This window comes from Hyalella azteca, unplaced genomic scaffold (genome assembly GCF_000764305.2).
Source record: "Hyalella azteca isolate HAZT.00-mixed unplaced genomic scaffold, Hazt_2.0.2 contig385, whole genome shotgun sequence".
Lineage (NCBI taxonomy): Eukaryota > Metazoa > Arthropoda > Malacostraca > Amphipoda > Hyalellidae > Hyalella > Hyalella azteca.
The window spans coordinates 471,403-542,399 of NW_025930738.1; the positions used below are offsets into that span (position 1 = coordinate 471,403).

The 70,997-nt window shown below is 37.9% G+C and overlaps 2 protein-coding genes across 2 annotated transcripts; one reads left to right on the plus strand and one right to left on the minus strand.

Moving 5' to 3' along the window:
• Positions 1–26,136: 26,136 nt before the first annotated feature.
• On the plus strand, positions 26,137–29,245 carry LOC108673699. Its single transcript, XM_018161564.2, has 6 exons — positions 26,137–26,335; positions 26,571–26,686; positions 26,871–27,020; positions 27,607–27,714; positions 28,535–28,657; positions 28,788–29,245. Exons 2-6 carry the CDS (start codon positions 26,573–26,575, stop codon positions 29,034–29,036), a joined length of 744 nt encoding a protein of 247 aa, XP_018017053.1. The 5' UTR covers positions 26,137–26,335; positions 26,571–26,572; the 3' UTR covers positions 29,037–29,245.
• A 4,351-nt stretch (positions 29,246–33,596) lies between these two features.
• On the minus strand, positions 33,597–58,524 carry LOC108673704 (cadherin-86C). Its single transcript, XM_018161569.2, is given in 20 exon segments — positions 33,597–34,458; positions 34,461–35,853; positions 36,028–36,167; positions 36,523–36,640; positions 37,176–37,285; positions 38,049–38,161; positions 38,782–38,908; positions 39,562–39,872; positions 40,314–40,467; positions 40,715–40,873; positions 41,102–41,254; positions 44,014–44,104; positions 44,459–44,651; positions 45,153–45,276; positions 46,254–46,394; positions 49,613–49,651; positions 54,941–55,072; positions 56,566–56,646; positions 57,094–57,341; positions 58,246–58,524. Coding segments are annotated over 20 exon segments (4,443 nt in total). The 5' UTR covers positions 58,427–58,524; the 3' UTR covers positions 33,597–34,023.
• Between the last annotated feature and the right edge of the window lie 12,473 nt (positions 58,525–70,997).

Sequence of the window (70,997 nt, forward strand, 5' to 3'; positions counted from 1 at the left end):
GAGTGCCAACTCCTGCACTGTAATCATCAGAGAAGTGTTTCAGTGGCAGCTGGACGGTGTGTCTCAGTTTTACAGGCAGCTTCTTAATTACAGTCTTCCATTCAGTTAGGCCACACGTTAGGTGGTTGATTTACAGAGAAATTTGCGGTAAATTAAATTAAGTTTAGTCACCGTTTTCTTGGAAAAGGAAACTTTTGTAGTAAAAAGCCCCATTTCAATGTGAAAGACCCCAAAAAGTTCAAGCGTTTGATTCCAGCTTAATTCTATGATTTTAACCAATGAATTTTTTAATTTTGACATAAATTTAGGGTAATATTGGCAACATTATTTTCTATTTTTCCAAGATCTTCTAATTATCGAACAATGTGCAAGGAAGGTTCAAGAAAGAATAATTTCTGTTTTTTCCCTCTTGGTTCATGGAATTTCCTCTTATTTATATTAAATGCTGCTACTGATACCTAGGTACTCAAAATATTAACCTCTGTGAGGACGAGTGAACTTTTTCCTGACAACTAACCTTCTCCTAGTAACCGGTCTCCACCGATATTACGGCACAAGATGCATGAATCCGGCTTTTCACGGCAATAAGTCTTCACTACTCGTGAAGCCATGCACTCTGAATTTGAATTGTTGCGCAATATCTTTTCACAAAATGGCTTTCCATCACACCTGGTGCTCACCCAAATTAAAAAGTTTATGTCAAAGCAATATACTGCAGTCGTTCCTAGGTGTGACAATAGGAAAGTTGTTTACTGTTCTTTTCCCTACTTTGGACCTGCATCTGAGACTATGTCAAAGGAATTAAAAGTTTTATTTGCCAAATATCTTCCGGATGTAAATCTTCATGTGTTGCTGGTTAACAATTTTAGAATCGGCTCTTTTTTCAGGTATAAGGATACCCTACCTGTTCCTATGCGATCGTCACTAGTTTACAGATATAGTTGTGCGCAGTGCGCATCAGCGTACGTCGGTATGACGGCACGCAATTTCTATACTAGGCTGGATTTTCTGAACAGAATTTTGTGGTTTGAACTGACGATGGAGCTGGACTCCGAAACGTTTTCTCTTATAAAGATATGGTGAATTTTTGTGGTATTTTCTTTGCTTTTAAATTCCTGGTTAACTTGCGATTCAAGCAAACAAGTGATTTTAATATTCACTACTCGTATTATAGTAGACTTTTAACAATGAATGGTTCGCCAATTTAGGTTGATCGACACTAACATAAAATGATGCGCCACTAACATAAAGCACTATTTTGTGCCCTGTTATACTCGCGAGTATTTCCTTATATGCGGATAGTCTGCTTCAGTGAGCCTCCAATCACGCAACATCTACCAACAGCTTTGAAAAGACCACGCAGAAAATCTAAGGTAAGACTGGCTATGGCCTATGGGCCTCTTTACCTTGGGATGTCAACGCGGATATATGTATATATATATATATATGTTCGAACGTAACTCGTAATTATATTTTTAAAACAACACAGTAAGTGAAACGACTTCCTAAACAACTGCATTGGCCGTGGAAGTTTTTGTTGCCAAATGACGACCCAGCTGAAGCTCTATAACATCTTTAAGTTTCACTTTATTGTTTGGAATTACGAGTATCTTGTCCCTGCATAAAAATATTGTTTAGTTCCGAAACTTACGTTGAGGTTGAGGGAGAAAAATCTCCACCAGTTTTCTCTCGCCATGTACCACTCAGAAATAGGCAAAATAAGTAAATATTAATAAATAAGTATTAAATATTTAATAATAAAGTAAATATTAATAAGTAATATTAATAAGTAAATAGTAAATAATAATATTATATATAAGTAAATATTAATAATAAAATAGGCAAGAAAAAATGGATATTTGAATCGAATACATATTATTCAGTGAAAATGTCAATATATCTCCCTACTGTTTTTATAAATTATAAATAATCGGCAGGTTTAATGGGATATAAATGCATGATTTGATCCCCACATAAGACTGTTTCATTAATTTCGCCCTACCTTCATTTTAAATCTCCAATTTTCAGTGATATTCATTTAATTTCTATCCATTTCAAGGCTAGTTATATAGTTTCTTCTAACACCGTTGAAATATTGCCTGGAGAAGTGCTAGCATTCTTCCAGACTCTTATTCATAAAAACTTTTTGACAAATTACAACTTTTGAAATGATAATCTGATTTGATGCGAGTTTAAGCACGATCTCGACTTCATGGATACCAGAGCGAGTTCGTTTCTAGCTTAGTACCCTAACGCTCAGGCTCAAGGCTTACATCATTAAGCGCTGGCTCGCATGGCCACATAATTACTATTATTTGTCAACATGCCAAGGCGGCAAGACTGAAATTTGGCACGTTTTTTGGCAAGTTTTTGCAAGTCCAACGTCTGCAAAGGTGCGGTGTGTACCTTAAATTTAAAATATACGCGTCTTTAATGGCGTCCTTCATTTATGTGTGTCTTGATTGACATAAAGAGAAGAATAAAATAAGTACGAACTATAAATCATTCAATTATTGAGGGAATATCATACTGGAGGACGTCGAATTTTCAGCTCAGGGTTACGCATATATGAAATTAAGCAGAGTTGTACTCGCATATTTCAGATGATTGAGCATCATTTTCATTTGCTTTGGAGTGTCCAAACGATTTGATTTGTAGGCATTAGACCTACAAGCGTACGATGAAATGACTGTTGTATCGTGGCATTCCAAGCGCTAAACCGTTAGAGTCCAGCCATTTTCGTGTCATCAAAAGGACTAGTTGCATTGCATCTCTTGTATGAAGACTAGATCACAGAAAACTTATTTGAATCCGCGCATGAACATCGGTCGATTGCTTCAAGCCCAGCATCGTCAGGACAAATCTCGCTGGCTCTGAGCAACCGGGTAGAACTTTTTTGTTATTCTCGCAGCGGTAGAACAGGTTGCAGCCCAGCGCTGGGTAGAGCCGCAACTCTACCATGCCGTCATCGATGTTTTTGGTCACGACAGCGCCACAGTTGCACAGTGCCTCACAGAGTCAAACTTCCACACAGTTCTTCTGGTCGTGTCAATTTATGTATTAGAGACACAATTAAACTAACTTTATTTTCACGCATTTTGTTTACAAATGGTTATAGCATTACCGATTAATATTTCTCGAAGTCGGCATTACCACCATATTGTTCAATTTAAGCCCATTAAGTACATTATATGTGCTCTGTTCTTTGTTTTTCCTCCCAGAGTGAATAAGTGGAATTTTTATTTATTGATCTTGTGGTATTTCCCGCCACATAATTCTATACTAATTTTGAGGGGTATGATTGGATGGCGGCACTTATGGAGCTGATTCCTTCAAATTATTCACACGAACTTCTATGAGTTTATTCATATTAACCCTCAAGTTATTGTGAGAGCCTTTCTAATATGAAAGGCTGGTTTAAAAAGAGGCAAGAATATTTCCGATTCACACTATAAAAAAGTTGTTTTTCGTTAGGTGAGGCAGAATAAATACGCATAAAATGCAATGCCTGTAGAAGTGCATTACGGTAAGCTGTTTGGCATCGTCGAAGTCACCGCGACATTGGAATTTGATTTTATTTCCAATTAAATGACACGTAAGTGTTTGAGAATATCTTCTATATTTCTACTCTATTCAATAGTTTTATTTTAGTCACCAGCCATCGCATCTTTGTTTCCCATTTTATCCTCGAAAATAAAATTTAACTTCAAGTGATAACCTTGTAATAAAACTTGATACTTCACTAATGCGCACCCAATTTTAGCTACTTATTTTTTTTATGAATGTGTCAGTGTCCTGCCCAATTTTTAATTAACTATTTTGAAGGTTTGTTGCTCTCTGCCAATGATTGTCACGAATTTCAAGTTTTATGAACCTGAGCTTATAAAGTCTCAAAAATCCAGACCAAAAATTAACAAAAAATCCCATTCTGTCTTTCGCCCTTTATTTTGCAACGTTTCGAACGCGCAGAGCAACATATTTTCCTGGACAAGTTATCTTTTCGTCCTGCTGTCGGATCGCTCGTTCTGGTTTGGTTCATTAACGTTACACTGGGACAGTCGAAAAGTCTTTATTCATTTTCAAATTGAGTTAAACGTTCAATAAGAGACGAGGTGACAGGAGCAACACGACGGGACACTACACATGCTTCCCAGCTCCGCATGGGTGTAACTCCCACATATTAACTCAAAAATCTTTCGGCAGCTGACAGAGTGAAACTCTGTCAGCTGCAACAGAGCGGCTGACCTGGCTAGTACAACTCTGTCAGCCAGGGAGAAATCCGCTTGAATGAAAAATTGTACATCTAACATTAGAGAAAATTTGGCAAGACTGAATTATTTACATCATAGATTAGCGTTAAAAATCCTATCCTAGCTACACACAAGGCTAGCGTGGAACAGGCGGAAAACGCACGAAAATAATACATAAAATGTTATTAGCAGTGTAGTACAGTGCAGTACAAATGCATAAATAATTATTAGTGCAATCCATGGAGACCGGTTGCAGACAACAAAAGTAGGAGCACAATGAACCTGCGATGAAGAGCTTGAAGTGCCCTTGGAAACGGCGGCCCCTTCATCAAGGTCATCATGTGCTGAGCTGGTCTGTTTCAAATTGATACAACACGAAATTATTAACTTGGAACCTGAATTCTCAGTATTCTAACGTTAACAGCGAAACTACATTCGAATTTGATGAGATCATCATAATCTAAGTTTGATGTCGGTTAGCAGTCGAATGACCTCTAGTGACCTCTGAGTAGACCAACAATGCAACGGTTGGCAGTGGTCAACGGTCAAGGACAGAGTAAGGTACTTTTTCAATGTATTTCACGGTTAAAAGTTTTCGATAGCATGCGGTAAGTAAATTTTTGATGCAATTAAATATCAAGTGCACGAGCGACATCTAAAAAACTCATGGGGCGCAGTGTTTAAGAATGCTTATTCGAGGACTTCGTGCTAACGCAGTAAAGTATGGAAGTAGTGCTGGTTTGAAGCTGCTCATAAGCGACACTGGATAGTACACAACCACAGCACTGCACTGAATTATAGTGCGATTTCATGAACTGAGAATTTGAACGGAGGGCACCTTCCAATGGCAAGAAACGATTACAAACATTAACATTAATTCACATAAAGTGAAATTCGATTATGCCGGTCCGATCATACGGATTCTTTGAATGGATCGTTTATTAGAGGTCACAATAATGGAATCAGAATCAGGTCCACAACTCTTCGTGAGTCTTTACATGATGGTTCCTACTTGGAGTCGAGGACCCTGTCCATACCTCCATACATTTACATAAACGTTAGCCAGTTCTCCGCAACCTCCTTGGAGAGAGAGATTCAAAGCGACACGTGTGCTCCAAGGTATCGCTTGTCCTCAAAGAAGTCAATAAACTGAATGGCGTCGTTAAACTCCGCAGCCCCTCACTGAAAATTCTCGATTATCGAGTTTAATGACGGAAGGCCACACCACGTGTGTTGTGCGAAGTAAAAAAAATTGTTAAAGTGTCTAATTTGATACCAACTGATGAACATTTTTGTTGTACGCGCATCACATATTGCATGACTGGGGTAATTTTTGAAGTCGATGTATGAAAGGAAGACGAAAAACAAACAACCTTTCAATTTTTTAACGAAATTGAGAAAACTAAGGTAGAAATACTTAACTATAGAGGGTGAAATTTGTAAGCAAATAATGGCAATGGGTAACAAGGCCAAGCATAGACGCGAAAAATGTCTAAGCAGAACTTGAAAACAACTAGTACAATAAATCCAGCACACAGTCGACGGAATAACTCCAAGCTGCCCTATTCGGCTTCTCTCGAGATCGCTTCAGACGCACACGGACTGGAGACACGCATGCGTGCTCACTCAACTCGAGCAAGGAGGACGAGCTCAATGGAGTGAGTGACCATTGAGAGTAACGTTGTGATGAAGCAGCCAGCAGTAGACACGTCGATCATGCTCCTCCACGCTAGTTAGGGTAGCTAGGGAATCATGGATGGCTCCAGAGATGACGAGGTCAGTTGCACCAAGCAGACGCACCGGCGTGCCTTAATCAACAGGAGAAAGTCAGCATCAGGTCACAGGTACTGCCCGCTAGGGCGTAACAGGGAGAAGGCTGTTATGGACGACAGAGCAGACCTGAGGTAAGGCATAAGCATACCTCGTCATCAAGAAAGCATTGGATACCTGGCTGAGCTGGATCTGTTCAAGTGGAAACGTTTGCAGTACAGTTAGGCAAGCGAATCCTTTTAATTCTATTTCACACCAATAATTTTGAACCACGCAAAACCAAATTAACATGAGAGCTTGAATTGACCGGACATCACGAGACAAATACTAGCAAAAAGGACAATGACAAGTTCAAAATTATAGCAGTAGTTTACCAGTGCCAAGATATTATAGTAGTTTACCTGTGCCAAGATTTTATAGTAGTTTACCGGTGCCAAGATATTACAGTAGTTTACCTGTGCCAATATTTTATAGTAGTTTATCGGTGCCAAGATTTTATAGTAGTTTACCAGTGTCAAGATATTATAGTAGTTTACCTGTGCCAATATTTTATAGTAGTTTACCGGTGCCAAGAATTACAGTGGTTTAACTGTGCCAAGATTTTATAGTAGTTTATTGGTGCCAAGATTTTATAGTAGTTTACCGGTGCCAAGATTTTATAGTAGTTTACCGGTGCCAAGGTTTTATATTAGTTAACCGGTGTCAAGATTTTATAGTAGTTTACCGGTGTCAAAATTTTATAGTAGTTTACCGGTTATAATATTTTATAGTAGTTTACCGGTGTCAAGATTTTAGAGCAATGCTTACTGGTTTGAGAAGGAGAATATTTTTAAATTTGTTTTCATATTGTAGAGTGATCTTTATGCATTTTTTGGACTAATTTAAAAAATTATATAGCTTTTTTCCTATCATGAAAGACTTGCCTTTAAAAAATTTTGATATACTATGGATTCATTTTTATTGCGTTAACGTGTAGTAAATACATAACATACAACGCTATTCGGGTATAATATGGATAGTATTATAAATTTGTGTTGCACAATTAGCCGAAGTCTCTGTAGAAACACTTTCTTTTCCCCTTGCTACTTTTTGGTGTTTTCTGTGTGATATTTTCTTATATTCTCCCTTTGCAACATCCAATAATATTCTGCATCATCTTTGCATTCCATTAATCTTAATATATGCGCTTAATTTCTAAATTATTTTAATGGAAATGTTTTCCTTATTCCTCACTTAAACCACCAAGATTTTCTGCATGCAAATGTGTCCACAAGCTATAGTTGGGTTAAGGAAATGGTCACTTACACTTATGTTACAGCCAAAGATTTTGTTGTATTGTAACCATTCAGCAACCAGAATTTGGTAGATCATGGCTTTTCGGTTTTCAAGGAAGCCTGTTACAACTCGTTTAAATGAATTCCAGGCATTCTTATCTTTCATTTTCATTTTTGTGACAAAGGTTTCATCTTCTAAAAGTTTTCTAATGTCAGGCCCAAGATAGACTACACTTCCTCTTTCAGCTTAGCATCGGAAAGACCAGGAAACTCGGAAAGACCAGCCCAATTTGATTTGAAGTGGCAGAAGTAAGATATTTTTGGGATCGGCTAAGTTTTGTTTCTGAACATTTCAACTCTGGGATTAAGATCGTTTCTGATTGGCTACGTCTGCCTGACACAGTGTACGTTGTTTATTGTCACGGTCATTCCATTCACCGAGGAGACAAGGAAACTTTGGTACCCACTTTGTTGACCTAGTAATATGGAAATAATCTTGAAATTCCCACAAGTCTTCCATTTATGGCCATTGTAGCTGAGCTTATTATATAAGAATAAAGTAAAAATATAATAGAAAATATAAGAGAACGCTAAGAATTAACTAGAAGAAAATATAATCAAAACACGTTCATAAATAATAATGTCACTAGATTGCTTGAATCGCAGATTCACTATAAATTAAAAAGCGAAGAAAACTCCACAAAAATTCAGCATATCGCTATTGAAAACGTTTAGGAGACCAGCTCCAGCGTCAGTTCGACAAATCTAGAACACAAATACAGTCAGAAAATTAATAAAGTTAGTTTGGAGTCAAAAGAAAAAACACAGAAGTTAAAAAACTATATTTACAGGCAAATGGCAGACTAATAAATTAAATGCCTATCTATTCACATAGGCTGCATTTAAACTAGGCTTCTCTTTAAAAATATACAATGATTCCAAAATACGCAGATCGGAAGCACCAGAACTATAAGCTAAAACCTTAAAGTCAGTGGCGGACACTGGAACGTTGCTCTGTTCGGCGTGAGTGCGCACAGCCGAATGAAGATTTCTCCGCTTTTAAATTTCTAACGTTCATAAATATCGTATTTACAAACACTGTTTAGTAACCTGTTCACAATAAAAAATCCATGATTTAAACTAATTCAACCACTTATAAAGGCTATAATCACGGAAAATTTTACGCATCCTGAAGCTGGAAATACATGAAAATAGGCTATTTTAAAGTGGAATTTGTAATTTATCTGAGTGTGATTTTTTTCACTATTTACACCGTAATCGGCGCAAAAATACTAGTAAAGACATTAGTTAAAAATTAAACATTTTTTCACCGCAGACCTGTGTAATCTGAAAAGCTGATTCGCTTGTCTTCGGGACTCGGTAAGTAGTGAGGATTGAATTAAAGGGGTATTGAAGCTTGGCGAAGCGGGAGAATGAGTTGGCGGGACTATGGCGAGAAATCAGTTCTAAGTCCTTACACACGAAGTTGCTACTCTCCAGCGTAAAGTCTTCGTAAGGTGATAACGGATCCGGCATGAATTTTGAACAACGGGCGGTTTTCAGATGGATGGAGAAGTTGCCAGCGGTCGGCTAGAGCTAATTGGCTTGGGCCGGCGGCTGGCCAATTTGGGTACACTCTTCTCGTTCAGCTATTGCCCCTCGGACGTCAGTGACTCCAAGGACCCTCGTGCGATGACAGCTGAGTAATTTACGGCGTGCTGTCCCTCATTCCTTCCACCACACCTTCATCGAGCTGTTATTACGTAATCCGGATTTTCAGTCCACGTGTGAGCATGATCGTTTTTAAGAAGTCAAAGGTGACAAATATCTGCAACAAGGAGGCAGATAAGTAAATATCGGGTTTACTTACCAGTGGACAGTAAATAGTGAAAACAATAGACATCTCATAAATGTAAATATATTTTACAATTAGTGAACATTATTGTGAAAAATTCTATTTGATGATAACCGTTTTATTATAAAGTTTAATTCTTTTTATTGCTACACATAGATTGTAAATAAATAACTGGATAGACACTAAAATTAAAATTGTTATCTCATTTGCGAGTTGAGTTAAGGTGAACCTAATAAGTGAAGGAATCCCACAGCAACCAACCAAGCCTGTCCGAGGTGTCGCAGCTCTTAATATCCCTATTGGTACGCGCCAAGTGTGGCATGCCGTTTAGCGAGACATCCTTACTGTTAGTGTGTAAAATCAAAAGGTATCATCCAACCATCATGATTTAATTTAATAGCTTAAAGGTTCCTTTGAGAATTTCCGACGGGACTTCAAATTTGAATTTTAAATAAATTCTATTAATTGAATATTGCCTAAATTCATTCCTAAATTTTCGAGCACACGCAGCCGTTTCGTATGTTTACTCTCTGTCTTTCTTGCTTAATAACTATTAAAAAAAAAGGAATTTCGTTTGTACACGTCCATCGTCCTCGCAAGGGTCCAAAGCTAGCAATGTCACAGCAGCTGGCCGTTAATTCTAAAACCTTATCGGCAACATCTTTACTCCTTCACTCGCCTAAATGTCTCGCAAGTGTCCATTGCTAACGTTCTCTAAGCTAGGACGCGGCGACAGTCATCTCATCCACCTTGTCAGAGACAACTTTACTCCGTCTTGCGGATGCCTCCCAGCAACTTCATATTGTTTCTTTTCGTGGATTCTAAGTGGGAGTGGAGGCGTCTACCATTTGAGCACGGAACCCAGCAGGCATCTGACGTTGAAACAACGTTGATTATTGGTTGATTTCAGGTTGAAATGTTGAACAACCAAAATTAAACGTCATATCAACGTCGAAATCTGACCAACACTAGAAGGAACGTAAAACAACCTTATTCCAACGTTGAAATAACGTCGATATTGATACGTTGAATTTATACAAATTTTTAAACGTTGAATCAATGTTGATATCAGGTTGAGATGCTGAACAACCCAAATTATACGTCCAATCAACGTCGAAATCTGATCAAAACTAGAACGGATGTAAAACAATCTTATTTCAACGTGGAAATAACGTCGATACTGGTACGTTGAATGTTTACTAATTTTTAAACGTTGAATCAATGTTTATTTCAGGTTGAAATGCTGAACAACCAAAATTAAACGTCTGATCAACGTCGAAATCTGATCAAACTAGAACGGACGTAAAACAACCTTATTTCAACATTGAAACAACGTCGATATTGATACGTTGAATTCTTACTAATTTTTAAACGTTGAATCAATGTTGATTTCAGGTTGAAATGCTGAACAACCAAAATTAAACGTCCGATCAACGTCGAAATCTGATCAAAACTGAAACGGAAAACATTGATTCAACGTTGCATTGAAACGTCAGTACGACGTTTCATGAGAGACGTTGCTTCAATTTTCATTCTAAACCTATTTTCACCCCGATCTCAATGTCGTAATGCGTAGTTGTTTCAACGTCGATTCAACCATAGAATTCAACGTTGCAGCAACGTCGTAGTAGCAACATCGATTCAACGATGCATTGTAACGTCAGTACGACGTTGCACGAAAGATGTTGCTTCAATTTTCATTTTAAACCTCCTTTCACCCCGATATCAATGTCGTAATGTGTAGTTGATTCAACGTCGATTCAACCATAAAATTCAACGTTGCAGCAACGTCGTAGTAGCAACATTGATTCAACGTTGAATTGTAACGTCAGTACGACGTTTCATGAAAGATGTTGCTTCAATTTTCATTCTAAACCTCCTTTCACCCCGATCTCAATGTCGTAATGCGTAGTTGATTCAACGTTGATTCAACCACCGAATGCCTGCTGGGAAGGAGCCACTGCAGACCATGATGGTGCTACCGCAAATGTATTGGACTAACTCGTTTGGAGAACTTTGGACCCCGCACGAAGAGCAGTATGAAGTCAATATGGAGTAGCAGTACGAAGCTGCCCAGGGATCGGGGGACCAGCTATCAAGGTCACTGAACTAACCGGTTCTGCATTTATGGATGGAAGCTACTAGAACTAAAGCGCAGTGTTCGTGTGCTCGAGTACGCTTGTTTAAAATGCTCTGTCCCTCCACTGAAAGTTAGGAACACCAGTTGTACCTAAAAATTACCTGGTAAACTGGAAGTCTTGTCTCTATATTGTGCTTCTATATAATGCTATATACTTGATGTCTTGTCTCCAGCAGTTCCTAGCCTGGCTGTCTCACCCAAATCTAGTAGTCCCTTTTTTTACGATAGCTAAGATGGCTTGCCTCGGATTTAAATAATTGTTTTCCATGTTAAAACGACCGTTTATTCATTTTGTGCAGTTGGAGCTCTGAGTTCCTGTTGGAAACTGGCGAATTATCCGAAGTTCCGGAGATTCGTCCATTCATAGCTACTGTTATCCTTGGCTCACAGGACGCAACTCAGGGTACTATCGGTTAATGAATAAATTACATTCAATTATTCTCTGTCCAATTGTCCAGTCACATTGAGCAGCAGGGATGTTCTCGAAGAAGATCGCACGACCACGCTCCTCATCCCTAAGGAAATTGGATGGCGAGTGAGCTATCTTTGGGTGAGCTAGCTTTGGCGTTATAGAAAATCAATTATTCTCTATGAAGATGCCAACCTTAAAGTTAATGTTTCGCCTAGTCTCGTGCACTAGGAAATAATTCATGGTATTATCATGCTACGTAGTGGTCGTAAGTGGTGCAAACACCATAGTAAATACTGACCACAATAAGTCTGATTTCATTCTAATCAGACAAAATCACAAGAACCAAACTGACAAAATACAACAATCGAAGAAGTACGTTTAACTGGCGAGCGATAGCAGTGTTCAAGAGACAACTTCTAGGAAAGTGAACAGTCGCGCAGCGGCAGCGCTGACGTAGCTCACACAGTGAGCGCCTATAGCAAGTTGCACCGTTGTATCGGCGTTTTCTTCTTGCCGATGTACACGTAAGGAGTTAGCTTTACGAAGAAGAATATTTCAATAACAATAATTAGAAAAGGTACAAGTTGAAGCAAGCTTATAGGACCGATTATTCTTTTATTACATCTTTTAAATTTAATTGATTAGTAAGGATATGACATGGTTCGCCTTGAGACAAACCATACACTCGACGAGCCCCTTATATATACTTAGAGATTGATAAACTCTTTCCGAGCATCTGACGCTGAAAATTTTCATAAAGACCGTAATGAAGTTGCTATTACTAAAATTGAAAAAAAAACTTCTCCGGGAACCAAATACTCAAAAATAGTTCAACCCCCAATAGATATGATCGATAAAAAATAGTTTTCTTGTTTTTTCATTGAGGATTGTTTCGAATCTTGACAGATCAGTGAATATATATAATATAATTTGCTATATGTCGCTATTGCGCAGTCTCTGGTCCCACTCAGGACACCAGGGAGATCAAGTCGTCGGACGACGTCAGCGCTCGACGGTCCCTTGATTGTACTTTATAGCTCGACCAAAACCATCGAATATTCTAGAGCTCTCTTGCTGCAACACGCGTCACTATATAATGCAATTAAGGCTTGTAATCTCCAAATCCCATTTTTCTGCTTATTGCCTCGTGCCTTCGACCAGGCTGTCTCTAACTGGAGTCATTTTAATTGCTACTTTATTGTGGTATTTCGAAATTCTCCTTTTAAGTCAACTAAAGATGCAAAATTGCTCGAATATAAGCTTTTAACTTGAAACATTAGGTACAACGAAATGAACTTATTTCAATTGCAATTCATTAACACACTTTTTCAAAGGACAAAATTGAATGTTTTTAAATAGTTTTTGAGTTTACTTGGCTTCCAGGAAAAAGAAATCAAAATTTACATTTGGCGGAGAAAAGCATTCTAGCTTGAATTACGAGTTGTAGTTTCTAGTATGCGAACTTACATTTCTAGGTGGAGGATATCCAAATTTACATTTCAAAATAGAGGGCATCCGAGTTTACGTTTCTTGGTTGAGTGATTGAGTTTAATTATACATGAGGAGCAGATTGGGTATTTTCTGGACGGTCACAGAAAGATTAACTTCCGACTTATGCGCCACTACCTTCAAAGAAATGTTTCAATGACTGCTGTTTGGTGTGTATAAGTGTCCCTGACTGTTTCTTTATTACGGTCTAGCATTGAGTAATGACATATATTTGATTATTGAGATACAGAGATACTTCACAAAAATTAAATTTAGCAAACATTTTTGCATGAAAGAGAATTTTAACTCATTTGATGTGTGAAGATGATATTTTAAAGTAAATTTTACTTCTAAATTTCCCACTAATTTTAAATTTTTCATTCCAAATTCTATGATTTTAACCAAAAAATTTTCCATTTTGACAAGCATATATTATTGATGAAATCATTTACTCGAATCCACACTCGAAATATCCACCCCGTTAGTGCGAGTGAACTTTTTACCGACGACTGACATTATCAGATTAAACCGGTCTACCACTATCACAACATTAGATGTGCAAAACTAGCTAGTTTTGACGCCTTTACTGCTTCGGCTCTCGTCTTGGGAGACTTTTTAACACTGGAATGTTAGTGCTATCTGCAGATTGCGCATTTGCCATCCCAACAATTGAAAATTTAAATATTTCCTGATTTTAAATGGAGCAGTACAAGTTTAAAGCCACCAATTTATGCCCTATAACACGCGCACATTTCCTTTTGTGGCCCGTCTGCTTCAGCCAGACACATTATGCGGCTACCTACGAACACCTATGAAAAGACCATATAGTAAATATTGCCGCAAAACAGGCTCTTAGCTGGGCCTCTTCACCTTGGGATGTCATGATGGGTATATATAAACATATTTTTCTCGAATAGTACAGTTGACTGCATTGCTATAGTCGTTTTATAATACGGCTGACTGACTTCCCGATCAAATGCTACGGTCGGGATATTATTCGAAAAGAATGAAACCACCGCAGAAACTCTAACATCTTACGGGTTTACTTCATTGTTGGTAACAAACTTTTCCTTGAATATAAATGTAGTTTGTATCAGTAAGTTATATTGAGGTTGAATGTAAATTTGAAAATACACTGTTAGAAAAAAACGGTGAAAAAACGGTCCCACTGGCGTTCTATAGGTGGCCGATCGCCCCGTGAAAATAAACAGTTTCGCCGTTTTTATCAGATGCTTTACGGATTTCTAGTGTTAAATTAGAATAAAAACGGCGACGCGGTGTTTCTTTTCACGTGCCGACCGGCCACTGAAACGCCGGTAATACCGTTAACGGTAATTTTTCTAACAGTGTACGGTTAGTTCTTTAACTGAAGCCCTCGATCATAAAATCTTAATCTTTTTATTTTCGCCGGATGCACGCCTGTGAATAGGCTATGTTGCAGAAAAACTTTTGGCAACCTTATTATTTGTTATTTGTTATTGAGTATAAATGACAGGAGATCTATATCATGCTGTATAATGTTGGAATCACCGAGACACAAAAAACTCGACCTGCATGATCTTCTGATATTCTTCAATTAAAATTAATGTATTGCTATATTATTAATAATATTATTAATACTTTAATTAATATTAATATTATAAACAATCCACGTGCTGTTATAACTGATATTCCTCGTAGCACAGTTAAAGTAGGAGACTGAGTCTTGAATCTTCCCCAAGAGAGCAAAATGAACTTTGAACTTCCGCTATGTTAATTAGAAAAATAAATATATTATTTAAATAATACATTTCTACAAATTATTTACCTCAATTCGTAACAATTAACATATCCTCATTTAATGACGCACATCAGGACCTACCACAATATGCGTCCGCTTGGGCTTAACACCTCACAATACTCAATCAACGCACACCTTCCGCATTCCAACTTCCATAAATTCTAACCGAAATTATCAACGGACAAATTCACACCAATATATTAATTCCAAGTGAAATTACTCATGTCCCGCAAGATAATGTTAAAAAGATATACATGCTTGGTAAAACAACTTGCCCCCAACAAGTGTAACTGGCACAGTGCGCTTTAAAAATCGAGCTATCTTTATTTAAGAACAATATTTACAACATATCATACATATTTTTTACGTTAACACCACTGCTTACTTAACTCATTTAGTGTTGTTCATTAAAATGAAACATACGCGAGACTGTAGTATTGCATTTCTAACTCTGATCTTACCTATTCACATCGAAACTCTAAGTTTGTGCACGCGAATATAAACTCGGTGCAATGGACAAAATTGTAATATGCAGCGTAAGCTTTATTTAACAGCCTAACCGATTGCAAATTTGGATATTCTCTGACCGGCCCCTGCAATTTCGTCACTATACTATACATACTGTATTTGAGCTACTAATGGGTATAAGACTTCGATCCTATCCGAAGCTTCTTCGATCATTACCATCTATTTCATAACTCGTCATCAATAATCTGCCCCAGTCCTGCCTGCAGTTTGCCAATAATATGTGAACATGGTGAAAGTTTCTACATATACCGTACGTGTAGATACAAATCTGTTCGGTCGTCTCTGTCATTAACATCTGCTCACGAAACAATATCCGTGACATCTTCAAACACATGCTTCTGCTGTTCTCAGCGTAAACAAATTAGCGATCTGCTCTTCTTGAACGAGCATTGACAGATAGCCACAACAGAAAGCCACCCAAAGAAGTGTCACTTTCGTCATTAGTGTTATTCTCTGTAACTAGAGACAGGTGTTCGACACATTCATTAATAGCTTTATTCTCATCCTCCAATTCTTTACTTGAATATCAACGCTCTATACTCTCCAGCAATATCTCATCGTTGACAAAACTCAACACTTCTTTCAGCATCATTTGCTTCTTATATGACTTCACTAGCAACATGACCCTTACTCGCAAACGTTAAGTAGCTAACACGTAAATTATAAGAAAAAACTCAACAAAAAAATTATCAAACAGAGAAACATGATGCCGACTAACTTCAGTAATACTCTGTGAAATAAATGCACGCTACTTCTCGTATCCTGTTCAACGTGGTTCCTATCATCGCTTAAATAGCATCACAATGTCGGTAGTACTTACAAACTCATTATCAGACACGCAATTGGCATCCGCACAATCAAAATCCAGTTCGGGGTTGGCAGACTTTTCTCTACGCCCCTACGCCAGCAAATAATCGGGTGAACCAAACTGGCCTCTCATTTTTTATGACGAGCCTCAATGACAGTTGCATCACCAGATATTTCATATAACTCACCCCATTACTCTAAAATTTAGTAACCTTATAGGGCGCATAAAATTTTCTCCCTAGTTTATAATGCAATTTATTCCCAATTTGTTTATTTTTCACTGTGCTTCCTTTTAGTTATTTCGAATAATAAGAAATTATTATGAGCATCCTAGCTTCTATGATTCCACACAGTTGATGACGCCAAATGGAAGCGTGTCAAATGGAAGCGTGAATATCAATGGAAGCGTGTCAAGAACCATTATACAATAACTGCACGAGGTAAGATGACATCACAAGATTCAGGATTACCTTGAACAACATTCTTAACAAACTCACTAAATATTATTGTCTGTTTCGAGCGTTCTCTGCGCCCTTCCCGGAGCTCTGGATCTTGTGGAGAAAACGTGGCAATCAAATATTCTAGGCTGGGCTATTTTCAACTGAATATTCGGAAAGATTCTCACTGTCTGCAAATAAATATCACTTCGTTACAGTTTTATACATGCGAGACTACATCGTAGCCCCTAAAATTTCAAAACTTCTCACTAAAAATTATTAACAATTCTAAATATTTATTTTTTTCACAAGGTTTTGCCATATTTCGGAGTGAGCACTTCAACATATTTTTAGAAGTGAGTTCTCCGCTACGATGTTCGTCATCTAGCATGCGTTGATTTTAATGTATAATGACCGGTCGTATGCAAAAAACTGAACAATAAACCTGTGATGAAGCGCTAGTTCAACCGTGCGCGCTCTCCAGCCCAAGCCTGAAATGCCCTTGGAAACGGTGGCCCCTTCAAGGCCATCTGGACGGAGTTGTTATGGGTTTGCAAGTCTGTTTAAAACCAAAAAAAACTTTCCATTGGTAACGTTCAACCTGAATTTTCAGTATTCCAACGTTACCATAGAAACTACATTCAAACTTGATGAGATTATCATAATCTAAGCGTGATGTCGGTTAGTTGTCGAACAACCTCTGCTAACCTATGAAAAGACAAACAAAGCAAGGGTGGGCAATGACCAACGGTTATCGTCAAGGGCAGTATAAATTGCATTGTTTACAGTCTTTAATACTCTGCTTAAGACTGCTCTTTAATACTCTTACAGTATTCAATTTTACAGTACGTTGTTTACAGTCATAGAGTCAGAAAACCTCTCGATACATTCACCAAAACGTTTGCCGGCTCTCCGCAGTCACCTTGGTAGGAGAGATTTAAAGCGACACATGTTCTCAGAGCCCTAGCGTGTCCTCTAAGGAGACATTAGACCAGGCAGACCCACACTGAATATTCTCGAAGGTCGAGTTAAGTTATGGAGTGACACGCCATATCTGCATTGCGGTGATGCGAAGTCAAAAAACTGTTAACGTTTCTAATTTGAGGCTAATTTAAAGCGTGCATTGGTGGCGAATCATGTTGATACACTCGTACCGAGTGTTGGTAGCCACTGTACTCGTCAACAGTAACAACTGCGCTGGTTAGTGTGGCTGGCGACCATTGTACATAATATACAGGTTAAACGGTTTGTAACAACTGTACTGGTTAGCATGGTCGGTAGTCACTGTCAGGGTTGCCAGAAGGTCTTTTTTTCTGGACAAATTCCGGGATTTAGATTTTCTCAATTGCATTGGCCGGCTAAAATTTACGACAGGGGTACTTCCTAATTGAATTTTAAAAACTGAAAAAAAAATTTGAATTTATACAGCGGAACCTACAACATACTAGTATATATTGCGTTATAGGCCTTTTTGGCCTTTTTGTGGGCGGACTTGGCGGTTTATAAGGCCATCTAGCAACCTTGTTCAGTTGTTCTGTACTGGAATGTCCATCACATTGAGCAGTGCAGATGTTCGCGGAGAAGATCGCAACAGTACGCGCCTCGTCCCTGATGAAACGGATTGCAGTCTATGGATGAAAGATTTTATCAGGACGGAATTCATTCTTAACGCCATCATTTAAGAATAATAAGAGTGGACAAGATTCGGCAGAAATGTAAAACAGTGATTGTTGTGTAACCAACATTGAAATTAATTATTGCCTAGAGTCGCGTCCAATAGGAAACAAATAATTCATTTCGTTATGATGCTTTGAAGGATTGATCGCAGGTTCAGCATCGTAATATTGTAGAGGAGAGAAATATCATGTTTATAGATGTACTTTATGTTGCTGCATTTTAGCCACACAAATCAGAAGTCCGCCCAAAGTTGCCGGATTGAGCTGAAATACGAAATAGCATTCAGTCCTGATTTCATACGGTCTGCGCCACCACAATGATTAGAATTGGTGTGTATGTATGTGGTACTGTGTACTCAGTCATTTGATATCTTAAAAGTACCAGCAATACAGTTCTTTATTACATAGCAGGTATGTGACTTGAAATTTATCCGTGTGAAGTTTAACTTGTATAGAATAAATGTTGCGTGTTTGTTAGGTTTAGTGAGCATTTTTAATCATGAACCACTTGTAAAATATCAGTATTTTTTTCATCTCTCATCCAGTGAGATCTACGAAGTCTGAACTTACGGTTTTAACTCTTGCACATGCACTGTTGATTATCCTCGTTGTCATAATGTGAGGGAAATTTACTTTCTCCTTCGGATTTCAGTTATGTTAAATCCCTTTTTCGTCGTATATTATATTGCTGTCGGTAGGGTTGGCAAACATGTCATAGTCTGTTGTGACGTTACCGGGCAGAAGCTCTTATTAATAGCTGCCATTTGGCTGGAGCGAGCCTATTGTCACTGTTGACGGGTGTATCCGTAGCGTTATATTAGGTGGGTATCAGTGCATTTACATTTTACTTATTCGTTCAGGTGTTTGAATTATATAATTTGGCAGTGTGTTCATGTTGATGTTATACGAAGTTGCTCCCTAGTATTATTGTTAGTGATAGTCTTGCTGACGATCAGTGTTCGGCAGGACCGACTTCTTGCCCCGCCAGCAAATACAGCTCCTATTTATGCCGTCCCTACGGTACTTCGCAACTTCAGTACCTAGCGCTGCACCAGTCGAGTCTCAACCCGCGTTCAATATACCGTCCGTCATTGCTGTGCACCATCATTCCAGTGCCCCATCGTGCTGTGCACCATCATCACAATGCCACATCGTGCTGTGCACCATCATCACAATGCCACATCGTGCTGTGCACCATCATCACAATGCCACATAGTGCTGTGCACCATCATCACCATGCCACATCGTGCTGTGCACCATCATAACAATGATGGTGCACAGCACGATGTGCTGTGCTGTGCTGTGCTGTGCTGTGCTGTGCTGTGCACCATCATAACAATGATGCACCACCACCATCATAACAATGCCACATCGTGCTGTGCACCATTATCACAATGCCACATCGTGTTGTGCACCACCATTGCAGTGCCCCATTGCTGCTGCGCACCACCATTGCCGTGCACTCCACCCTTCCATTACAGCGCACCATCATTGCCGTACACCTATATTGCTCATTGCTGTCTATCATCTACCCATGCTTATTGCCGTAGTTGTCCTGACCTAGCTTTACTAGAACTTGTTCACCACTTTATCATGTCAGTATTTGATTAGTGCGTTTTGTTCAATAAATACTAGTTTATTTTGCTTTTATTTCTCCCCGGTTGAGGATAGGTGGCAGCATTGGGTTAAGTTTTCAAATCTAATTGGACTTGTCCTCGCTTGAACCTTACACATAATGACAGCTTGATGTACGAGGTATGTTTTTAGCGCATTTTCTCATTTATGGAAAAAATGTACTATTGTGCTCGCCATGTCCGTCTGTCTGTCTGTCTGTCTGTCTGTCTGTCCGTTTGTCTGTCCGTCTGTCCGTCCGTCCGTGACCTCAAGTTTTCGTCGACGAGAAAATGTGCTCTCTGTCACTAACTGTAGTGAGTACTGAGTTATATTTTTTTATATATCAATATCGTTTTGGAATTAAAAAAATACGTGCAATGATATCGCAATAATTTTACTTTTACATGAAAGCTTGTGCCTTAATCTACTTTTCTACATAATTTCCGTGAATATTGAAGCACTTGTCATAACGTAGCACCAGTTTTTGAATATCCTCCTGATAAAATTCGGCCGCCTGACTTGTTAACCACTGCATCACAATTTTTTTTATTTCGTTGTCGTCTTGAAGACGCCGACCCCCCAGATGTTTCTTCAAGTGCATTGTTATGCATCACACTACACTCTTCATTTGTGATGCGGTGGTTAACAAGGCAGGCGGCAGAATTTTATCAGGAGGGTATTCAAAAACAGGTGCCACGTTATGACATGTGTCTCAATATTCACGGAAATTATGTAGAAAAGTAGATTAAGGTAGGTACAGGCTTTCATGTAAAAATAAAATTATTGCAATATCTTTGCAGGTCTTTTTGTAATTTCAAACGGTACTGACATAAAAACATGCCTCGTACATACCAGCACCACCAGAGTAAATATTGACCACAATGCGTCTGATTTCAATCCAATCCGACGAGGTTAAAAATTCAAACTGGCAAGTTACAACACTCTAAGAGCGATAGCTCTTACTGGCAAGTTACAACACTGTTCAGCGATAGCAGGGTTTAAGAGGCAAGGTAACCTGAACAGTCGCGCTGCGGTGGCGTCGCGCATCCCTAGATATGCTAGAGCCTCGTAAGTTGCATCGATTTGTGGGCGATATCTTCCTGCCGATGTTCACGGGAAGTCAGCTTGCACGAGCAATACATTTTTCATCATATAAATTGAGAAATAGCAATCAGCATTCAAGTTAAAGCAGGCTTATTGGGGACATTGATTTTTTATTACAACATTTAAATAAAATGAGGAAAGGATATGCCCTGATTCGCTTTGAGATAACCCATGCAAACCATGAACTACTTGCATAGTTAAAGCTTGGTATACATATAAGTATTTGACGCTGAAATTTCTCACACAAATTGTTTACAAATTAATACATATAATATCAAACCCTCCAGTAGCAGACACAAAAATAATTTAACTCTAGATAAGTACGGTTGAAAAAATATTTTTCTCGTTGTTTAATTATTGAGAGTTGTTTCGCATCTTGACAGATCAGAGAATAAATTGACATGCGCAGTCTCTGGTCCCACGACGTCAGCGCTCGACGGTCCCTTGATTGTACATTATAGCTCGACCAGAACCATCGAATATTCTATAGCTCGCTTACTGCAACACGCGTCACTATATAATGCAATTTGAGCCCGCAATCGCGATTCCTGTGTTACGTAAAGCATGATTCATTTCCAGACAAACATTGGACTTGTAATGCGCTGTAAACATTTTAAATATTTTTTACGCAAATTATCTTAGTAAACAAGTTATCTACGTCAGAGAAAATCTTTTGAGTACGACTATTTTTAGCTTGTATTTTTAAATTAGTTTAAAAGTCTTGCTTTGAGTTGGAATGTTTAATCTTGGTTAGTTCGAGTGATAATCAGACCGATATCAAGTAGGCTCTTTTTTGTCTGAAAAGAAAAAAGAATGATGAAACTGACTGATGGATAGTGCTAAATTTCTGTAATTTTGTTGTGCAGAAGGAGAATTATTTCATATTTGAAGAGATGTGATCAGAATTTGAGAGATCGCTCTTGAATGACGACGATCAAGTTGCCTATCACTTTCTCTGTGCAAACTGCATTAAAAAATCCTAATGTAATTTTAGTGTCTCAGATTTCAAATATCAAGTAATTTTGAAGAAAAAAATTCGAGTTTGTCGATTTTCCTACTCGTATAGCCTTCGTATTGGAATTATCATATTTTTATGTTAACTCGTGCGTAGAGTATATGCATAAATTAGCCTGTTCATGAGCCAAAAAATGCTCACAAAGGGCAAAACTTTGAGTACTGAATTACTATTATTTCGAAACTACTTCGAGTCACTTTGCAGAACCATTCATTTTGCTGCGAAATGTTTTTATGTTTTCATGTTCATGACCGAATTCGGATTGGCAATTTTTATTCAATGAAAAATGTGATATATGAAGTAACACTTTTATTTTAGCGAATGAATCTAAATTCAATATTTTCAGGGGATACTTTCCCAGCAAATTTTTCTTCTATATCAGAAATGAATATTTTCCCATAGTGCACGACGATAACTAAAACAATTTTAAGTTCGCCTATATTATAATGCGCACCACTGGTGATTAACGTATAGCACCAGTGATACGAGTACCTCAGTGTTGAACAACTGCTCTAAAAAACGTATTTGAAGTGAGAGAAAAATTATTATATTCACTTTTCCTGACCCTCAGGAATATATAAGCAAGGTTTCTCATCGTTAGGTGAAACCAGTCTATCATTCATCGGATGGCTTCCCAATTCAAGAATTAATGATAATTTGTGTTCTGGAAAAAAAAGGCTGAACAAGTAGTATCTCCTTTATGCGATCGTTGACGTTATAAGTAGGTATCGTACAAGTATGAGTTTATAAGTAGTATCGTTCCACCGTGACTCGGTTAATGGAGATTTGAGTCGAGAATTATAGGCGCAGTCTTCTCGCCGCGCCTGTCGGCAGCTTCGTTTGTTGCATCGGATTTTTTATTTTTGTCCTCACTTTTATTCCTCGTTGTTTTAGGTAAACCATAGCAACAGGCATCAGTAACGAGTTTCAAATGTTGGAAAATTTCCGTTTCTTGTCTCCCAGTTAAGGAAGGGCATAGGAATTCTTTCGACTTCAAACAGATCCTGCTTAATTTAGCCGCCGTGGAAACTGAATCGAAACAAAGGCATGCCTCCTGATAGCCGGCGGAGTACGTACGAGAATCTCGTATCATCTGACTTTGAATCGTAAAGAAGAACCTCTATAGGCTTTGTCTAGTAAATTACGACGCTGCTGTCAGCAAATTTGGAAAAAAAAAATAATTATATCGCATTCTGCCGGACCAGTACGAGGGGGAGGGGGCGATAGCTCGCTAAAACGTGGAGTGCCCCGGCAAATTGTTCTTAAATTTAGCCACCATCTCGCACCGCAAACCGGTTGCCCATGTGGACTTTCCAGCACCAGGCGCCTCTCTGGCGACGAGCTATGATTCAATTAAACTTGAAGAGCAAAAGAGTTAAATTAGGCCAACATACACGTGTCTAAAAACATGATTGAGTGAAGAAACGTTTTCAACTCGCCCTCCACCCCCCCCCCATTTTACCCTCTTATCCATCAACCCTCGAGAGAGGTCTCGCAATTATTGACCGAGGCAGTTTGCTGACTCGTGGACTGAGGCCTTTTGCTGACTACGCTACTGAGGCATTTAGTTGACTCCTGGACTGAGGAATTTTACTGACTACTAGACTGAGGCATTTAGCTTACTCCTGGACTGCGCAGTTTGCTGACTACTGGGCTGATGAGGCAGTTTGCTGACTCCTGGACTGAGGCAGTTTGCTGACTTTTGGACTGAGGCAGTTTTATGACTCCTGGACTGAGGCAGTTTTCTGACTCTTAGACTGAGGCCGTTTGCTGACTCGTGGACTGATTGAGGCAATTTGCTGACTACTGGACCGAGGCAGTTTGCTGACACCTGGATTGCGGCAGTTTGCTGTCAACTGCACTGAATAAGTTTGCAGAATTGTGAAGTACATGCAGGATTTTACATACTATTATACTGCCGTGTACTGTAAACTTCTGGTATGCTGAAGCTTGCTGATTCGAGGAATGCAGCAGTTTGCAGACCAATAGATTACAGCGGCCCTGCAGACTTCTGCACTATACGGAAGCATGCAGACTCACGGACTGCAGCAGTTAACAGACTTATGAGCTCCAGAAATTCACAGACATATGAATGACAATAGTTTACAGCTAAAGCAACCTATTTTTTTCTGCCTTTTGTTTTCAAGAGTATGCGACAGATGCAATTTAAGGGGAGCGTCTACCCTAAAATTTATCTCGGCTATTTACGAACGGATCACTCTGAAACTTGGTACACATATGTAAAACAGAATTCTAAGACATTTTTGTTCGTGTGAATTTTTCGAAAAAAATGAAAGAAAACGTGAAATTCTTAGAAAACGGCCAAAAAAGGGGGTACCGTAGAAATCTATCTCCTCCTAGGATTTTCAAGCTACCACATCGAGACACATATCATTCGATGCGTAAAGACCAAATCTAAAACTGATGGCAGCGGTTTTTTGGATTTCTAATTTTTGTGGGTGTGGGAGCATTTTTCGTGAATTTTTCGAAAAATTTTCGATTTTCCCCCCCGCCACCCCCCTTTTTGCGGAATAAAATCCAAACTATAACGAAATTAGAAAAAAGCCTGCCATCCGTTCTAGATAATTTTGTTGCGCATCGAATGGTATATGTCTCATTGTTGTAGCTTTAAAACTCTAGGAGGAGATAGGTTTTCCGTGACAATAAGTGTGAATGTTGAGGAGAGCCCGACAAAGTCCCGAGCGCACTGCAATAGGCGCTCAATGTAGCATAGATACCAAACTAAACGTTTCTGGATCTTGATTCCACTCAAGGATGATGGGAGCAACTACATGCACATCTCTCCGTACAACGCCCGGAGGCACACTGAGTCAGACCTCATAAAAACACTGTATTTGTAGAGCTGGGGCAGCGAATTATCTCCTATCTATTACTGAAAGAACTCCCCCACCCGCCCCCCTTTCATGAAGTGTCGTGTACGTAAAAATCAACGTACAGAGATGGTAGTGGTACCGTTGGATAGGCCAGAATGTCAGCTTTAAGATGAGACTAAACATGTAACTGCAGCACAACTCAAGTAGACACTATATTTAAAGAGCTCAGCAGCTAATTAGTTCCTATCTAATTACTTAATGAACTCCCCCACCCGCCCCCCTTTCATGAAATGCCGTGAAATCATAAATCAACGTAGAGAGATGGCAGTGGTACCGTTGGATAGGGCAGAATGTCAGCTTTAAAATGAGTATAAAAACCGAAAAAGTGGAAATTTTTAATTTTAGAGTAGACGCTCCCCTTAATATCATTATTTCAATTTGTAAACATATAATGAAACTTGAATAACCTATCGATAACTCCATTTCTAGACCTAAAATAAAACATGCTTTTAAAAATTACTTTTTAATGACAACAATTCTAATGAATCCAGTGTCTCTGATGTTACACATGTACAATAAATTTCCAATTTTAATTTCAAATATTTCAAATAAAGAAATTTTTGTCATTTTTTTATTATTTAAAAAAATTCCTTATGAATATATATATTTTTAATTTTAAAAATTATTTATTCTGCCGATTGATTCATACATTGTCCTCGACTTTAAGTAAGTGTGCAAAATTTCAGATCGATTGGACATGTAGAAGTGTGGTAAATATCAATTATAAGATTGGTAGCAGACAAACAAACAAGCAACAAGAAGTGAAGGTAAAGAGAACTGTTGTAAATAGTGAGGTTTCAGATGTCTGAATTGCAAAGAAAGTGTTACTTCAAATTGAGTTATCACCTATAGTTAGATTACAAGTTGCTCATAAAGCTGTATCTCTAGAAATCGAGATATTAGAAGGTATTTTAACTCAAATAAATAAAAATAATATAATACACGTTTTAGGTACTATGCAACGAGGCTTATGCTTAAGTAATCCTTGGATGTAACTTTTCTTTAAACCAGTTTCATGTTTATTACTTCAAACAAGTTTGTTCATAACTTCTATATGCATGACTTAATTTGGATGGGTATCCTTCATTTAGGCAGCAAAAAAACTATGCATTTTTTATTTTTCATCTCTCAACAAGAGAAGGTCAAGTAGGCAGGTCTGCAATAATAGGAGGAGCAGGAAACCTCCTCCCTGGGATCCGGGCAGCCAATGAGCTTCAAGGCCAGACTCCCCTCGAGTATAAAAGCGACGTCGCACCTGCAGTGCCATCTGACTGCAGGAGCGTCTCATCAGGTGAGGTTCATGTCTTTTGTCGGGGCCTTGCTGCGCTAGGACACCAGAGAGCCTGCAACAAATTCCAGTCTTTAATGTTTTTTGCTGTACGATATATTAACAAATCTTAACGAAATTTTATAGAACTGATTTCAAATGCAGTATGTATTGCTCACCTGCGACCAATGCGCAAATTTTAACTGTAAATTATAAAACTTTGGCAGCAATTTGCTTATTCAAGGGTTTATTTTTTCAGCCATGGCAGGAAAGCTCGTTTTCTCGTTCGCACTCGTGCTGCTGGCCGCCTCAGCAGCCACGGCTCGTCGTGCACATGCCAACGATTTCGTCAACTCATACTACTCGAGGCAGAAGGTGAGTGCCTCTACCTAGTGAGTACTCCAGGCAGAAGTTGAGTGTCATATTTTCCCCTATAGCAATTTTCCGTTCGACCGCCAATGAATATTATAATGACAAGCGTCAATACAATTTCTTTCTATATGCATAATTATAATCTCCTTATTGAATAACACTCCACATAACCCTACGTATGTGCCAGGTGATGGAATCATGCCTGGGTCGTCAGTATGTCCGCGACGAGAACACTAAGATCAGCGCTGCTCGCGAGGCCTGCCGCGCGCTGCCTCCCCGCGCCCTCATCGGTACGCCTAATGTCCCTGGCGACTTCAACTACGAACACACCGATGACGTAAGTCTTCATTGAATTTATTTGACTGTCATTTTTAAATATGTATTATAATTTATCTCTTAATACTCTGTCCTTGATTGCCTGTTAATTTATAAGCTCAATTTAACGTTTAATTTCCCGCATTTAATATTGTCAGGCATTCTACAACAATGCGGTTGGACTTTTAATATTTTTGATGAGGTTTTCATTGAACTTCGTCTCAATAAGGCTAGAAATCTTTACATCTTAACAATATTAATATATAAACTTATCTATATTTTAATGGCAAGATGTTTCGTATAGAAATTTTGAAACGATGTGCATGCTTGTTTCCATACATGATGGTAAATTAAATGTTCAACTCAATAAAATCAACTAAAATTTTTTGGAAACATTTGTGAGAAACATCGTTAATTAAATAGTCGTATAAACTCACAATAAAAAGGGTTAAATTTGAATGTTAGTGAAATATTTATCAATTAACATTAATAAACAAAGAGAGGTCAAATGATATTTTTAAAAATATTAATTTATATGGTATTTATACTTATAAATATGGAGGCAACAAATAGAAATAAGGTTTAATAAGAGCTTGTTTTGTTCTCAGCACCTGCTGGAGAAGCCGTACTTCACCCAGGAGATGGTGCGCTACCTCAGTGAGAGGATGATGGCTAAGACCTCGAACGCCACTTGCGTCCTCAGACAACTGGGATACGTGAGTGAGACAGACACTGACATGGCGATATACATCGCGTTATAAATGATATTGATGAATGTACGCGATTTACTCTATGAACTTTTTTCGAGAGGATACGTGAGCGCGAAATGCTTGATACAGTAATTACTACCGAACATACGCGGCCCTTATAGATCTCAAAATTTAATCATCTGACATTAACAATGGACGTTGGTTAGATAGACCTTATCTCACGACTGCAGTACGTAAGTAGATGGTTAACCTAAATTAACATATTTTTTTGTATTCTCGAAAAATATTGAAAATTTGAGTATATATCTTCATCCTAAAAGTGGATTATGAAACGAAGGAGTGCTTTCTTCAAATTGCAGAAAATCATACGCATACTTCATATATAGCTACTTTGTTCTTGAATCAGACTGAAATCGGCAGCAGCCTTCAACTTAACGTGTGGAAGTTGCTTCACAATCTTTTCAAATTAAAATTAAATTTAATAATCGCTCAAATAAGTCATGAATTTCATAATATCTACATAAAGAAATAAGTATAATGTTGTGTTTGACTATTAATTGGTTTCTTTTATTATTATAGAATTTCATAATATTAATGCTTCACAATGGGTTGCATTTAGTACAGTACAGCACATATATTTTGAAATGGGGCGTTTGATACTCTACATTAGTGGAGTAATAGATATGAATTTCCATTTTTTCTGCCATTGATCACATTTTAAAAAATGGTCTAATAAATAAAATGATTTGTGCACAACATATATGCGAAAGTCTTCATAGACTTTGTTACCAAATCTCACAACTTATTGTTAATTTCAAAAATGCAGATGGATGAGAACGATCATATTCTCTATGAGAATATCGTCTCCAATATCAACGCCCTGTCCGTTAATGATGCCGAGTTGAAGGCAGACCTCATCGCTGGCGTCAACGACTGCAAAGCCATGGCTGTAAGTATCAAACCATGGTCCTGTTGATGCATCCAAATCCAGCCGAATCACTTGTTTACAAAATGTATGTATTTCATGTAATAAGATATTGATTGATATTTGAATACTTCATATTTGTCCCTTTTCATAGGAATGCCTGCCGCTGACCAAGATCGCGTACCCCCTGACTGCTGCTCTGATGCGCTGGTCCACTTGGTCCAAGTGCAAGGTCAGCATGGTCTACCAGTCGTGTATCAAGAAGGACCTTAGGGCCAACGCTCAGGAATTCGAGCTCCAGGGGCTCGGAAACTTCCTCTCCGACTACTCTGACTCCGCTAAGATGTACGCAGTTGTCTGGGCCAGGACTGTGCTCGACCAGGGATCTGATTTCCTGTGGTAAAAATCCCCCTCGAAAAAATCAACTGCCTTCTATATCCCCATTCGATTGATGAGTAATGATAAAATTGAAAAGTGGCCTGTCAGAGAATAATAGCTGCCTTATGGTTAAAAATATTGTTGTCAAAGTTAATGAAATAAATGGACATGTGATGATTTACTACAATTGCACCATAAAACACGCAAGAGACTACAAATAAAAATAAAATTTGTCATTGAATTTCATTTTCTCTTTATACGTACGAGTTCCGTAACAATTTTTCACCTGATTGGCCTTATTTGAGTTTTTATGTTCATCATCGAAAGATAAGTAGGATAATCTGATCAATTAAGTTGAGAATTTACCCAGAATTTCGATGCGCAGATAATACTAAGAAATTCACTTTATCTTCAACATTTGTTATAACGCTTCAGTGAACAGCTCCATCATCAGTTTAAAAAATTCAGGTTGAAAGGTATAATCAGTACAGCAACAAATTTTTCTGGATATAAATTGAAACCTAAATTGGCCAATAAGAGCAGAAACAATATACACCAGTTTATTAATGTTTCTACGTGGACAATAACTAGGCCGTTGTTCAGACGAGGTCTCCGTTTACAAGTATGCACCTATCGAGCCGGAATTTTACTTAGATCTGAAAATATACATATTTTTTATTACGGAGTCAAGACACATCGCCAAACTATTTCTATTGAAACCTTATAATTCATTTGATGCATTTTAAAACATCACTGATTTAGAATTATTTTGCAATATTTTAGCATTCAGATTTCTAACGTAACACGACCAAAATTTTTTTCCAATTTGCAAGGTGGTTTTTTGCTCAATATATAAGGGCCTGAAATACTCTTCTTTAGTGTTCATAACTATAATCTAACTAATATTATGATCGCTTGAAAGACAATTTGACAACGGGATCCCAATACCATTTGATAAAATAATCTAGATTTAGTTTCTTCCACATTAAATGTTTTTCACGTATACGTGTTCACGGCAGTGGGACAAAGAGAGCTAGAAGCCTAAGAGAAAGGTAGTTTGAATCTGATAGATCGATGACTATACAGTATACCCTCAACTTTTTCTATATGTTCATTGAATAATTTCTGTTTAAATCATATGATACCAATTTAAATTATGGCCAACTTATGAAAAATATAAAAATTTATGCAGCAGATAACAAAGACAGCAGGTTTATTTGATCACACTGTTGCCGATGTTCGTTAAAATTGCTATCAAAATGCAATTTTCATTTGTTCTGGATGTGGATAGAAACAAAAATAAATAGATTTGATTTATTACTTGATTATATTTTATTACTCCTACAACGATACTCTACGCGGATTTCATTAATAAAGAATGAAAACCTGCATCATGCGTTTCTAACATTCTATTCCGATGGTAATTAACATGTATGAAAAACTATACGTAACTGCAGTATTCATGCGCAAGTCCATGGAGCTTTTGTAATACACCGAATATATCGTCAGAATATGTTCGTAGACAGCATTCTATCAGCAATCAGTGTGAGTATTCGGCTAGAAAACGAAAAGGCCTTCTTAAATGGTATCACGAATGATTGAACGCATGGACGAACATCATGATACTTTCTAGACGGTTACTTTTGCACAGGGAACATTGGTCGTTCAGTTTGCGCATTGGTTGTAACCTTGGTCAAACAGGCATTGCGTTCTATGAGTCGAAAATAAATAGTCAAAGTAGGAAACATTTAAAATTCAAAGACTCGCGACCTGCCACCCCAAGCTAAGTGAAGTGAAGGAGAGAAAAGTCTCTGTCGTTCATAGAATGTAATGTGTCTCCAACTCCTTTAAATTACAATAAATTTGTAATCTATTAATAGCTTCAAACTATTCCAAACAAGTCGTGTTTTTCAAGCAAAGTCTTCTACAACCCACAAAAATTAAAGAGTTCTAGAAAACAGGCAAGAATGATTGACGTTTCAAGGCTAATGATAGTACAGACCAACCAATTATTTTTAACCATAAAATAAACTAAAGTTCATAGTTTTTATGTAGATTGATGGAAATTACGTGGGTATAAATCAAATGAAACTTTTCAATTTGATCTAACTCCAGAGACACGCGCTAAATAGATTAAAAAATATATCTCAGCTGACTCACTGCAGTGGGTGACAGAGAGCGTATTTTCTCGTCGAGGAAAACATGGTCACCGACGGACAGAGAGACGGACAGACGGACATGACGAGCACAACAGGGCATTTTTTCCATAAATGAGAAAATGCGCTAAAAACAATCGCGGTACACGCGATTATCGGTCAATAAAGATAATTAGGATTTATTAAAGATTTTTATTTGATTGAAAGGTACTTTTGCTAGTTAACGTTCTGATACATATTACAAATCAATCGAATAAATCATCTAACCTTATATCAATTCTTTAGTCACCTACTGATGATACAGATAATTAAATTCTAAGGAGCATTCATTTGCCCAATTTCTTCCCCAGGCTTGAAAATTAGCAAAAATTCTGAAATTTCATCATACGAACGGGATTCCTAAATTAAAAAGTTGGTATCTAAAGCAGCGATGACTTTCAGTTAAAGCCTAACGTGTTTCAAAGTGTACGAACTGCACTGAAAAGTTTTTATTTTAAGGAATTGCTTAATATTCTCCTTATCCAACCTCTTTACAGAATAGCTTGAGTTATGAAAATGATTCGACAATAAATGAATAATTCATTCTACATGTCGACACACCTATAGATACTTTTTTGACAGAAGACTATATATGCATGGATTTCTCATTTTCTAAAATGGATTAAAATCGCATTAAAATATGAAGTAGGTTTAAAGCACTTAATCTTTTCTTCGAGCCAGAAGTCGCGACCTATAGCAACAACATGAACAACAACTTAGAATAACACTTGATTGCATTGCATGAAGAACTGCAACTATTGCTCAGGCACTAATTTCAGTTGAACGAAAAACCATTCAATGGCTTATTAATAGACAAAAAATTCGTACAATGGCTAAATAGTACACATATATTCGATGAACACTGACATCATTGAAGTGTTATGTTAAACCGGAGATCACGCTATAATTCTGGGCTAGTGCATAGGGGTACGCACACAGTGAAAGCAAGTTTGCCCGCGCGGGCAACCTGCTCCAACCTGCCACAAGAATGAACATAGGATAATAATGTAAGTGTTCACAGTGAAAACCTGTACGAATAGGCTTCTGTATGCTATGGTTTCAGGCGCCAGCCTGAGCAGGTAACCAGCACGCTGGCAACCTGCTTTCACTGTGTGCGTTCCCTAAAGCTTGTCTTGTGGGCTTATGCATGTCCATCTCCAGACTGCGGTTGGTTATGATGTCATCCGCTCCAGACTGCAATTGGTTGGTAGGATTGTGATGTCATTCTATCCAGACTGTGATTCGTTGTGTCCAATATGCAATGTGTACTGGTTAATTTAATACCCCTCTAAAATTCCAGCCTGCAAAGGATCATGGTGCAATTCTAGGATTGACGATACTCGGTATCTTTCGATTTTAACGAAGGGTGCTCCCTGAGGTGCAGTGACAGGACGGTGGGGGGAGGTGCAGTGACAGGAGACAGGACTTTTGACTGTCCCATGTTAGGAATTTATATAATTTAATATAAACTAAAAGACAATTGTCATTTCAAATTTTCAAATTGAATGCCAAGATACATTCAAATAAATAATATACAATTTTGAGATTTCATATATAGAATGAAATATAACTTTACTAGTGTCGATGTCAAAATTCTGGAACAGTCGGTGCGAGTCGCCATTTTCTCCAAATTGGTTAAGCAATACAATACATATACAGTAATACATGTATAACAATACAATGCATATACAATACAACGTACACGCATCGCGATCCACTCATATTGAAAAATAAATAATTGAGCAGTAAAATATCTCACTTGCTTCCGTAGGTTGCAAAATGACAACAATGACAATGACTCACAAAATTACAAAAAGATCAATGACTTATTTACGTAGGTTGCACAGGCTACCGGTCATGACAACATTAGGCTCGTATTTTAGGAAACGTTTTGTGGGCGATTCTAGACTTTGAATATGCTTCACTTCTTACTAAATTTAATAAATTTGATAATTATTACTTGTAATTGTTGAATATCAGCAAAAAAATTGTGGCGCAGTAATTTAATTTGCTATTCATTTTCTCTCATAGATGTAACTCGTAGAAAACTTTTCACAGATAGACTTCGTTACATACTAGTAATGAAGGAATTTACGTGACGTGAGTTTGCACGTTTTACTTGAATATTCTCGTGTCAGATAGTGAATTTTTATCGTAACGAAGCATGGAAATATGGAGATACTTCTTTTATGATAAATTTGTAGCATAAACAAATATTTAGTTCTTTACAGTAGCAAACAATGTCAAGTGACTGCTGTATAACATACATTTGATCGGACCGAGTGGACCGATCTGTGCTGAAATCGGTTTCGAATGATGTATATGGCCAAATTATAATTTATTTAAAAATTATGCATGATAAGAGAGATACTTTAAAGTTTTTAAATGTTAATATAAATGAAATTTATGCGGAAAGATATATTTTTAATATTTTTTAGGCATTTGACGACTTAAAACCTGACGGACTTTTATTTTGAAAAAAAATTAAAATTTCTTGTCGGTTGAACTCTGGTTGTTGGCTTACGCTGTCTTTTGTTTATTTAGTACGTGATTGTGTTTTGTGAGAGTTGGTGCTAGTGTGCTGTAGAATGGTCAATTTTTCGGTCTGACATCTCAAAATACTTCTTTTATATTAACTATATTATTGCACCATGACGAGGATTACAGTGAAATCTAGACTTGGTGACACTAAAGATGTAAATAACGAGAAAAGATTATACAAAGTCAGTGAGAAATACTTGAAGTCCCTCATATGCAGATAGCTTTGTTTCCTTTCTATTTACATTCTTCCACTATTGACAAAACCCTATGGTAAGGCTACGGATCAGGTGCCGCAGAATCAGGTCTTAGCTGCGTAGTCTGCATGTCATTATATGCTATAGTGAAGATGCTCTTCTTCTCCGTCATCTGATTCCTCTTCTTACGACTTCTATCAGTTGCCACTTTTGAAGCTTCATCGCCTTCTTCCGAATCTTTCTTCATGTCTTCCTCCAAAGCTCGCAAGGCATCGGCATCCATTTCTCCGCGGATGACGCCCGCAGAGTGTGTCTTGGCATCGTCTGGAAGGTTGGATTCTGATTTTGCACTTCTGCTCTTTCTATGAACATCCTTTGCTTTGGTTTGCTTCAGTGATCTCTGTGACTTGGCACTTCTCTTCATTTTCTTGTTGTTCTCATCGTAATATTCATCTTCGGCCAGAGAACCTCGCCTACTATAGTTTCTTTGAGCAGCCTCTCTTTCCAGATCTGTTTGTACTGTATGTTCGGTACAGAACCACTCCTCTCTAACTCTTCTGGCTTTTCGTAGGACCAGCCAACTGCATCTTTACGATTTTTCAATTCTAATGCCGCCTGACTTAAAGTCCTTCTCGTTTCTAGAGAGTCATCCTCTGCAGCGAACGCAGCAGCTCGGCGTGCATCTGCTTGAACTGCGCTGTTCCGGCGCATTGTATTGTACAACGGATCCTTTGCGGCCTCAGCCAGCTGATCTTCTTCAAGTTTTGCCATATTTGACTCATAGCGAAGTATTGAAGCCTTTGTGTGCTGATAAGCATACGGCCCTCCACCTCCTTTCATTAGGTACTCGTGATAGTCTCTGTCTGCCGCTGCTCTATCAGATACGTTGCCGCCACCACCTCCTCCTCCTCCTCCACCAGCACCACGGTCAGGACGATCGTGCCTATAGCCGTGTATTTTTCCTTTACTGGTTTTTGAAAGATCTTCGATATCTTCCATCATTTCGTCCTCATTGGGAGATCTGATTCTGAGCTTTGGAACTACCGTATCATCCAAAATCCTTCGCTTGCCTGGCCCGCCTTTTGCAGAGTTGCCTGATCCTCTCCCGTGAACATAGTTCGAATCATTGTTGCCATAGTCTTCATATCCATCACCCCGAGGTGTTACGCCTATGGAATAGCCTTCTACATTTCTAGAACTTAATCCCCCACCTCCTTCATCCCCTTGTAAGGACTGGGTCCCCCCCGGCTCTTCGCCGGCCCGCTTGACTCGCCTTAATTGCTCACTGAGCAGGGCGACGTCTCGCGGGCCGGCGTGAAGTCGGAGGGGTTCTCCGTTTCCCGGATTACGACCATAATCTCCATTACCTTGTGTGTCTTGAAGATGGATGTTTCTTGGCGTCTCATCCACGTCTTCGACGAGGTAAGTTTCCCCTTCCCTAAGGTGATCAGTTGGTTGTGGGTTTCCGTTAGGATCTTTCAAGACGAACAAACGCCTGGGTTCGCCACCTACATTCACCTGGGCACTTTGTTGCATCAGGCTCTGCTGATGCTGGATAACGTTCTGCCGATGGAGCCGGGCATCATCGACATCTTCGATGTGCATCATGTCTCTAGGATGTCGCATCATGTCCCTTCGTAACATGGCCCCGTCCTCGACAACTCCCCCGGCAGCTTGTTGCTGTACTCGCCAATTTCTTTGCCGTTCATCGCCACTCCAGGCGAGACGCGAGTTACTGATGTATCTGCCGTGGTCAGGGCGCTGACAGCCGCATGATAGGAACAAATCAGTCAGGCAAGTTGGCAGGTAATCCCACCAAATCTTTTCGTGTTCCCGCATGTTACCATATTCATCCATTTTTATATAGGAAATGCCTTCTCCATTTTCATCCGTCACCATGCTCATTTGTTTCCTGCGCATTTAAACAAGATAAATATATTTACAGACCTCGAAAAGACTTTTACAAATTTATGTTTTGTCAATCCAAAAAATAGAAGCTCCTATATCGCCTATATTTAAATGCAAAAATTTTTTTATTATATTGAATATTAAATTCAATTATTGATAGGAGAATCTTGAAGCTCACCTGCCCCTGTAGAGCGGACAGCCGGCACAGAGGCAGCAGCAAAGTAGGATTACGATGATGAGCGCCAGCATGATGCACAGAACTGCCACCCAGGCCACGTACGAGGAGTTGGCGCTCTCTAGTTGCCTTATTTGTTGTGTCTGATCAATACCAACAAATTTGAAATTAGTTTGACTATTCAGCAAAATTTAAGTAGATTCTCGACTATTTTGAATGAATGTTAATTTCGCATTTCAAGGACTAAACCCTGCCGAAAGTTTCGCAAGGGATCTGAGTTGTTCATGAATGTATTTTACTGTATTCGCAATATGGTAGTATGGGAATTCACTGTGATCATCATCAAAAATAATCTCTATGAATTCGTAAGGCTCTTTTCATTTTATTCAATCCATTTAACTAAATTAGTGTGCGGCATCATTTGAGTGCATCATTTAATTATCCTTGGTCTATGCAAGTATTCAAATATATTTGAATGCAAGTATTATATATATTTACAGCTTGTTCTTGTTTCTGCAGGAGAGGATAGTTGGTGATGTTGATGAGCTGGTTTTGTATGGCATGTACATCAATGAAGTTATTGACTCGGGTTCGCACCAGAGCCGTCACTGAGCTCCTGAAAATAATTGTTATATTAAATTAAAACTGAAACTGTTTCTCAAGATCTTCGCGACGAGTGCAGTTTCGGGATCTTCTTGGCAAAAGAATGTTTCAAAATATTGCTGCGCACATGTACGATTATTGATGACGTAAATAATTTATTGCACCCAATGTGATAGATTTTATACGTATAAATGACGAAAGGTAAATTCGAATCGTGCAAACTTTTATTTTTTCTAGAGACAATTTATAATTTTCCAAACAGCAATCCGAAAAATTATATGACGCTATAATACCACAGCAAAGTCATGATACTTTTGTATGACCTATCAACTTTAATAACATATTTAAATTTTACTCCGCGCCTCTAAGCCGTTATTCTTATGAAGTATGCATTCTTAGTTCTCTCTACAAGTTATTTTGCTATCAGTTGTTACCCTAGCGAAGTCATTTACATTTTGCAATTTCAGAATTAACGTTAATACTTGATACATGTATTAGTAATTCACAATAACCTAAGTGATTAGGAATTAATATTTTCATAGACTGACTTGGAAGTATCTGTTTTATGGAGGCTACCGAAGCCCTCATAGTACGGAGCGACAGACTGGATGTTGGTCCTGCCGCCCGTCAACAAATCCAAGGTGGACTGCACTTGGTCCTGTACAATCATAATTAATTAGCATGCATGGAAAACAGTTGCGTAATGTTACAATTAAGTACTTGGGCCTATACTTTCAAAAAAGTTAAGAGATCGTAAGTTCATCCGCCAATCATTGACGGCCTTTCGAGCAAAATCCACCAATCATAGACAAGAAAATAGTGCGTAAGTACTTACGTGAACTTAGCGAGTTTTGAAAGTATGCCCCCTGGTATACACCTGGTATACAATTAAGTTTTATACCAAGCCAGTTAGTGAGTGAAAATATTCTATATTATATCAGGTTTATAAAATGCCCTTAAACGTTTTCTTTGCTAAGAAAATTAATTTATTTCATTTGTTATTGAAATTAATGAAATTTAATGGCTGATTTCTTTAGGACAGCTAAAGATAGATAATTGTAGGATTTACTCACTTAAACCTTTTTAAAATTTAAATTTAATATCGGCTCTTAAATTTGCAATGTGAAAGAATCCAAATGGTTGACAATTGCAAAGTACATTTGAGCCAAGAATGATCATATTTTACAATAATAATTATCGAATCTGAAATAGGACGAATAGTTTGGACAGAAATCCCTAGTATCACTATATCAGCCGCGCGCAACTGTAGAAAACACGACGCAATGAATTACGGTGAATGTGTTCAACTGGAAATTAAAAATTACAGTTATATGGGATTTTTACAAAATTTATCATGTATTTAGAAACTTTCAACAATCTATTGAATCATGCCTAATTAAAGAGCATCGCCAAAAACTCACCCGGCGTAGCCTTGCTTCCGGTTCACTCATTGGCAGGATGAACGTCATGAGCGACTCCACGAACTCCTTGGTGTAGATCTTCACCAAGACTCTGTCGCTCAGTTGGGGGTTTCCTGAGTCATAAAAAATCCGATAAAACAAGCTTATTGCTGTAAAGAGTTTGCTAATTTTTGTAATCCACTACAAATCAAAGCTAATTTCATTTTTATTTTTCTTCTAGCATCTGAAATCTTTACTTCAAACAATCGGGAAAAATACACGATTTTTTAGCTTTGTGACAGGTTTCTCTCTATTTCCAATCCTTGAACAAAGAGCACGTACGTAAGTGGCTTTCTAAAGAAAAAGCGCTTCAGCTTCAAACCAAACTTCAACAACTGTTATGTGTGTACCTCTGAAGGTATTTCATTATTTATAAACATTATCAACACCACGACCAACATTCGGAGTTGATCATTAGCTGAGAATGTGGGAACTAGCAAAGACCGGGGGCGCGAACGCTCAGGGTGATCACACTCGACCCGTCAACAACTCACCGAGATCATTGGCTCTCAGGGTGATCACACTCGACCCGTCAACAACTCACCGAGATCATTGGCTCTCAGGGTGATCACACTCGACCCGTCAACAACTCACCGAGATCATAGGCTCTCAGGGTGATCACACTCGACCCGTCAACAACTCACCGAGATCATAGGCTCTCAGGGTGATCACACTCAACCCGTCAACAACTCACCGAGATCGTAGGCGCGAACGCTCAGGGTGATAACTGTCGACCCATCAGCCGGGTCGACGGACGCCTGCCTCCGGCCGCGGTTGTTGGTCCCCAGCGGCTGAATGAAATTTTGACTATCCATTGCGAGCTGAAGAACGCCAAAAACCGTTCAATGGCTTGAAATTATTTTATTCATTTAATTGTTCATACCTTGTGCGTATAAGTTATGTTTGCTTGAGAGGTTTTCGACTTTCTTGGGTTAGCCGAAGTCATTAATGGTAATTCGTTTTTTATATTAAGTTCATGTCACACTAATGAAAGCGGTCATAGAACATTGTATCATAACAAAGGTACTGTTTATGTAAGCGTTTAGAATTTAGTACAGCAGAGGTAATTTTATTTAATTATTCTTTTTTATAACTCAAAAAATTTGTAACTCTTAAAGACTTATTAACCTTCTGTCAAGTGCTTATTATATTTCAATTGATTCACTTGAAAACGCCTATCAAGTCTGTACTTCCAGTTGTGCCTAAATTAATAATCAATTAATTTTATTCTTTGAGAAACCTTATAATTAATACACATGTTCACTTTAATGCCATTTTTAACAGGTTCTGACCATAACATCAAGTATCAGTTTCGAATTTTATTCGAATTTTTTCCCGAAAAAAGTTATCCGCATCAGAATTACGTTTTTTTTGTCAGCTTGATAATGCATTTGACTGTAGGTAAAATTAGAATTATTCATTTTCGTTGATAATGAATTAAAATGTTTAAATCGTGACCAGCAACCAGGCTCACCGCGGGGAACTGAACTCCATATTTCATCGTCAGGATGCCCCGAACTTGATCGATGACGAAGTAGTCGCTGTATCTTGTAGGCTCAAGAGCATAAAGTACTTGATTGTTTGGTTCCTCTGCGTCGGCATCAGTAGCTTCAACAACGATAGGTTCCCGCAAGCTTTGCAGATTGGGTTCCATGACGCCGGTGTAAAATTCTTTTTTGAACTTCGGAACTTCATCGTTGACGTCTCGGACTCGGAGGATGAGGCGAGCGGTAGCTGAATTACCGCTTCCGTCATCGTCGCGCGCTTCTACTGTCAGCTGATATTCTGCGTCAGGAATCATTCATGATTTTGGAATTTAAAAACTTCAGATAATGCAGAATGGTGCATAATGATTTCTTTTTAAAAGTAGAATAGGGTTAATTGATAAAATTCTGATACTGGAAATTTGAAATGTGATTTCCGTCAAAATCAATAATTCGGGGCGACTAATATACGTTGATGACCAGGAAGGGGAAAATTATGGTGACCATTTACGAATTAAGTTGCGTTTATTATCATGAAATCAAAAATCATGCCGTATAAAAAAATATATTCAATACCTCCAATCAGATCTCTCAATTTGTTTTGGTAATCAGAATTGTGCAATTCATTAATTTAACAACAAGAGGGACATAAAAAACACAGGAGAATAAAACATGATAGAACATATGCCCTCAAATGTCCTTATGCTCTTAATCACAACACCAGAACGAGTGTGGCACTCACCTGCACTTTTTTCTCTATCGAAGCCGTGGTTGTTGGTGGCGCAAGAGATGACGCCGGTGATGGGGTCCAGCGACAGGCTGCTCGCCATGTTCCCGTTGAGGCGAGTGTACCGCACTGAACCGTACGATCCGCTGTCTTTGTCTGTCGCCGTAACCTGCATAGCGGAAGTATGAGCAAATCTTTTATAAAATTAAATATCGATTCATTTTAAGCATGAGATTTTTAAAAGTATTTGTCTATCGTCATCACCTAATAATTGTTGCTTGAGGAAATTGACTTTATTTCAAAGTACCAGTTTGTTTTATATGAAGAAGAAACTAATGTCTTTACGCTCATAGGAGTAATGGGAATCAAAACTTGTATCAACGATGACACTTTTCTTGATTATTAAGCAAGCAGACCGTAATTATGGACGTCGATGCGGTGATGTTCTCAAAAAACGTGGCCTGGTAGACGTCCTGGGAGAACACAGGCGGGTTGTCGTTCGTGTCGAGGATGTTGACAGTGATGTCGCACTCGCTCGACGTCTGCCGTCCTCCCGTTACGGGTCGCGCTATCAGCTGCAATGTTCCCGATTGTCTTAATTAACAGTGCGTGAAAATCTGTGAGCATATATTCATTTGCTTATGGATTTAATGTCCCCATAAACTATTTGCACCATTTAATGAGAAGTTTTATAAATGATCTTTACATTGCGATATGATTAGAAAAAAAGAGCAGAATAGGCAGATTTTTCACTCACTGAAACCCATCAACTAAAGAAGCATTTTACAGGGTGCGCAAATTACCTTAAAATTCACGCTTTTGATTGTTTCGAAGTCCAGCAGGTTAGATTTCTTGACGTTGATGACAAAATCAGACGAATCTCTGATGACGCTCGGCGAGACCGTGAAAATATCATCATCGCCTTCGATGGAGAGCGAGAAGACGCCTCTGACGCCCTGATGTCAGATATACAGACTTGAAGGCACCGCTTGCAATAACATGGATGATATAATTCCTATCCCATCCTATCACAAAGTTGTCAAAATTCATACTGTCGAGTCTACTACACGTTAATAATTTTCGAATAACAATTAATATTTTTAATTGTTGTTAGAATTATTCTTCAATTTTTGTTGAATAAGATGAACTCATCAATGAAGTAACGCATAAGTATTGCCTATTGCGGTGATAAATTCAAAGACGCAAACACTTCACATGGCAGTAGCAAGGAATTCCATTATGCACATTGAGGCGTGGTGCATCGCGTTCATTTCGTCAATTATTCGTCGCTGTTATGACATGAAGTGATGCTGTGATGTATTGTTGGCATACATATATACATCACAGCTCTTAACGCTCGTCTCAAAGCCTGACTTTCAAGCAGAAATTGACGCTGTGCTTAGGGTGCTGAGGCTTAAAAAGTTACAATTTTGCTTTAGAGTAAAATAAAATTAAGTTTTCAAAAGTACATTTTTCTACAACGTTAATTATCAGTTTCTCTTACTAACATTTATTCATATGCATCTTGATATTTCCAGAAAAATTATGAAGGCATTATTTCATAAATTATTTAAGGGGACCGACCGGGCATACGGAAAACTTCTACAGTTATCATCCGATTGTCATGAAACTTCACATACATACGTAAAATGTAAAATAAAAAACATTTTGCTTCTATGAATTTTTCAAAAAAATTGATAGAAAACGTGAAATTCATAGAAAACGGCTAAAAAGGGGTACTTCAGAAAATCTATCACTAATTAATTTATATCTAATTTCTTAAAGAACTCTCCCACCCGCTTCCCTTTAAAGAGACGTCATTAACGTAAATATTGGCGTACAGCGATGGCAGTGGTACCATTGGAAAGAGCAGAATTGCAGCTTTCAGATGAGCACAAAAACCGAAAAACGCCAAAATTGAAAATTTTAACCCGGTCGGTCCCCTTAACGCCCGCACATATGTGTGACGCCTTTATTGCCAGAAAAAATTGATTTTCTATACATTAATTTATAGTTAAAATGTTAAGCACATTCAAGTAGCATTAATTATTATTGACGCCCATTGGAATGTATATAAAACAGGGCCCAAAATTTTTTACATGTAGAGTCAAACCAATTTTTTGAACTATTTCAAAATTTTATTCTCATGCAGAGCGCACAAGCCAACTTCTGAACATTGCCGGAGGAAGCGAAACTAACGAAAGCATTCACCAATTAATGCCCCTAAGAAAATTTGTGCTAAAAAAGTAAATATCCGTCTTAATTACTTAGAAATCTAATTATATTTGGAGTAAAATTTTTAATTTTATACATGCATGATTATGGTTCCATTTTATTACATTTTATTATAAGTTTTACTTCTACCCCAAGCTACTAAATGGGTTTTGGTTCGTATTTTAATGGAGAAGCCGTATAGTGCTATTCATGTAGCTTGATCTTCCGATGTTAAAATCACGGTTAGGAAGGTAATTTAACCCAATAATCAAAATTTCTTTATGCTGTTCACCAGGTTCAAATTTCTTCTATACGAAAGAGCAAACCACACTCAAATCTCAAATAATTTTAGATTTGAGTTTGGTTTTTGAGATTAAAAATAAATTTTGGAGAAGTTAGACAATAAGTAAGAAAAAAGAAAACCAAACTTTCATTAGTAATTAACAGAAATTTTCGACGGTTGATCGCAGTTAATATAGCTTCAATTTAAAAGTGTTTGATAACATGGGGCGGGGTTACGCGTTTCGATAAATACGTAGTATTGTCACTGAACACCGCATTGGGCAATCCTTAAAAAATGTCAGTTCGTAAATTATTCTGTATGCTGGAGCACTGAATCTCAAACATTTGAAAACCCACGTAAACTTTCTTTATTTTGTAAAATCTGGCATATCGCTGTAACTTAGAATTTCACCTATCTTTGAGAAATTTCTTCATGTACGTGTTTGCACACGCACAATAAATCTTCATGTATCCATGCGTAGGGCGACAAGAAATTATTAACCTAATCTTATTCTATGTTTTAAAATAATTAGAAGCAATGACTTTTAAGGCATACATCATGCAAAAGTTTAGATATAGTAGTAAGCGTTTATCTATTGCTATCAGCAGATTAATTTCAAGAGTAGAAACAGGCATTAAATTGCCTCTTAATTATGCGGCCTCAAACTCCTAGCTGTCTTTATTTCTTCAATTTCGTTTGAACTTAGGGATTCTTTGTACATTCGAAATGTATATTTTTTTACTATCGCAAACATTTATCAATACAAAATTTAGTTCGTCAATATACAGTCAGTAAAATTTCATGTCTCATTGCCTTTCGTACTTTTCATTTTCATGCGTCCGTCATTGCAATCTATGAGTGACAATAATAATAGTAGTTTTATATGCGAAACCAATATTTCATACGAAGCGTTAAATTTAAATTTGGAAATGAAAGAAAATGTATCTGGTCGATCATAAGTGCAACTATAACATTTTTCACTTTCATCACCTTTTGCCATGCTACTGAGAATAAATTCATGTGCATTTTCTATCTGAAGTCAAAATTGTCACTTGCAGGTCGAACAAATTTTTTAAGGAATGTTCAAGCTGGATCCTGACATGGAAGTGCGGCCGGACGATGCGTGGCAGGCGCTGAAGCTCTATTGTCTAAATGTTGAATTTTATAGAAAATTGCATTCCAGAACTGGGTAAAAGTCACCTGGGTCAGAGTCAGTACCTTGTCTTCCAGACTTACTCTACTCAGGAACGGACTTGCAAAATACACTTGCGAGCCTGGGGGGCTGTTTTCCCTGATTTCTCCCGTGTACCTGCGCCATAAACAATTCTGGTGTAAACAATGACGAGAAATTACATGAAATACAATTAATACATCATAACACGTAGAGCCTATCAATAAGAGGAAGTCTACTTGACCAACAAATAGCGTAAATAAGCAAAAAATCTCGGAATAATAACAATTCAAGTCGAACTTTATTAGTACAAAAATTTACGTTGGATTATCAAATACGATTAATTGACACGACTGAATGCTGGTGCAAGTGTTAAATGAACTCCTACGAAAAACCTTTAAATAACACAAGCATAAAAGACTCAAGAGATACAACTACTACACGCAAATATTAATGTTTTTTAAGATAATTTGTATTTCATAGTTGACTCACTTCTGAAAGACGAATTTTGGAAGCGGCAAGTCAGAGTCGACGAGGACGAAGGCGATTTCAATCTGGGTGGAGAGCGCCGGGTACTGAGACGCTGTCGTGACGACTTCCTCAGCCGTCACCGTCATCAGAATGGGCTCCATCGTCACCATCTTCTCCATCAGCTTCGTGATCGTCTCTTCCATCGTCACCGAGCCTTTTACACAAATAATACGAAATGTATTCTATAATTTACACTACTATTATCCGAAAGAATTATAAAGCGAATGGGATTGTAAGTAGAATCATTTAAAAGAAGATTTACTTACTAGCAAAATATGCATGTGCTTCATGATACTCGCAATCTTTTCAACGCCATAGATGACATTAGATTTTTTATTTTAGATCATCTAAAACATGGCCTCTAAAAAAATCTATATTGCATGAGCAAATAAATCGTCTCATTTGAGTTTCCTTTATTCCAAGAAATCACTTGAAATAAAATCCGTGTTATCTCGGAGAATTCAGATCTAACCCATGAATCAGTGGTTGATAATAAGACCATCATTTGCAATTCTATGCTAAATTTTCTTAAAATTACTTAATTATCACTTATCAAGACAAGGCCAAAAGTATTATTTCAAGTACCTGGAGCAAACAGTAAAATATATCCGCGAACTGCGCCATATCAAAATTATTGGTGCAGCAGCGGGCTTACCCTTGAACGGGTCCACCTTGAAGAAGTCAGCGTACGTCGATGACGAAGGCTGCATCGAGAAACGAATTGGGCGAGGATCTCCCTGGTCTCCATCTTTGGCCACCAGTTGCACCAAAACGTCACCCTAGAAAAAGTTACGCGTTCTTTATACTCTGCATTTCGTCCCTTTTCAAAATAACGTGTGAATATTTTCTTCGAGATACGCAGCGGAAATTCTGAGTGAAAATTATCAGAATTTCCACGGTGCTAAATACTACCTCAAATCAAATCGTGAGGCATTGTTTAATACGAACTTCAAACCTGAGACTCTGTGATGATAGTTCTACTCTTGAGATTGAGAAATGCGATTTCTTGTGGAAAAATGAAACTGTTTTGGCAGCCCACGTGCGTCATCACCGCTAATTCTCGGACAAAAGCCGTGTCCTATGCGGCAGCCAACACGTAAACAGTTCGCCATTGATTTCCTAGGGACTCAAAGGCGCGACCTAACAAAGCCGATCATTGTGTTGGCAAGACTCCTCTAAGAACGCCATGAAAGCCTTAAACCCGATATTCAGAGTTTACAAAGGACAATTCTTTGGGTGCAACATCAAAGGCTGGACACTTTAGAGAAACAATTGCAGAGCTTAGGCAGCACGACATGCTCGTTCCATAGCACAAGGCTTCTGAAGCAATAGAGATGTCGAGGAATATTCTTTGCCCCAAGCTTTTTGATGGTCTATTACACGTAACAGCAATTGCTCAACTATAAATGATGAATAATACGACAAAGAGTAAACATAGGAGTTGATCGGTAGTCAATGATCAAAGGTAAAGGATATGAAAGTTGAAGATTTATCTTCGTAAGCCACGAGCATTTACTGAACGCAAAAGGAAAACTTGCTACTGAGCACAAAACAATAGCGGACAAGTGATGTTATAACAACGGACCACAGGACCACAATCAACTTTGTGGTGTAGCACGCTAGCTTAACGAGTGAATTGCACTTGAAATTGAATTAATTGGCTTAATTGGCCCAATATTTAAATTTTTAGCTCAAAACTACCATCCATAACTACTATGCGTAATAGAAAATTCATAAATTGGCCAAGAGGATTCACCGGTTTTATGGTGGGTGGAATTCTGGTGATGGGCGACGCGTTGATGAAGACCGGCGGCTCGTCCTGGACGTCGCCCACGGCAATCGAGAGGCCGACGCACGCGATGTTGCGGGTGTCGATTTGCTCGTCCGTGAACGGATTCTGTGATGCATAATAAAGAGATAATCTTTAGTCTTATTTAACTAGTACCGCAATAAATATCTGGCAGCTCAAAAAGCTGAATCACAACAGGGCCTCCTTGCATTTAATATTGAAAAAATTCGATGCGCCCCTCAACAACTGAAAATTAATTGAAGTTGCGCGTAATATCATTGAACGCTGTGAAGGATATTTGGATTACAGTTTTTATTGACAAACTGCGATCAATAAAATTAAATCGCCCAAAATTATCGACAACGCTGTTTTGCTGAAATGCAGCAATAAGTTTACGTACGTTCCAGTCGTCATTGAACAACAGACATAAGATGCCGAAAGCGATGAGCCTTAAAATTATCACGATTTGTTGTCCGAATTAATGTCAGTCCAAACCATAGCAAAACTTTATTGCTATGTTTCGAGATTATGTGTTAACGGTCTGAATAATTTTCCATCATCTCTGGCATACAATCTCTCGAGATTATATGTCTGCAATCCTAAATATTTCCTGCCATTTCTGGCGTGCAATCTCTCACGGCTGAGAAACGATCAGCAAGTTTATTTGTGGTTATGCAACTCCTACGAGAAAGAACAGCGAGGTTTTAACTTCTCCCTACTGACCGCTGGAGTCGGCAGCGGTAATAGTTGTAGGCAGGATAATCGTCTGGCCTGACCCTGAACGAAGGTTCCTCGGCGCATTCTTCATCCCGGGACAAATTCACGGTCAAATTTCGTGCTGAGTTTGTGAAAAGCTCCTAAAAATTCACAATTAATTTCAACGCGTAAAACAATAAACTCTAAATAATTTCGCAATGCAACACCTAATTTCATCGCGTCACATTAAATGAACAAGGCATTATTGTATAACGTGAGTTTTTTACTCTTCATCAACATATAAAAATATCACTTAATAACAACTAACAAAATATATCATCAGCTATAGTTGAATAGTATGCATGATTATACTGGAATACCTCATGTACTAATTGAATTCGCACATTGTTCAGTCATAGACGGTTGTGCGCCTTGAAATATATAACCATATTTCAACCATTTGCATTTAAAAAATTTTTTCATCCTCTTCTGGCGTCTGATTTTTTGAGTGTGTTTCACGATGTGCGGATAGTGAGAATGGTTTGCATAATCGATTTTAACATAATCTGATAATCGATTTGTTTCAGTATAAAATTACGTGTATTTATTAAAAATTGCACTTGTATTTGTGGCATTGTCATTCAGCCACTCACAAACCCTCCTTATCACGTTTTTAACGTTCAAACAATTGTGTTCCAAGTTCATTTCACAGGAAGCTATTTGAACATACATACTATTTGTGAAGACAGTTAAAATATTTGATAAAATGAAAAAAAATCACTACCCTCGTGAGATAATTTTTTTTAGATTTACATGATCATTGAGTACAGTAAGAACATTTCTAATTGATCCAAGACTCAGGTTTGAAACATACAAAATGCCTGCGAGCGCACAGCTTACTGGGCTTACATCAACCTACGAGCATTCTAAAACGTTTCAGGAATTATTCGATCTTATATCCACACGTCCTCATTATTCCAGTAAACTTGTTCAGAAAAATGATACCGCTTATAAATCACAGTCGCAGCTGTCATCTGTTGCGTATGTTGTCTACAAGCCTTTCTATGGTAGGTATATCGCCTAGAATGAAGGTGGCACGTCATGGCGTTGCCAAGGTAGCATCGACCTTAGTAAAACTTGTCAAGGTTTTCATTGAGTGAGGCTTTTATACGTGCCGCAAGTATTGGTTACATTAGCTGCTCTCATTTGCAAAAAACCGACGCAGTTCAAGCTCAGTCACGAGCGAACCTCAGTCGTAAAAGGATGCCACTTGATGTTGCTCATGTTATTGCGAGAAGAATGGGAGACTAAGATTGAAGTTTTGAGTTTATATTAGGAATTTTGATTATTATGTTATTAAGAAAATTTCATTACTTTCAGAGTGCATTTTTCGACAGTTTCATTATTTATTTACATCAACTGTGTGTTTCATCAACTAATAAGTTATTAAATGTGCAATTGACTCTCAATCAAGAACGGATTTCTATCTTAAATTTATTGTCTAGCGAAATATCTTTATTTTATACAAACTTTCAATCATATGTTTGAATTTCTTTAACAGCACACAATATATTCGTAAACATTCAACAAAAACTGATTTTTTTTAATGAACACCATCTTTACTCCTCATTTCTCTCATCCAGCTCTTGATTGAGCAGCCCGTGCAATCACTCGGTGAACAACAGCAAGGGCAAGACTTTTTTGTTGAAGACGAAGCAGTTCTACATTAACAGCTTACATAGTTTTTGGTGCAAAATGCATGCTATGGCAACGCCAAAGTCCATCAACGACGGGAATACTCATCATAGAGTCGATAAGGGGAAGAGACAAATGAAGTCCGGTGATATAGCGGTATTTTTAGGGAACTACTGACGTAGTTACGGAACTACAGGGAAGTTATTTATAGGGAACTACAGAAGTATTCTAATCTCTAATAGATATGACCAGTCTTTAATGAGCTATACCTTCTATGCAAAAACCAGTAAGAAGATTTTAATACATTTACTACTCCAACGTAAGGTTCGTTCATACAGTCAAACGATTCGATGATCAAAAGCCACACACGCTAAACTTCCCTCAGTTTCAACTAACTTTCTCGGCTATTTCATGCTTGGGAAATAAGTGGACAAATTAACTCATCGTTCCTCGAATATTCCGACGAATCATTAAAACTCGAATTTTTTTCAAAATTCCAAAAAGCCGAAAAACACGTCAATCTTGACAATATAAAGCCAGACTATGGACAAAATGCTTCCGGACTTCTGTAATAAAAAAGTTTGGCACACACAGAGAAGTTTCTTCCTCTTCAGGCCGTTCAAAAATTAATAGACCCAAATATTTAGCAAAAGTAATTGCGTTTCATTCACATACGACTGCAAACAAAACATACAATCCTGCATGCTTGGCATGTAAAAACACGCAATGCATTCATCGCCACAAAATTTCTGACGTTTGCCAAAAAATCTTAATTTATTCATGGCTGAAAAACACTCATTATGCAGAGGAGGTGCGTCTCGCCAAGTCTGTATGTACAATAATATCGTACATCACTAGACAACAAATACGATGCTCAGAGCATGCTGGTCATCCTGTGGATATCGACAGTCGAGGTCAACAGTGACAGTAAATACCTCAACATAAATGGGCGTGTAGTCGGGAGGCTCCATCATCTGCGGTAATGAAAGTTGTCCAGTTAGGAACCGTTCGGACAAACAACGGACTGATTCCTGTTAGTTAATTACTATTAAATCCCTTCTCTAGATTTTTCCAAACTGCCATAAAATCGTCGGTTCTGACATATTTCAATCAAATAATATATTTTATATAAATGTTGATACACACCTATAAAAAGGTAAAGAATCTATGCTTAAATTGGAAAAAAGCTTCGAAGCTGTCTTCGACTAAACAGTAATTAGGGCTTATGGTGTATATAAATCAAAGGTCCTTATTTTATCCATCTGAAATTTTTCTACCAACAGTACAGCACGAAAAAATTTCGACTTGTGGGTTCAAATTTGAAAATTCCAGGCAACAGGACTTCACTCTGTCGCGACTTTGTTAGAGATTCTAATTTTTATATTTTCATTGCATACCTTGGTAAAATTATCCTTGTGTGCGGCTTATCATTTAAACCTTTTCCAGCTTAAAATTTAATGCATTTAGAACTATTCGAAGACAAAACTGATTTTTGAAGCTTCCATTTCCATTAAATAATAATACATTGATTGCCCAATTAAAACCTGAAAAACTTGAATGCACCACAAATCCCACTAAGATTTGACGGAAGATATCAGTATTTGAGAATGGCCAGTATTTATCTGAAACTACACCAAGGCGGCAGGTATAACCTCGCATAATCATTTGGAATACAAATTTAGAGAGAAAACTATTTAAAAAAGCTACAATTAAAGCAAAATACATAGAATTTTAATTACAGTATTTTTTGCACACGAATCGCACATGAACCATTAAGGTAAGAGTCCTGTGACATGCTGCATAGCTCAACGTAACATGCTGCATAACTCATTCCGAATCAACGTCAAACTGCAGATGTAGTAGATCGAGAGCAGTACGTTATTCGCTTTCATTTTAACCACACTTCCATTCAGAATTTAAAATAATTCGTTTGTTGAAGATCTTAATCGTTGTTTTCGTCATTAGCTATGCTAGAGAATTTGAATTTTTCCCGTTATTTTTTTTTCCTTTCAATAACTCATCCTTTGTTTGAAAGCATGTAGGCGTGGTCGAGCTGACTGCCAATGCGAGTTGCGTGCCGACAAGAAAGAATCACAAACCGACTGCTGTAAAATGCATCAGCCGCGGTCGATGAGAACCAGCATACCAACACTTAGAGCCAAATTTATTAAGTAATGAATTTATAATTTTCAGGCGACAAGTTTACATTTCAATAATGAAATTTCTGATAAAGGTGTTTTACGTTGTCTTATGCAAACAGAACATTCAGCTCTTATGCAAACAGAACATTCAGTATGCGCGCAAACCTTTTGCAAAGAAAACAGACAATTATATTTTAATGCGGAAATAGTTGTTGAGTGCACAACACCGAGTTGGCAAATTCTAAATTTCGCTGAAGATTCCACAGCTCAACATGAATGGCGCATGCCACTGAACTGCCCAAGCGGCCATGAAATTTAGACGAGCAGCCGATGGCAGGAATCAATAATGAATCGTTATCGTCTCCTGCAGGACCCATACAGCGCAAGGCTTACAGTAATTTTTATAAAAGTGATCGTTTATTCAATGAAACTTATTTAATTCAAATCGTTTCCTTGGTGTGCAATAAATAAAATGCATTGACTCCACCAACATAACTGGAGGCGAATTCACCATGAAGAATAAGGTTATACCAATGCAAATTTGTCACCATGAACAAAATATTCCAAAAATAATATAGGTGGAAATTCATACACATCGGCTGAATAAAGTCTTACCTTTAAATATAGTAACATGATGTAGTAATAAAAATTAATATATTTACGCAGCGGTGCAAAATTTTTTGATGTACACAGGGCTTTAAAGCGTTTATTAATATTTAAATAAACTTTTCAAAATCCAATGACCGGACTGTGAGCTGAACAATAACTTCTCAGGACATTTAGCTCCTGTTTGCCATGCATAAGAAGTACTACGACAACTGCTCTTAGAATTAACACTTGTCCTTGACCAATAGAGCTGGGTTAGCTCAGTGGACCGAACCCTGACCCCAGTCAGTGATCAGGCGACCCTAACAACCGCACTTAGACTTGGTCTCCTGACCCCATTCTTCTCACAAGGTCAGCGTTGATAACTTTAACCTTGCGACCAGTAATGTCATTCACAGTAAAATAATGAATTCATACGAAGAATTCAACGATAATTTTTCTCATAAAAAACAGAGATAAGAGCATTCTTCACTTTTGATTCTGGCGCGACTTGGGTTCTGTTACTTTTCTTTGATTGGTGCTCTATATTTTTTGTCACACATCATGGAGTTCAAAAATTAGGATTTCAAATGAGAAAAATTAACCGAGTAAAGTATTTTTAAGCTCAAATGCCTTCCATACTCAGCATTGATAGTTGCAGAGACGGCTTAGAACAAAAAACAACATGGATAGGGTACCCAGGATAGGGTAAATAGCTCAGTAAATAAGTTCCAGGTACCGTAGTCAATAAAGTTGAAGTTATTGATGTAAAGTCGCATATTCTTTGGACTTATCGTCATGCCGAACGTTGTTTAGTAATGCGCTCTATTGATTGTTAACGGGTTGCTCCTAATGCATCGCTGCCTCACCACAACTAGGTTAGCTAAAATATTTGGTGTGGCGAAATTATGATTTATTTTGAGTGGTGTTATTGAGAGTTATCTTGTATGGTGTTATTGAGTTATTTGGGGGGTGATATTAGGAGTTATTTTCTGCGTAATTATTGACAGTTATTTAGTGGGTTGTTATTGAGAGTAATTTAGGGTGTGTATATATGAGTTACTTTCAGTGTTATTATTGAGAATTATTTGGTGGGGTGTTATTGACAGTAATTTATTGTGGGTTATTGGAAGTTATTTAATCGGCGTTATTAAATATAATTCCCTGTATTGTTAATGAGAGTTATTCAGTTGGGTGTTATTGAGAGTTTCGTATTAGGACGTTATTGGGGCGCATGTTCCTTGATGTTATTATGAGTTATTTATTATGAGGTTATGAGTGCAAACTAAACAGTAAAAAGTACATAAAGTAATATTTTTTAGCTTTAGTATATTTAACAACAAAAACAGATACTTTTATGCATAAATTTAATCCACTAGTTTTTATACCAAAGCGTTTCACTTCCGCTTCTTTTTTAACTAGAATCTAGAGAACAAATTCTTATTTTTTATCAAAATTTATTATATTATTATATATAACACCCTTTAATTTGAGAAATTACAATTTAATTAAGGAAAAATCTCTTTAGGAAGATGCTTATGATGTTACTGAATCAGAAATAAATTAAATATTGGGTTCGTAGTCCGTAGATTTGAGTCAGCTTTCAAAAGGTATATTACGAAAAGTAATATACATTTACAACAGGCAATTCTGAAGCCTGTTTTATTATTTTTACAAAGGCTTGAACTTAATTGAAGAAAATTTTGAATTAGGAATTTTGGATAAGAAAGGTAACAAAATTTTCATAATTAGTGGCACAGGAACGTCAAATTTGAATTTATTAAAGCAAAACTCCATCAATCAGCTGAGGTAGGAAAGTGAAGTCAATTTCTCTTGATACTCAGCTTTTGCCACAAGCTAACCGCTGTCAACACGAGCGTCGGGTTCAGTGAGGTACAACAGCGAGCCGATGACGGCCGACAGTTACCATGGCTCGAGCACAAACATGACCTCAAAAGGGCGCGTTCTGCTCACTCAAGCATGCAACATGAGTGTTGTGAGCGGCAAATAATTAAATACCATTTCAGTCATATATAAACATAAAACAATTGAAAATCAATCAAATCTTCAGTGGTGAATCATTTCATTGCACCGAATTGATGGTTTAGCTTAGCGTGAAAATTTTTCAGTGTTGCCATAAAAGAAAAATACATACATATCTCCATGTATTGCAGTTATGTTATTCTCAAAATGATATGAATGATAACGTAATATCGATATAAAATGCAATGTCTTTTGCTTCGAATAGTGCATAAAAACGAGTCTAGTTTTTATGACGTCTTTAGGCCGTTAGAACTGCAATCACAAGGTCAATTTGGTCCGAGATCTTGTCGCGAGTGATGCACGCAACTTCATCAGAGAGTCTCATGAGGTCCGAGACCTTGTCGTGTGTGATGTGCAACACACAACTTCATCAGCGTGGCTCAAGCGCTCCAAGATCTCGCAAAATTGTCGTGTTTGATGTTCAGCACGCGATGTCCGAGAGGTTGGCGTGTTAGCGATGCAGGTCTGAGCCTGACGCCCATTCCTCAAACACTTTACGGCAAAATCTTCATCTAATAACAGGGACTCAGCTCCTAAGACTTGAGAACAGTCGAGCCGAGCACTTAGCTTCTCAACTGATGGCAGAGTTTCAATCAAGGCCCCGCATGCAAATAACAGCAAATTCAAAGTTCAAGGTTTGTCAAACGCCTTAAGAAATTCCATCACGCATTTTGGCTTTGTTCTGACTGTAGCAGGAGATTTTGATTCAAATCTACACTTACACTTAAGATTAGAAACTTTGAGATAAAAAACTTTTCTGCAGATGTGGCCATTCAAAAAAAAATAATGGAGCAGCTCTAATGATGTTCATAAAAATATCAGGCGCAATACATGTGTTTGAGTAAATTTTTCACGCCAAATGCACGGAAGGAAGGTTAATTACGACTGTAAAATAAACAATCTCTCACTTACAATCTCTGATGGATATACTGGTACAAGATATTCCCATGTTACTTGATTCAATCATGAACAAGCTACAAACGAATGTTTTGATCGAAATCTTACCCATTTTGCAAAGCCTTTTAGGAACGAATTAAAATGAGTGTCTTCATGTGGTGATAATTGTTGGAACTACACCACAAATTTGTTCAATAAAAACACAATTCATAGTCTTTCATTGATCAGAAAATTTCTTCAAAACCTACTCCCGTGTACTCCTGTGGATTTTCCTGCTCACCTAATGTATAAGCAAAGCATAATTAATATTACATGGACAAAGATAGTTTTGCTGATCATCGACGCACCGCGACAACTAATTGGACGAAAATTCAAAAGAAGAACATTGATCGAAGCGACTCTTGAAAATATTTGCTTTACAAAATTTGTAGGATAAACCAAATTGTCTTCTTCGCGGTGAAAATAATAGTGGATAAAACTTGAACAATTAGAAAGAGAACTAAAAATTTATTTAGTTTCCTCTTGAGAAGAAAATGTTGTGCAATTGAATTTTGCTCTTCGAATAAGAAGTAAACTCAATATATCTAAGGCACTGACCATGGCGCAGACTTTTATGGTGTGAAGGTTGCGAGTCTCGTAGTCGAGCGTGGCGACGAGGGTGATGGAACCGCGGATCTCGCTTGATGAGACCAGCCTGCCGGTGATGCGGAAATGGTGGGAAGTGTCGCCCTGCCAAGAAAAATTATCCTTTATTATATAAGACAAGTTATTACAATTATATGATTTTTTTATTTTCAAATTTGCTTTATCAAAACAAATAGAAAATTCATATTTGCTTCATCGAAACAAATAAATATTATTGACTTATGAACACACTTTATTAAGCCAACTTTTGTTCTATCCAAATGATGATCTGAAAAAAACCGCAGCGACACAAAGACAATTGAATAGGGTAAAGAAAAATGTGTTTCGACTATATCTTAGTCTGTGGGAGGAAAATAAGTTTGTGTTGCTGCTTATATTGTTAATACTGGCAATCGTCTAGTTACCTAGACGATGTCATGAGTACATTTTATTAATGTTCTAAATTTTATTCCAAAAATTCGTTGGTCTTATCAAAAAAGTTCAAGCTTGGAAAAATTCGAAGTCTAGTTTTTATCTAATTTGATCTTCAATGAAAATGAAAGAAGTAATTTAAAAGTGTAGACATGTGAAGAAATTTTGAAACGCACTATCATCGCGCACTAACCCGCAACAAGACTTTAATTGACATTCATTTAGCCAAGCGAAAAATCGTGCATCACGCACCAGAGAAAAATTATCTGCGACCAACTGCTGAGGCACATAATGGGAACATAAACGTATGATAAAAGCAAATTGCTCCAAAAGTATTATGTTACTACTGTAAAGAATCATACTTAATTGTGAAACATTGGATAAAATTGCAGGAGTTACCCTTCAGAACGAAGTCTGGCATTACAATACTATATCTATGCAGAAAAAATATGTGCATTAACTTAATAGGTTGGCGCCAAGGCTGCAAAGCTCATTAGGACCTGTGCTGCAGTGGAATTAATAGCACGTCAGAACAAGGTTAGCCAATGGCGCCGTGACCTTCGCCAATAGACGTAGCGAATAAAAGTCCGACGCCGTCCTTGGTTCTACACGCGAATAACTGAATGCCTTATCAGTTAATGAGAATTTTATTTAATTAGATGTGCATGGGTCCTTTTGCGCAATAATTTTCCTCTTCTCTTGTTGCATATTTAGATAATGAATTCCTCATTTGCTGGTGTTATAATATCTGTGGAATATATGATGATAGGACAAATGTTATGAAGATTACTCTAATTTTTTAATTAATCCAAATTAATATTTGTAAAATCAGTTTAATTTAATCGATGAATATTTTCCACATTTTTTATTGATTACTCATTATTATAGAAAAGAAAAACGCCAAGCAAAATTTGCCTGAAATTTACACTAAATCAGACAAAAATTGTGTCGCTTACTTCTCGCTAAATGAGAGTCTACAATATGTTGCTCGTGAATATAGACTTATTCTCTTATCTTTTACGGCAAATATACGAGTCTCTGTCAAAATATTGATTGCTCAGTGATCCCAGCGAAATATCAGTACCGCACGAAGAACTCCAAGTTTCTTCGCTGTGGCAGCGTTAGTTCATCGATCTGATATCCAATATGCGCTGCAATCTACTTACGAGGATGTCGAACTCGATGAAGGACGAGGACTGCCTCTTGCGCACAACTAGGGATGCGACCTCTGTCTGCAGCGCTTGGTCCTGAGCAAGTAAAAAGACAAATAGATTTACTTAATTTTCTCAAGTTTTATGACACTCATTTCGATGTAATTTGTATACTTATGCTTATTATGGCATTAAATGTTTAATGCTCTGCGATGTTCGTTAGTTAGTTTTTGTTCGAATTTCGCTTTGTCGCTCCGGTAATTATTACAATCAAAAATCCATTTAAAACCGTAAAGTGCATTGATAAATTTACTATTAATCGATTGACACCATTCAATCTTCTTGTTATGTGGAACTTGGCGAAGTAATCATGTTGGTATAAAGTCTACATGCTCTTCTCGGCATGTTTTCAGACGCCCTACAGCATACCTATCAGGCGAGGGACGTTGAAAAAAGGTAATTTAACCGAACAAAGTTTAATTCAACCAAACAACAAATAATTCAACGTATATTGAACGTCAGATATCTGGCGGATAGACTCACCTCTGGCACGAGCACGCTAGGATCATAGTTGAGGAAGATCGTGTTAATGGGAGTGCGTCCATCGGTAGCGTCTATCCTGGCTACGACCTCCGTCTGGTCACCGCGGGTGTCAGCGACAGTCAAGTTGAAGATGTAGACCCGGCCAGACTCAAGTGCTTTACTGAGCACCACGTCGGCCTCGCAAAATACGTTGCTTGAGGGCGTGCACTCGTGCTGATCCAGGCTGATGAGATTGTTTCCAATTGTACCTAGCACGAAGTAGGAAAAAATTTCATTGTTGGAAAGTTATTGAGCTGCATGTTACATGATATATAATTTGTGACCATTTTCACTTCGATTTACAAAAATTTTTTAACCCGTTACGAGTCTGTTGTATGTTGTAATCATGTTAACAAGGAAGGTAATTTCCAATGAAGATTGCCTTCTTAAAAATCAGTAGGAAAAAAAATTGATTTAGCTCCTAAGTCATTTAATTATTATAATACCACTAATTCATTTCCTCTCATTTCACACTCAGAACAGTAGTACTCCCTTAAAAAAAGTTTAAATTCGCCATCTATTTTACGCTGAAAAGTTATCCAATGTTTTTGAACAGAACTATTTCCAAGTAATAAATTTTTAATAATAAAATTTTGATGTGCCCTCTTGCAGGGATATAATAGAGAAAATGTAGCTGAAACTTATCTAGCGAGAAAAGCTAAAAAACACTAAACACATAAAGGACGAATCATGACCAGATGTTCTTCAATTCTCACGCACTCGACCGTTGCATTAGTGAATAAAGAGTTTAACAAATTTTCAAAGATCTTTAAATTGAACGATCTTGAAAGTGATAATAAAAAAATTATCATGGCTTTTTATATCCTCTTAATCAATAAAGCGTTGCAAATAAAGTAAAGTTTCATATCAGAACGTTCTTCTTTCAAGAACGTTGTAACAGGCACGTTTATGGCTAATAGGCTTCAAGGCTAACGTTAATATATAATTAATATAATAATATATTATATATAATAATATAATATAATATATATATTATATATAATAAATATAATAATCAATAGGCTTCAAGGCACGTTAGTCCATCGAGTCACAGGTCGCCGAGAAATAACATGAGGCAGAAGGTATTATTCGCCAGGGGCAACAATGACTAACCTCGAATCCCGAAAAGCAAAGGGTAGTCTTTTTCGGCGTCGGTAGCGCGGAGGCGGTAAATGATGGTACCCACGGCGGTGTCGCTGGGCAGACGAAGCCCCGCCATTTTGGTCGCTTCGTGGAAAAGTGGAACAATTGCTTGTGTAGGGGACAGACTCGCCACCATAGCTGCCACAACCATCAGGATTGTTGGCCATGAAATCCATTTTTGCGGTTTGATGATCCCGGTCGAACGACGACTTACATATAATTTAAATGAAGATCCATAGAATTTTCCATCAATTTCGTTATTTATTTCCTTCTCCTTAATAATTTTATCTGACCCAATGTTAGAGCGACTAATTTTCTTGGTGGATTTTAGGATCTTCTGTGATGGAGGGATTGCACCCCCTCCCTGGAGGCGAGGCCGTTTGGGTGGGTACCGCCACTCCCAGCTCTCCATCAGGTGGCCGAGTTGATGGCCGGTGTCTGGCGACGCTGCGTCATGACCGCACGACCTGCGGGCCTCCCTGGACACCCCACGCAGCTTTGTTAACATTGCACGATCATGTAGCTCATCCGCAACAGTTAATAGGGACATTTTTGTTAAGTATTATCATAAGTTATGGATAGAGGATTACTGAATAGTAGCACTTATCTGAAAATAAAATCACTGAATAGTCTCAAGTATTACTTACAGTCGTCTGGCATTCAATTCAGCAATTTTATTCTCATACCCGTCATTATTTTTCTATATAAATTTGTACAGAGCGTAATTGAAATTGGTTTAACACAAGTAAATAAAAAATATAATTAAACCTATGCTTAATATCTAAAATTGCGTTGGTAAATTCATTGATTTAAGTACACCAAATCTCATCAATGTACCTCAGAACCGTTTCAACCTGTGCCCCAGTTTTAATGTGCCATGCTTGCTCCGAAAGATTTTGGCGTAGACGTGGCCTAACAAGAACATACAGCGCAGTGTCTCCTCATATATGTTCGTGCCAAACTTCCACGATAAATATCTACTTCCGAACCAGCGAGCTCAGGGGCCATACTTTCAAAACTCGCTAAGTGAACGTAAGTACTTACGCTCTACTTTCTTGTCTATGATTGGTGGATTTTGCTTGAAAGGCCTTCAATGATTGATTGATGAACTTACGATCTCTTTACTTTTTTTGAAAGTATGGGCCCAGGTAGTTAACGTCGCGGACGGCGGAGTGCTGCTAGCGACCTTGCTGTCCGGTAATTAGTGTCATCAACGCGAGTACGTCTCGTAACTTATGAGCGCGGAGGCGATCAATGTTTTCGTTAGTGAAGAGCACTACCAGCATTGCGCCGGATGTGCCTGTGAACAAAGGACTGGACGCGCGAAAGCATGACTTATGATTCATCAAGCTAATGAGTCCATTGTTAAAATCGGGGTTAGTCTGACGTTCCCATGCATGTACATCACCTGGGCAACTTATCTAATGAAAGACCAGTATTCAACACCCAACTTGGAGAATATCAAGGCTTTTAATTCTATGAGTTCCCAAGGATTAAATTGCATTATATGGATCCGGAAGTCTGGTATAAAAACTTCTGTGAAATCGTGCATAGTCAAGCAGATCTTGCGGGCAGACTATATTATGGACTATGCCTCCAACTGCTGGAAGATTGCTTATTATTACTCAAGTCTTGCACGTTTTTATTGCTGGTACATTATTTTTATTGTACGTTTAAATGGTTCAAAACGCAAATCCCTTAAGTGCATTGAAATATTTTAACCTAGTTAATTAAACCAACATTTTTCAAGCTAATGTTTTTTTTAAGATTTGCTAATTATCAAATCCTGAAGCATGGTGGTGAGTAAAATGAAATTGAATGATCTCCGGAAACAATTTTATGCTAGACGTTTATTAACTAAATCTTATTTTTTTAAATAGCATGCAGGCCCATTCAATTGCTACAATTATTTTTATTTAAATAATTCTTTTTTGTCAGGCGTAGATTAGAGGCCCCACAACATTTCCCCATAATATAAAAGCCAGCGATGCATAACCTCGTGGTCTGCTCTTCCGTCTACCTTATGGTTGATCAGATTAGAGGCGTATAGAATTAGAGGTGTATAGGATTAGAGGTGTATAGGATTAGAGGCGTATAGAATTAGAGGTGTATAGGATTAGAGGTGTATAGGATTTGAGGTGTATAGCATTAGAGGTGTATAGGATTAGAGGTGTATAGAATTAGAGGTGTATAGGATTAGAGGTGTATAGGATTAGAGGTGCATTGGATACTGGATAGAGATAAAAAAAAATGAAGGAACCTTCGAAACAAAATTTCAAATTCAATCGAAGGGAAGTAGTTGGTAAGCAGGTATTAGTTTCATATTTTCACATCATCAAGTCAATATCGCATCAATAATTTACAAAGAGAAATGTCAGGGAAACGTGCAATTAATTAGTTACTATATTAAGGTTATTGCTCATCGGTCATCTTTCTACCGGTATATTCTCGAATAGATAAAATTTAATTTTTTGAAGCACTAAAAAAAAGATATGTCTTGCATTCACGATTAATTCATTGTAAAAAGTATACAGGAATTCATATTGAATATTGAAGATTCATGTATTCACCAACGCAACATTAAGTTCAGTTTTATTGGCTGAATTGATACCTTGATGTATCGAGTAGATCGAGCACGAATCGAGTGGAATGTATCCTCAGGTACTAGGCACTATATTAACCTTGATGCCGGTCACGAACGGTGGCTAAACTTAAATGAACTTAATATTTATTCTCCTGAATGCATATCTTTGATTCACACTGGTCCTTCATTCCTTAGGGAGCTAAGCTAATTTCCGTATTTAACTCAGTCGAGTTACGCTCCTCAATCGACATAATTCAACGAAATCAATCCAGAATCAGGCTTACGCCTCCAAAGCAACCATCTACAATATTTTACGAGTAACAAAACTTTTCACTAACTTCAAAATCAATAGAAACAGCCAACTCATATAATTACAGGAACGCATATTTATTAGTTTAATCTACATTTTCTGCTGACATTCTTGTGAAACATGGCCACTCAAAATAAGTGCTATACGGACACTTGGCCTTCGATGTCGTAGTGTATAGTTTGTGTGCCAATTAAGCTGGCCCTAAATATTTCTCGCGAATAAGAATTTGCATTAAACGTAAAACAAAACCAATATCTTTAACAATAATTTGTTAGCAACAGACAGTCAGTTTTTATTGTGATACTTATCCTGCAAATAGAGCAATTCAACAATCAATTCGATTAAATTGGGATAGCAGTCATTTTAACTGACTTTAAACTGTCTTTATTGGTCAAGAAACGTCAAGAAATACTAAGTAACTCAGTCACGATCACGACAAGGTCGTTTGTCGACGACGCGCAGTGACAAGGCAGTCCAGTCGATCGTCACAGAAACAAGGCAATGTTTTCTTGATACAGAAAAGCATGGTCATAAACAGAAGTACATCGATTGCATGACTGCCTCAGTAACTGTTTTGGTTTAGCCACCAGAAATTTCATCAGGGAAACCAGCTAGATATCGTTAGAAATCTAAATCATAAACACGCAACTCTGATGCAAATCAGTGAACAATGATTGAATTATGCAGATGGCAAATGCAATTTTCAGTAACACCGGGCGAGACTCGCAACAGAAGCCAAATATTTTTCTCAATTCTCGATTCAAGACTGAAGCCTTTGCTTGACTTAAAGATCTCAGAATGGTCTCATGGAAAATGTCGTGAACCGAAATAAACATAGAGTATTTAAATCACATTAATTATCAACAGTCGTCGTCATATTACAACAATTTCACTATATTTGTTGAGCACATAAGGCAGTGGTTTACTGGGTTAAACTTAAGTTTAAAAATTTACTAATATATATAAAAGAAGTTCCACATTCCGTTCAGTTCAGGACTACACGTGACACCGATCACTGAGCATGACCTGTTCAACCAGCTGTTGGACCGCCACTGCCCATCCATGGCACTGAGTCAAGGTTGGCACTTCGGAGAAGTGGCTCTCCTGCCCTCCTATTGGGCACCGAGCTCTGTGCGCTCATTGGTCGCTCGCCCCTCACTCGTCAGGTTGGCATGACTCTCGCCAAACACACGAGGACGTCGAAATTAAATGGCATGCTGAGCTCAGAGAAAACTCTAAAGATCTTTCAGGATAGTTAAGCGATTTGTGAAAATGTTGCAATTTAGAAAATCAATCGCCAAAAACTCGTGCAAATCAAAAGACTCGGTCGTCATGCACGCATTCGATCCACCAAATTCTACAACTTAAACCAATACAAATAAAGATAAATTTTTTCTTAATTGTCAGTAATTCATTCTTATTGTGTTACATTGAAAATGAATTCACTTTTACGTTCATAGTTCAATAAAACAGTGCTCTAACAGGCTACCTTACACCTCCAACAAGTAAATTAAATATGGAAAGTATTATCCGTAGAATTTAATGCGGCAGAAATCTTCTATTTACAACTACACAGCTACAAAAATCTAGGTAGTCCTTTAAAGGAATCTGAATTATATATATCGTGATTATAACTTTGGAATTAGAAATAGAATTAACTTTTCACTGGAGATGATGCCGTGCAACTTGCAACTCTCCGGATTAGTTCAGGGAAAAAGTTGTGCCCATTTATTTCTATTTATTAAAGCTCATATAAATGCGTTACATAAACCGATTCTCATCGGCAGTAAAGCTAAGGGATGAAAACATGATAAATTATTGAATTGCAAGCACTATTTACCGCTTTGAGAGGCATAATCAGACTTTCGAAATATTTACGGATTTCATCATTAAATTTCAAATATTTCGCTAGATTGATTGGCTTTAATTGACACACATTATGCAAAATTATATGTTTAAATCTATTCCTATAGTTTATCCTCAGCTGAAGTATCCGCCTATGTTAAATTGCTCCGTGTTCGAGATCGATCATTTGTTAACCTTGACCACCAACAAATTACGACTGCTAATAGCAGGCTGCCTGCCTCGGCTAACACACCTCAGCCGAAGTTTATTACAAACGCCCACTCTGCCACGCCAGCCTTATGAACCTGAGAATTATATGCACCATGTTCGTTCGCATGGCATTTAGCCCACAATACCCCCACTCAGTGTTGCAATATTGTGTGGGATACATGCAATATTTTTTCTTGTTCGATGCTGAGAATTTTCATGCGAAGGCAGAGCCATCAGGCAGAAGTCAAGGCTGCCGTGAGATTCTTGATGTCGAGAAAACGCTGCCCAAGTAATATCGTAATTTTTTGTTTTATATGAATGGCTTTGGGTCGAACCAGCTCAAGGCCCATTTCCGTGATGATGGGGCGAGACCACATGCCAAATAGAAGCGAAATGATGGGGAAATGAAATGGATGTGGTTTCATTTTCTATATGATTCAAAAACCCGATGTTGTTACTCCTTTATAGTGAGTATTTGAAAAATCAGTACCAAATAAATATTAAAGTGAAAATATTTCATCATGAGTTTAGCATCTGTAATATCAAAACTTCGAATTTGTTGATTATTGGGAAGCATATAAGAACTTCTACCTCTCTTCATTATATAAACACTGAACATTTACAACAAACGCATATGAATACTTTGTTTTGTAATATAATAACTCAAATCAGACTAACGCTTAGCTTCAGTCTATCATTTAAGATCTTCAATAAAAACTGTTGTGCGATATTCCAAAAGCTTATAATTTCTTATTATCTTAATTATTACTCGAACTCCTAGGTTTTTAGAACCGACGTCATATGTATGTACTGTCATAGACTGACTTGGATGTCATTAACCGAAGAGTGAAGGTTCTAGTATATTCAATGAGAGTAGGAGGTTAGATATCATATTATTAAATATAAATTATAAATATTAAATACATATCAGATCGTGACATTACCAATGACTTTTTTTTAATACAGTCAACTTTGTTTAAATTCAAATCTTGTGACAAAGAAAATTCACAGAGTGAATTAGACTATAAAATTGAAACGTGGTTTTAACTTTGGTGAGCGTCAATCTATCGAAAAGAGAAAAATCCGAGTTTATTTTACATTTCAAATTGGAGTTCCGAATAATTGTTGGTTTAGCCGGGTTTTTCTTGAAGCAAGGTACCTTTTTATTAATCAAATTCAGGATGACAAGATTCGAAATTGCGAGCTCCTCAAATTGCAAGGATTATCTATGCCACGCTGGGTTAACTTCCCGGCTAAAACATATTTACTTGATTAAAATTATCATTATTTGCGTCATGAATAACTATTTTGGAGTTATTGAGCCTGTTTTAACTACAGTATCCGACATACGAGGACATTCAGAGGTAGGTTTTGGATATACATTAAAACACACCTCAAATTCGACAAAAACAAGCAAAATGATTGTCAATCTTAGAAAGTATAGGGATTTCAAATAACACTACTATCTAAAAATGAATGCCTATGAAATGTTAGATGTTAAGCTTTTCGTTAGTCATGAGACATGTTACACGAGCAATTTCTCAAAGACCCGCGGTTGAGGCGAGACTCTTCCAGTGAGTGGGTGGAATCCACGTTTTCTGTGAGGAACGCAGACTAACGCAGAAAATGAGTAGTTTGAAGGTAAACTACTTCATTTGCTGAATTGGTTCCACCGCATGCGTGCCAGACGGGATTAAAGACTAATCAACGGGGTAAATTTCAAAACAGGATATATAAACCTTAAAAATTTTGTGGCACCCTAATGGGTTATCAATTGATGTATACAAATAAAGCTTTATTCGTATAAATTTTATTTTACACTAAATTTTAAGTAATTTTGATGAAATTTATGGATTGCCATGAAACTGCTTTCACTGAAAAGCCACGGGTATTAACTGAGTGAGCTGAATCGCTCCTAAGAATTCAAAATTATAAAATACGCAGTTCAAATCAGGATAAAAAGTATACAAAAATACAATATAAGATCTTATAAAATATTCTTAATGACTTTAAACTGCTTGGGACAATGTGCTCTGGTCTCTTTCGCAGGCTACCATACATTATTGAGCAGAGAAGTTCCTGCGAGTCGAACCTGATCATTTTCCTCTTACAGGACGATCTATTTAGAATTAAACTGTCTATTTTCCTTAGCGAAAACTCCATTTAAGCAACACGTATTATTCACACTAAGACATCGCAGCTGCCGCAGTAGGAAAGTGTCGTATTGGTATTCGTCTCGTAGCAACACTGCTGCTGGTGTACCCTGCAGGCCACCAGTAAACTTTACTCGACGCCCCGCTTATGCACGATACTCCGAGCGATTATTGAATTTGTTCAATGCAGGCACCAAAGTGATGGCGTACAAGTGCATTGACATTGAAATGTAGCGAACCTATTTGTAGGTAATCAAGAAATCAGAATAAGAAAATCTCAAAATGAGTTTAAACATTTTTGAGCAGTATTTTACATTTTTCTTCTAATCGATAATTCTGAGCCAATATGTAAAATATAAAAACGAGTTATTTTTAGGTTTTAGAACAACAACGGGTCATGAAGAGTTTAAAACCTTCGATCGTTAGGTTAGGTAAAGCCTACATGTGAGTACCAGAAGAATTTCTAAATTTCACCAAAGATAAAATAAAATGAGAGTAACTGAAACGTTGAAAATTATACCGTAGATTTATTTTATCCGTTGTGAACTCAACTTCGTAGCATCTCTTCAAATGATGTACATATTACATATATTCATAATTTAAGTACCTCTTAAATAAAGCAATAATTTTAAAGATGATGCGGTAAAATCTTGAACATATACATATCTCTGGCGCTTTAGCAAAAACATGATTATAGCAGAATATTTCGCTACGAATTAATTTTTGCATTCCTAATGCTACGTTAATTGCACGGCTTCTCATGGTCAAGGGCTGTGAGGGTGACGGTCAAGTGCCATGTCTTTAAGACATGTTCTCTTCAGCGCAGACGTGCGTGACGCTGTCGATTAAATCGTACAACTTTGAAGGCTGCGGCCCACCGCTCAGTGCTCACATGTTTAATCAATTTGAGACCTGAATGCGTATTGACATGAAAATTTTTTCGATGTAATGATAAATACGTTTAAAAACTTATTTAATTTAATTGACCCGTGTTAAATTGGCACATTATTTATGAGATTTGTTGTCTTCGGTGCCGTGTTTTCTGAATATGATGAGAGTAGGAATACATAGATGTTGAATCTTTCTTCATTACTGCCTTTCTTCATCAATAACTGCCCTACCATAGTTTAAAACTTCATATTAAGTACATATACTAACCCAGCGTCAATTTAGGGTAATATGCGAAAATGTTATGGTAATGTACGCGAGCAAATTACCATTACCATTGCGCTGAGGGCTCACTGAAAAATAAATCTTGATCTTAAAAGCAAACCTGGCGCGTGCCCAGGCTGCTTGACTTTCACAGCGATTTTTTACTTATTTTATCCATAAAAATTATTCTCTCAAGCGACAAATGCCTAAAATTAGCGGCGCTTTGACTAAAATTATTATTAATGCAAAGTAAAATTCAATAATAAATGAAGCAACGTAGTGGAAAGTTATTCTTCCTAAGCGATACAGGCCTAGAATTAGAGGCATTTCAATGAAAATCTTTATCATTGCCAAGAAAAGTTTGATAATAGTCGTAGTAATAAAGTTATGAGCAGGCGAAATATTTTCCACAGATTCGCACGAAAAAATTGGCTGCTATTTCCTGGTATTTCATGTAAAGCAATATGGCTTTGAGTTTTTTTAGTCTCGCATCAAAGATAGCGTTCACTCACACTGATTTTCGAAAATCTGGCCGATATGGGACGCTCAATATGGCAGTGCCAGCGAAAAGGTGACCTGATGTCGAAAGTTAAAATAATGGCTCAGTGTTACTTGTCCCTCTTCCCACTATAGCAGCCATTTGACTCCTTTTCAGCTTTGTTCCTCAATTGCTAAATGATTTTAACTTATCCTACTCCCCGCTTCCCCAATCCTTTTGACTATTCCTTCAGTTTAATGATACCCCGAAATCTCTTTACCCCTCCAAGCTATATAAAACCTGCCAGCAATGAAAACCCCTCTCGTCGCTGGCTATCTTATATGTCGATGTCATTGACCCCTTCGGATATATGGCTGCCCTCTTCTGTATGTGACGTCCGTGGAGCTACATAACATCCTTCGCAGATTTATGACACGCATCTCAACTGAATAACTCGCCACACAACCAGTCGATTCCCTTCCAGCTAAATGACCCCCAGCTTCTTACCTTCAGTTACATAGACTCACATTCATTTGCTACCCTTTTCAGCTGCATGGTACTTCATATGACCCCCCCAACTACAGGACCAACCAGACAACACACCACTTCCTCAGCTATATGACTCTTTCCCCAGCAATATAACACTTCTCGTGACTTCTGCAATATGAACCCACAGATGTATAAACCTCCAGCTATATGGCCCCTTAGATGTAAGAGACGCCAGCTATATTACCCCTCAGTTGTAATATGAATCATTAGATTAATGACAACCTTCATCTATATGATCTCTCAGCATTATGCTCACTCAGCTTTATGATCCCCCCCCCCCCTCAATAATGCGACGCTCTGAACCAAGTGTTCAAGAGAGTGAGGGAAGGTGGGCAGTGAGCATGAAGGAAGTAATGATCGCAAGGACTGAGCCACCTGATAACGCAGGCTTGGCTTGCTCATAACTCACGGTCGTGAGCCACCTCATCACTTCTAGGAATCCTGACCTCGGCGAACTTCCGGACCTCAGTATGACTGACGCCCTTAGTACAATGAGCGCAATTTGCCTGCAATCGCAATGCATCACGCAGTCAGTGCCTGGGGGGGGCTGTTGCGTCAATAAATCGACTTCTCTGCTCATTATAGTCTTCAAATTTTTCGTCACTTGATCACATTTATTCGTAAAGGAACTCGCGCTTGATTGTCCTCCTAAAATTTGAGCTTGGAATAATTATTCAAAACTTTTACATTGTTTATTTATGTCTGTTAGCTTCCAGTTTTTCCGCTTCGTTAAACATCTACGGCTTCGTTCTTCACCCGCATCGGCAAATGTAATTCCCGTCAAAATAATTTTCCAGTCAAAACCACTACAATACTCAGTTGTGACGCCCCTTCACAGATGTAATATAAATCTTATGCCCGACAAAACACGTTTAGAGGAAACATTACATTGGTATTTCATGCCGTTCTGTAACTCACCCTCGGGATGGTTAGATGAAGACGCCTCCGTTCCCTGGAGTTGCAAACGCTGCACCCCTTGCGGGGGCAGAGACCCTGGCGACGATCTCTGCGACCCGACTTGTCGGGGCTGAGTTGAGGGTCAAGTGGTGGAGCTCAAGCTGAATAAGACCTGTAAATGTACAAGTTATTTAATAAACAAAAACTCGTGGAAGAAGAGATATTGTAACGGGTGACGTTGCAGCTCATATTGAGTGATTAGTTAACTTAGCAAACTGAATCAGCATCATAAAAAATTTGGAATACATTTGAAATTTCGATAAAATGCAAGTTTAAGCTATAAACCAGGATGGAATCTAGCGAAGAAATTGTTTTCATGATTATTTTTGTCATTTCTTGCTTTAAGCTAATAAATTCGTTTATCGACCGCTGTCAATGTCTTCCCGGTCTGTAAAGTAGTTTCTTTAAATTGTTACTCTCATGCATAACTCTTTGTTTGCTATGGATTCCAGCCATCAATAACTCCCAATTATGAGATCTTAACACGAGTTAGCAACTTCCCCGTTGAAATTTCTTGTACAGACTATAAATGCCACTGTGTGATAGGATTCCACGTAAGAGTGTGCACACTCTTACGTGGAATTCTACCATACAGTGTCATTTATATAGTGGTCTGATAGCAATGTGGTCACGGAGGACAGTACTAATTTGTTTTTAATATCATAATACGGACGCAGGAATGAAAGCCGAGCGCTTATTATGAGCGGGTCACCGCTCCTGACAGAAAATACCATCACATGTGCTCCTAATTAATTTGTTTGTACAGTCACCAACCAAATGAAATGAGAGTGGTAGCTTTGCCCACAGCTAAAAACCAACAACAGGAATGGAAGTGGTAATGCGCACCATATATTACACAAAAGAGAAAGAGTAGCAGCCCATCTAATGATAGACAACAAAAGAGAAATTGTTGCAGCGCATCTAAGGACAGACAACAAGTAAGGAAGTGTTGAACTACACATAACGACATAGAACAAGATGGGAAGTGTTGCAGCACACCTAATGCTAGCAAACGAGAGTGTTACACAGCACCTATAGCAACATACAACAAGAGAGGTCGCACCACACCTTATATAGGACGACGTCAGGATGTGGACTGAAGGAAGAGGTTACTCGTGCTCCTATATACGGAGTCCTACCACCGGTCAATGATGCGCCAAACTATCGGCTCACCGACAGCCATAAAAGCTATGCGGTTCACAGTTTTGCGATACCGTGACGCCGACGAAGATGGTTTATAGTGCCATTGTAATGACACCTTAGATGCCCATGGCCTTGACGCTGCCGCAGTGCACTGGTCATCAGATACAAGTTCTGATCCACAGCAGGGACTGGTCTATATAAAGCATGACTATCAGTTCAATTGATATGTCGTGCATGGTTCGGAAAGCTCTTGTGTGTGACGTATAAAAAATGCCGGATTTCATTCATATATATTGAAAATTAACAAGTAAGTTTTGGAGAATTTAAAAATATTTTAATGTCACCAGTTACATCATCAGTTCGAAACTTTAATAATACAAAGATAATCAATATAGAGACCAAGTTTAGAAAAAACGATTCCCACTAAACGAGCGAAGGAACGCAAAAATCTATCAGTTATCAATTCTAAACGGGTAAGAACTACCCGTGAAAGGGTTGTTAAGACAAAACTTTCTTTTTGAAAGACGCAGTGATTCCAAATCCTTAACTCTAAGGAATCATCGGTGAGCTAAAAATAATTTTTCGACAGTGTAACGTCGCACTGTTTAGTTCACACTGAACAATGGTGTGTTCAAATTACTGATATAATTATTGTTCATTACACATGAAATGTTGACTTAGCATCTTTCCGTAAAAGCTTGGTTCAAATTTCGAACCAATGATATTGAAATATAAATTGCCATTTTCATCTGTTAATACGAATGCTATACAATTCGTGGTGGAAATTTTGATCACATACTTACTCCTTATTTAGGTTACAACAGTCTTTGGATGTTTGCGCTACCGAAGGATTTATTCCCAACTTTATCCGCATTTTCAAAAAAATTTTAAAGGGACTCCTTGACTATAAGCCCTTTGTAGAATCTAAGTTACACATTTTATGAATCGATCCCTGCACCAGTGAACAACGTAGCCCATATATGATCGTTCATTTCGACTGACTGCTCACCAAGATCGAACAAGCAATCCAAGTAAAGAGGATAGATCGGGGTAAGAACGTACGGAATAATGCTCGCTTTTGGCTAACCACTCTGTTCTCTACTGCTTTGACCAAGCCAGGTCACAGGCACCGACAACCAGCCCCTACGGATAATGCAGAATCAACCCTTCTCGCTTCACCCGATGTTTAAGTGCCCTAACTTTACATCCCTCGACAGCCCTTCCACGAATTCGAGGCCTGTGCTCATTCCGTCCAAGAGCCATAACAATTATGCCTTTCATGCTGCCCACGTCGCCATTTGTCCAACAAACGGCGTCCCAGACTCTGAAGGACCCTCACGA

Bases quoted from the DNA above. Each gene is read 5' to 3' on its own strand.
- LOC108673699 (XM_018161564.2), top strand. From the start codon at position 26,573: ATGGCAGGAAAGCTCGTTTTCTCGTTCGCACTCGTGCTGCTGGCCGCC. The intron at 27,021-27,606 runs GTAAGTCTTCAT...TTTTGTTCTCAG, and splicing joins ACTACGAACACACCGATGAC to CACCTGCTGGAGAAGCCGTA. The intron at 27,715-28,534 runs GTGAGTGAGACA...TCAAAAATGCAG, and splicing joins TCCTCAGACAACTGGGATAC to ATGGATGAGAACGATCATAT.